A 54360-nucleotide genomic window follows, 5' to 3' on the forward strand; every position below is an offset into this window, starting at 1 on the left:
GATGCAACTAACAAAGCCAATAACCACAAGCCACTAGACAGGATACACACCTATGTGTGTGTGTGTGGGCGAATAAAAGCTTCATTTGAGGGGTTTTAATGAGTGTAACAGGCGCTAGCTGCTGTTATATGAGACACAAAAACACCTGCAGCGCTGTTGTACGCAAACCACAGCGTTAACTGTGCGTGTGTAAAATCGATTAACAAATCACTGATGTAAAGTAGAAGCAGTTTTGCTACATAATGCAACATAGCGAGCCACACACACACACACACACACACACACACACACACACACACACACACACACACACACACACACACACACACACACACACACACACACACACACACACACACACACACGCTACTATCATCAGCGACAGGGCAAAATGAATATCAAAGCCTCCAAATACACATCGAAGCCCACACATACTCCTCTACACCTCTTTCAAAATAAAACAATTTTAGCTCTACCGCTAATGTTTCACTATTAAGTTAGGTTTTTTAAACATCACCTCAGCTGCCTCCAGCAGCACCGTTACTCCGAACACAAGGCGAATCCACGACGTTTATTTTGAACCTGCAATCAACCCACTTCCTGTGTTGTTATGTCCCACTCTGGCTCACTTGCCGCAGCTCGCCGCCGCCGCCTCCCTCGCGCAGACAATGAATGGAGCCAGCCCCGTGGAGAGGAGACGGACGAGCCCCGGCACCGGGTTCAGGAGCCGCAACAGCGGTCCGACATGTCCGCGACGAGCCCAGCAGGGAGCGGGACGCGGGTCCCCTCAGCCCCGCTTAGCTACGTTAGCTGCATTTTGGGTTTTTTTTGGTTATCTTACCGTTCGTCCCAAGGAAAACACGCCTCGCAGGGAAACGGCCGTCCCGTCCCCTCGTGGGTAATGTCCCGGTAGAAACACCGCAGCTCGGCCCGCGGCGACGTGTCGGACAGCGGCTCACTGACACCGTGTGCGAGGGGACATCACCTGCAGGAGGAGGATGCTCAACTTCACTTCTGCTCTGCGGCCACCGCTCCGCCAGCTCCGTCAAACCTCCGCAGCTCCTGCCACCGCACACAGGAAACTCTCAAATGAAGCTGTCAAAATAAAAGCGCGGGAGGAACAAGCCTTGGGGGGGTCGACTGGATTGTAATGGAGATCGAATACGTGCGATCCTTTCATCGGGTCATCTTGTACAATAATATGCGGCTTAAACTGCTATTCGGCTGTCTTTGATCAGATCAGCGTCCTCTATTGATGGCTGCAGGTTACATTTCGGACCGGAAAACGCCGTGTTTAACTCTAGCAAGCTTGACAATGTCATCCTCAGCAAAACCTCATGCAACATATAAGTTAACAGTATTTATGATTATTTATCCTTACACTTCCAGCTGCTGGTATCTGGGGTCTCAGCCTGTCAGCTCTGCTCTGTCGCTGTACATTTATTTTGCTTCCATATAGGACAGCTGTTGCTGCAGGTGATGCCGTGACAGGTCCGGTCCCTGTGTCTGCTCCAGATGCTCTGCTCCAGATGCTCTGCAGGCAGCAGGGGATGGATCCTCCGGAAAGTTGTTGCAGTAATTTACCACCGCGCTATCTTCACCTCTGTCAATGTCATCACGTAAACACAAAACTGCATTTCCGGCCACAACTTTGTAAACATACTACTACTACTACTACTACTACTTATAATAATAATAATAATAATAATAATAATAATAATGAGTTTAGGTAGACATACATATAAAGAAGACAAATAAAACCAAAACACATCAAAGGCAATAACATTTAAAGCAAAAACAGCAGACTATATCATACAAAATTGAAAAACAACGAGAACAACTACATATAGAACATCATTTAAAATTAAAGGAAAATTGTAATATCATCAAAATAATAGGTAAAACAATCAATTCAAATCCATGCAGTAAAAGTAGGTTTTGAGAGATGATTTAAAAACAAACAGGGAATTTAAGGCCAACTATTCCAGCCACTGAAATTTGAAAATTCTTGTCTATTTCTCAATTATTTATTTTAAATTATCCTTTATGCAATGTTGACGAATCAAGAAAATGAATATATACGTAATGTTAATTCAAGAAATGTGGGCAAGCGTCTACATTTTTTAAGTTTCTTTGCAATTATTCTGAAGGTCAAATTGCTGACATTCCGCTTTGTATTGGTCTAATTCATGTTAACTTGACTATTGCCAGCATCCAGCCACAGCTGGAGCGCGAGGCGAACACGCTGCTGCCTCAGAACCACGCGCACTACCGCGAGACCCCGCCCCCTTAGAGTAACATTAGAATATGAATATATAACCTGAGAATTTGTACGTAATTTAATGCTCCAGTAGGGCAAGTTTGTCCAATAAATTAACCATACAGTTAATAATAATAATAATGATAATAAGATATTATCATTACATTAGGTTCTCTATTGGCTCTCTATTCTTTATATCTGAATTTAAACGATGTCAGTGTATTTAATATGTACTTGTTTTTTAGAGTCTATATACTATATTTATGAAACATCGGGAATAATAAGTAAAACACATTCTCAGAATTAAGAGAGTTGTGCTCATCCATTATTTATCAAATATTTGATTGTATAATTAATTTCTTGCCTGAAGCATTTTATTTTTAACAGTCAATCACGCCCTCATCCTACCACAGGAACACTGGATGTATCCTGACATTGTTTTGACCTCACACACTTGTACCTGTGATAACAAGTGTGACGTGAACCATCATACTGTTGTCTAATGAAGACCACTGGGGAGGCCCATTAAAAGCCTTCGCGTGTCAGGGCTCCCTTTAGCTTGTTTTTCCACCTGGGTTGCCAGGTGTTTGCAGCGAAGGAGGGGTGTTGTTGGTGGCTGTAATGAGGATGGAGAAGGTACCCACCCCCCACCCCTGGGCAGGGTCCAGAATACCAAAACACAACAGGCAGATGAGCGTGGTGAGCTCCCAATAACTGGCTTATGCAACTGATCAGAGACTCATTCCGGATTATGTAATGGCATTAAGCCAGGCTGCGGCTCATAGCTGGGCCAGGGACTACCACTGTCACTGTCAACACTGTGGGTCACATCACAACTTCAGCCTGGAATTATACTGTTTTTACACAGTGTGAGTGTGAGGAGACGGTGTGACGGTGCAGCAGGACTGTCAAGGTCACTGCGTCGGTGTCATTAGCCAATAAAAAGCAGTGTCTCCTCCATGCTAAAGCCGAATTTCTGCAGATAAAGTGGACCAACAGCAGATTACTGACATAACTGGTCCCTGTGCTAAACTAGCCTGCTTAGTGTTGTGTGTGTGTCTGTGTGTGTGTGTCTGTGTGTGTGTCAGGAAACCCATCAGCACAGAGGGAACACTGGCTCAGACTGCTTCCTATATGTATCCTGTTATAATAAAGTATAGATCAACTATAATATATCATTTATTGGATATTTACAATGTAAATTATTACAGAAATTATTCCAATAAAATAATTTACTAATAAGCAAACAAGATCAGATTGTCATTTTCAAACCCAAGTATTTGCCTCTGTCACAAACAGCTTGTTCGACGTGAAATCTTTTTTAGTGTCTTGTCTTTCATTTTTTGATGATTACATATTTATCATTTGTGTTTTTTTGTAAAATTGTAGAACGTGTCAATGTAATTAACATTTTTAATATGTCTATAAGGTAAGACATAAGAAACAATAAAATATGGTTTAATTAACCAAAGGACAACAAAGATGAAAAACTACAGATGCACTAAGTGAGATTGTTTTTTAAAGACATTGAGATCTTTGAAACATGTTTTTTAATAATTTAAAGGACTTAGTATAACGTTGGGTTTCATATCTTTACAGTTCAATAGGCAGTAAATGTTTTAAATATAAACACCTTTGGGTACCATTTACACTCAAAAGCTCAACTCTTGCACTTTGTCAGGATCTATAATTTTTCTGATTTCAGTACTGTTCTGTTGTAATCGCTGCATATAAGGATGTGACATCATCTTTTTCCCGATTGAGCCGCACCCTATACACTACCTCAGATATGTCTGGTCTTTCTCACTGTTTTACTGATGTCTTTTTCCAGATGGGACAAAAACAACAGAGCTGACCACAGCTGTGTAGGCAGGAGAAAAGGACAACTCAACTATTCCACCCATCAGAGTCAGAGTTACCAGGCGTTCGGGTGTTTGATTACAAATGTGAGCAAAGTTGAATGCAGCCTTTTTTGCGACTCCAGATGACGCTGCATCAAATCTGAATAACTGACCAGAGTTGATGTCACTTGAGTCGGCGTCAACCGAAGCTGAAGCATAGCCTGTATTAAAGATGGACGCACCACCTTTTACTGCCACTAGCTGAAATATCCCTCATACAAACGCCACCACCTTGTGCATTTGGAGCCAGAGTCTGTGCAGTAGTGATCAGGAGATTCACGCACACCAAGAGTCGGTCTCAGCTGTTAATCGTGCTGTTTCACCCTGTTTTTAGAGCATCAAATAACTAAATCTTTCAAGAAAGGTTAACACTTGAAAAGACGTCAGTCTGATAAGAACTAACTACAATGACAGAAACCACCTTTGAGAAAAATGTATTAGACGTGTACTTTGATTCGTTAAGTTTGGTCTCTGTCCCATCCGAGAACATGGAGGCGAGGTTTATGACTTATACCCTAGCCGGCCACCAGGTGGTGATCGAGATGCTTTAGCTTCACCTTTGGGGAGCTGTCATGTAATCCATCCTTATACACAGTATATGGGCTGAAGACTACAAGAGTTAGAGTTTACCAGACCTATGCAAGCACATTCTCCACTCTGGTGGAGGGTAGATGCTCAAGGCTTCAAGGCTGCCATCTCACTTCTGCATTTCCAACAAAAAGCATCTTATATTAATACAGTCAATTCATTCTCATTCATCTAACAATGTTAAAAGTGTGATGACAGCACTTAAATCTTTAGTGTTTCTTTGGCCAATGAGAAAAAAAACAAACATAGCAACCCACTATCAGCAATAATCGATAAGCGCAAAACAACTACATCCTAAACAGGGACCTGAACAAGAAGACATTAAAATTCAGACTGCTCATCAAGCTCAAGGTTAAAACTTTAAAAAAATGAACCCCTAATGATGTCAGGGTTATTTCTGCCTTAGGCTTTGAAACTTGTAATTATTTGAAGAAAGACTGCACAATGAACTTGAGATGAATAGTTAGACAGAAGTTAGCATTCACCAAGTGGCGAGGGTCTAGAGAAAAGATACTTTTCGCTGCATTATGGGAAATGTTGGATCTCGTATTTTTGGAGCTTGATCCACATGTTTCTGTTAATTTTAGTTTGTGTGAGTGTGAGTGTCAGCTGTATGGAAGAGGAATAATAATTATTTATTAGTAAATATTAAGTGATTTTTATTTGGTGCATTGGAACTATTGCACGTGCATTTCAGTCATCTGTCCATTATACAAATAACCACAAAGTATATCTGATGCACAGATGGATGAGTTATCCAGGGTTGTAATGATTGATAATGCAGTTAAAGTGGTTGTATTTGACATATAGAAGTCAAAGACGGTCTCCAATGAGTGAATAATGATTCTGTTACTGCTGTGTGGGTCAGAATGTGCACAGTAATGTTGCCAATATAGCGTCTGGGATTTGTTACCAGATGTCTAAGCACGACTTCAGAGACCGCTCATTTCCCCAACACAAGCCCTGAATGAATATTGTTAAGTATAATGAAGTGTTGTGTTCAGGCCCCTGCTCATGCTGATCTTGTGATAGGGGAAAGCACATTCCCTCTACATTACTTTCCAAGTAAGTGTGCGAGTGTGTGTGTTGCAGCAGGGAATCCTGCATAGACGAAAAAACAATAAATCACATTTTAGCGGGATCATGGGATTAATTGAGAGAGAGCAGTGAACCTCTGCTGACCAGACTTGATGAAATTAGCAGTTTCTGAAGAAAAAACAATCACAAGGAAAAAAAAAGAAAGAAAAAGAACTGGTTACTTTTCAGGTTTAGAAATGTTTACGCCTCATACATCAGACTCAACTGTATATAGTGACATGCGTGTTGTCGGACGGACAACAGTCCCACCTGTTGGACAGATCTAGAGTCTACACCGAATGATTTAAACAAAGTGAACTTTATTTCATTATAATGAGAAGTGAACATATGCTTTACACTGAAACTGAGTGTCATATAAACTTTGTAAAGGTAAATCAAAAATGGTCCCTCGGAACAACTTGTGTGCAAAATATAATAAACCATTCTCGGTATAAAACGGGGAACATGGACAAAGTTGTGAAAAAAAAAGGCATAGCTAGAAAAAGTAGATTGCAGAAATTTAAACGGCACTTTCCATAAAATCGGACTGAATTAAAAAAGTATGAACGTCACAAATCTTACAGAGATAATCACAGATTCCTTTGGTCTTTCCAATAAAGGCATGGAGTGCTCTCAATTCTAAAATCTGTAACAGTGAAGGAAAAATAGAAAATAACCAGAGTCAAGATAACCTGAGTCAAGAACAATTTCGAGTGAGTAATTACAGCGCAATTACAGACAACTGCAGACATCTCCAAACGAGCAACAAAAATCAACATTTAGGCAACTTGTAAAGTGGCTTAAAGCGACAAAATATATATTTCCTACCCTAAATGGCTTTAAAATAATTTTGATGGTACACAAACCTATTATTCATTATAGGGTTATGCACCAAAAGTACATGTGTTCATTTCAGATTTAAAAAAAACATTCTACCTTATTTTGGCTTCCAAATTTAAATGTGTAGTTGTCAGCATTTAAAAACTCAAGCTGAGAAATTTGAAGCTAAAGCTACGTTTCCTCACAGTGCAACAGCAAGAGGCTATGGAACCAGTGTTGACAGACTTCACCCTGTTTTAGCTGAAGTCTCTGTCAGAGAGCACCAGCGGGGCCACCAGGGTCCACAGGAAAATTGCCAAGCCAAGCCAGCTGGAGCCGATCTTCACCCACACTGCGGGCATGCTGGTCTGCATGGCCTGGTAGTCGCTCTCGGGCCTGGTGAGCCAGGGACAAGGTCAGAGGGAAGTCGGATTTGTCTAACAGGGGGTTATTTCAAAAAGAAGGAATAGCAGATACTTACTTGTACCAGTTGGTGAGTGTCATCATGATGTAGAGAGAAGCCAGGAAGAGGCTGAAGTGAAAGAAGGAGTAGCTGTAGGTGACTCCGTTCTCTTCGTTGTCCACAGCCCGTCGCACTCCGTCCTCTCCGTTAGAGGCCTCGAAGTCGGCGGTCAGACCCTGGTCTTCCTCGGTCTGCATCAGCTTGTTCACCTGGGCGTTGTTGGAGGAGCGGATGCTGTGGTGGTTGAGAGCACAAGGACTCGTCTTGACTTACTGGACATGAAATATCTGCCTCAGACATTTGTTTCATTGCAACACAAATGACAGTTAATTCATTCTGAAAATCTCCTCCCAGTTAAGTTTGAGGTTTAATTCATTTTGTTCCCAGGTTGATCGAATGTTGGAAAAACACATTAATGCTCCCAATCTCTTTCCTACCACATCCCAAAGGATCTCTAATGAATTCCGATCAGGAGAACGCAGAGGAAGGTTTGAGACGTCTTTTACTTTGTAACATGGAGAATTATCCTGCTGGAGCCAGGACATTAGAAGATGGTAAACCACATGCAGCCTCGGCTGTTGACACAAGGCAGGTTGTCTCCCTGGATTAGTCAGTCTTCAGCCTCACATTTCTATTTTCTGGACGTGTTGTTCTCACTCTGAGGTGCTTTTCAGCTCACCACAGTTATAAAGAGTGAGTTACTGTAGTTTCTCGGTCAACTCCAACCAGTTCGATCATTCTCCTCTCTCTTCAACAAGCTGTTCCTGCCCACTGAACTGCTGCTTACTGGATTTTTTCCTTTTAGATGCCAAAAAAACCCTCTTCTGACTAAACTCCAGGGACTATTATGTGTGAAAATCCCAGGAGATGAGCAGTTTCAGAAAGTCAAAGTCGCTGTGATCAAATTCTTTCTCCATTCTGATGTTTGATGTGAACATTCATTGAAACTCCTGTCCTGCATCTTCCCTTTTATGAATTACAGTGCAGCTACATGATGGGCGGATTGGATTATTTTATGACTATAGGTATTTTAACTAAAATGCTCAGTTAGTCTATTTATGACATTTACATTCAGACACACAAATTAAAGGAAAGAGAGTAACAGAGAAACAGTATGTCAATGCTGCCCTCCATGGGAGACGAGGGGTCAATAAATGATTTGTATTAAGATGAAATTAATCATAAGCTCTGGCCTTCACAGTCCTCAGATCTCACCACAGTTAAACACCTAAGGGAGATTTTTGACTGACTGTTAGAGAGCATCTACCACCATCACCAAAACACAAAATGAGAGGATATCTTTTAGAAGAATGATTGGTTACTACAGCAGAGTCCAGAGATGTAAGCTGTTCCTAACACCTATTAAATCATCCCTAAATTTCCAAGATAAGTTTTTCCTTTAATTTGTCTGTCTGTACATTTTCTAACTGCACTATATGCAGTGATATTTTTCATTTTAGCTAGCTTAAATCAATTAAGCACAAGGTTAAATGATTTGGCTTCCTGTATCCATTGGCAGTGTTTTACTTTTCCTTCTCTGAAGGCAATTTGGCTGCTTTTAGACTCGTCATGACACAAAGACACCAGTGGTGACGGTAAAATACCTGGCATAAAGAGTACAGAACAAGAAGATGACCAATCCCACAATGCTTTGTGCGTCCCACCACTGGACATTTGGAGCAGCCGGGGTAGGCATAGCGGGACCTGGTGGTGGGGTTGGACTGCCGGGCTGGACCAGACTCAACAGACTGGGGTTACACTGTCGGTCTGAGGTTGGAAACAGAAATCAGTGTAAATAGTTGACATCAGGTAACTTTTAAAGCCAGGTTTGTAGTTTGAGGTTTTGGATAAAATGATTCTGTGACTCTGACTCATTTAGACTTACTGGGGTTGTTGGTCATGGCTGACCAAGTGATGTACATGGTGTAGAGGGAGATGAGGGAGGCCTGGAGCAGCCCTGAGCTGGGCTGAAGCTCCTGCAGAGACATGAGGCATGAGGATGAGTCAGAAAAGAAATCCCTGTGCTTCTAAAACATACATAAACCCTTAGTGGTTTTGTGTGGCGACAAATGGTAATTTTTATTACTGGCTTGACTCCTAGATTGAGCAATAAAGAACATTTCTTTCCGATATACCCCTGTGAAATAAATAAGTAGTTATATTATTCAGATTTGTATAATCTTTCACTAGCTTCATTTTAGTTGGGTAATTGATCTCATGTAAAAGGTTAGTGCAACCTCAACACTGAGCACACAAGTGGAGACTGCCACACACCTCAGTTCACCTCTGGTCATGCTAACACATTTGTTTACACCTGTGAGTTACATTTAAGGCTAATCACATGAACGTGTTATAAAATATCCTGTGAGCACCACAGCTTCCTCAGGTTTGAGCTGTGTTGCTTGTCATGCAACTTGGCTCCACATGGTAAGAAACTGCCTCAACAAGTCAGACATGATAGTGAGTCCTCTTTCAGATGGCAGAATGTACAAGAGCATCGGTGAACTAGTAAACTAAACACAGTTGCAGGAGTGGGGTTCAGGAAGTGCCATACAACTAATAGCAGGGTGCAATGGTCATCCTCCACAAATGATGGTATGCACAAGTCACCATTTACTCAAGCTTGTATTGAAAGACTTCTGACTTGACACAAGGATCATCTGTGGAAACTGGTGTATAAGACAATGAGACACTGTATGAAGTCAAATGTTATGGTTTGAATCCAAGAAGAAAACTATTACTCATAAATCAGCACAAAACTACAAGAAGAAATTTTGCCAGAGAACATGAGAAGAGGCCTGATGAATGTGGCAGGACTTTGTCTGGTCACATGAAACCAAAAGTCAATTGGTTTGGATCAGTCCTGTATGGTTGGTGTGGACCTGACCAGGACCAGCACAGTGACTGTGAGTGTTGACAGTGAAACAGGGAGGCGGGAGTATGTTGATGATACAGGGCAGCATCACCAAAGTGTTTGTAAAGACAGAAAAAAGTGAAAACTGTTTCCTGTCCCCTGACTTGGCTCTAATAAAAAAGAACTTACATACATACATACAACAAAAAAACCTCCAGCAAAAGAGCATCTGTGAAGAACACCAGTACTCTCCAAAGATTAACGCAACGCTGGTATCATGCATGCCCAAGAGGATCGAATCTCTCATCAAAATAAAATCTGAAATCTCTATGCCTTTCATCACAGTTGTTTTCTTTTGTGTTTTTCAAGTGAATTAGCTTTATTCTTCTTGAGCTTTGTCTACAAACAAATTGTATTAAATTGACAAGATTTGTAACTACGTAACAATATTGTTTGGATCACAATATTCTGTATCAGTCCATAAATACCATAAGTCTACATTACCTGAACTTTGGGAAGAATGGAGACGATGGACACAATGATGCAGAAGATGAAGTTGAGGCTGATGAAGACCTTGTGCTCGGTGCAGTCGTCAGGTGTGGTGTAAAACACATAGAAGAGCACGACAGCAGTGAAAGCCAGGACGTAGTGGATGATGGTGAACGACAGCAGAGCTGCGAGATAAACAAACATCAAGGTCATTATACGAATGAAACCTGACAGCGAAACTGCAGCTGGAGTCGGGTGAGTGTTTCAGATTGTTTGCACTGGTTAGTTCTGTAAAACAAGACTTTCCCATCAAAACTCACACAACGTGTATGTCAAACAGTTTGATTTATTACATAACTGCTGTGTAATTTGTCAGTGTCACCGGCACAAAAAGGCTAATCTGAATTGTAATTCAATGTTCCACTTACACACACATCTATATGATTTATTTACAGAGGTATAATTAACTTGCAGAGCTGTATAACGTGAGAAATTGCAGGGAAATATTTGATGGAATAAAATGGGAGAATAAAGAAACACACATTTTCTACTTGCACTTAAAGGTTTATGTCAATAAATGGAGAGTATTTGGCCTTTCTACCTGCAAACCAGCACTTGGAGTTTCCAGTCTCTGCCCTCTCCAGCCAGGACTGGTTCCAGGAATGGGCAAAATCCACAAGCAGGATGAGCTGGATGACGATGAAGATGAAGGAGCCCACCATGCCGAAGTAATACCACACTGAGAGCACACAGGAAAGAAGACTGACTCAGGGAATTGTAGGTTTTTAAACATTCTAAACTTGTAAGTTCTGATATGATTCACAGACTTTCTGATCAAACAACAAGTAAAATAAAATGTTGTTCTAAGCAAACATTCACTGCCAACTGTATTATTGAAACTTATTTTGTTGAACTATTGAACTTTGATATGGAGCCTTCATTTTGAATTGAATTCAAAACATGCAAGTTTCTGATGCTAGGGGGTCTCTCAATCATAGCAATAACAAAACAGTTTAGTGGGATCATGGGAGTTGCTCTCATCACCACTGCTGTCAAAGCTGCCAGATTCTGAATAGTTCAGGAGTTTGTTTGTTTTGTTTTTTTAACCAAGAGCAGAATTGTCCTCAGAGGTCTACTCCTCCGCTCCAAAACAGACACATTGATTAAATCCTTTAAAAAAAAAAAAAACTGATGCTGTTTGGAAAGACACTGGAATGAGCTGAGCCTCCGCAAACATTTGCTCAGCTTGTTTCTCTGATGCCTCCAGACATTCAGGGGAAAAAAAAAAAAACTTTATCCAGTAAAAATATATAGTTTAAGTAAAATATCTAAATTATGTCTATAAGGTCTTGTAAAAATAAGAAAAATGAAGGTCCATTTGGACTCTTCTGGCAGACAAACACAATTGAAAGGGGACACAATGTCACAGACAGGTGACCAAATGAACCAGATCAATAATTTGATTAAAAGGGGTTTTACCAGCTTGAAAAATTGCTTGAAAAATTTGGGAAAATATAATTACACAACTCAACAAAATATACTAGACAAGTCTTGCTGTTTTTAGACAATTCATTGCAGATGAGTAAAAAGCTATATCTTAAAAAATCTGCAGACTCTATCTTGAACCGAGAAGGTGTGACAGCTGCTGGTGGATTCAAATAAAAAGAAAATTAGAACTAAAAAAAAAACAACAATGAATCAGGCTAAAACATGTGTCCTAGCTTCATACCTGTATTAAATTCGCCGTCTGGAATGAAGAAAGCGCCCACTGTTATGCCGACCAGCACCAACAACTTAAAGAACCAGAAACTGAGGAGAAACAAAATAAAAGGTTTTTACTCTTAAACCTTTTAGATACAGTCTATGGGGTAAACACAATCTTAAGAGAAAGCAGTGTCCATGTTTGGCCACCAGAGAGCAGCATTCTCTCATGAAACAGAGCTGAACCAGAGGTGCAACACTTACCCATTCTGGATGGAGGCTCGAGGGTCCTTGCTGCTGCGCACTCGGATCATGATGATGGAGAAGAGGAAGAAGAAGCAGGCCATGGCGAAGCACATGCGGTACACCGACTTGTAGCCCACGACGATGTCACAGTTCACCTTGTTCTCTATGCCAGGTATGGACGTCCCGCCAACGCAGAATCCTGGAATCTGACAGGGTGAAAACGAACAATGAAATAATGGGTTAGACAGGCCGTAATCCTGGCCTGTGAGAAGTGTAATGGAATCTAAAAAGATAGATTGTGACAGAAATTATAACAACCAATTATTCCAAGCATCCTGTCCTGCTGCTCTACAGCATCACGGTTGCTGGGTTACAGCTTTATGAAAGCGCTGTAGTTTTCCATCTTTCCTTGAATTGGTAATAACATGTGGGTTCAGAAATGCTCTTATGCGATGATTAACGGTACCTGATGTGACAGCCCCACATCCCCACGTGGATAATTACATTTGTCCTAACCCAGTCTTATCCTAATGTACCTTTTTAAGATGTTCTTCCATGCCTGGTAGAATCATTATAACAGAGACCAGAGTCCCGAGCAGCAGCAGGAAGGAGAAGGCCAACCGGCTTATGGTGGAGTTGAATGTTGAAGGGCAGCATGATGACAGGAGGCAGGAGGCCGATCCGCACAAACAGGACGCCTGGAGAAGAGGAAGGGGAAGAATTAGCAGGGCATGCATACAGATCCATATTTTATGAACATTGCGGACACGGCTCAGGGTTGTGGGATAATCAGGGTAATGCATGCATGGCTTGCAACAATGAATGTGGAGGAAGAAAAGAAGAAAAAACATTGTGTCTGCTGTCAGGGCAACCATCGTCCTGCTCCGGCACATGTCCAGAGAAGCAGAGATAAAAGATGATTCACAGAGGCAGTAATCAGGTATGCCATAATAACAAATCTCTGCCTCTCTCAGTTTTTTTTACCAAGCAATGCGAAACAGGATCACAGAGGATTCCTGTAAGATTCAGACATGTGAAGCACTGAGGCAGAGACTTACTGGAGCGGAGATCATCCATCCTTCACTAAACACAAGTACATGAGCACAAGCTTCTACAAGAAATGAATGCTGCAGCTGTGAGGTGAAGAATCCAGTTTCCATGGTTCACACTGTCCTATGTCATACTGCCCAGGGAACAAAAAAGCTCCAAAGCAGTCAAGGCAAAAACTGCTCATAACTCTAAGTTTACTGTAGAGTATTACTAGGAACTCAAAGTGATAACAGGGAATATTAAACATCAAAGCACCCATATAATGAGTCTGAAGATTTATTTTACAACACTGAAAAAAGGCTGGTGATTAAACCCCAATATTTTCTGGTTCAATGTATCTTTATTACCTCCAAGGGGTAATGAATTCTGCAGCCAGCAGTAACCACATAATAACAATAAATACATCAACAATATAATTACATCACAGTGAGACATTTAAAAGGTCGATGGCAGCAAGGACCTCGACTTTTTAAATCTCATAATTCTGCCACACCTCAGTAAACTGTGGGTGATTCAAATCATCTAGGATGGTTCAGACCTTCTTGAATCTGTACAGGTGATGAAGGTCATTTAGGGTCATACAAGCAATTTTGCTGAACCCATTTACATAATATCCTACAGCCACTCCTTATTTTTCAGTGCAAGTGACCCACATCAGCAGATGAAAGAAAACAGATTTGATCAAACAGGAATAAAGTGTGCAATTGACATTCAAATGATGACGTATACGATAAAAACACATGCACTGATGAGCTTTTCAACACATAGCATCAATAGAGGCTTGAAGATCAGCTTGTCATCAGTGACAGTGCTGAGTTATTGCACTGCTGCACCAGCTCAACAGCCTGATCATTAATCAGCAGAGGAGAGATAACAATTAGATTCTTCCTAAAATCAATTTTCATCTCTTTAGTCTTGGACACATTAATGTCGAAGAAGGACAATTTGCACCAGTCTGTGGGCCAGGATTATCACTGCTGAAGAGAGACAGAATGACTGAGTCGTCAGTGAACTCTGACACACTGCTGCAACATGTAGCCACAACCAGCACCATTGTTATCGTCGCAGTCCAAAATTTAAGTATTAAACACTGTCCAGTACTGAAAGCTGGCACCTTATACCTTCTGATTTATGTCTAAACTCTGCCAGCTTGTACAATAACTCCCTGTGTTTAGAAAACACTTCACAAGAGAGCAATCATAGTGGCTGTGGCACTAAAACTGAGATATTGTTAAGACATTCGTAGCAAAAACCTGAAGTCCAGCTTCAACCCTGAATCACAGCAGATGTTTGGAGGATAACCAGAAAATCTGTAGAAATCAAATCTGCTTTAGACCTGCCTGTTTGTGTTGGTTTACAGCTGGGATCTCTTATCAGTGACCTTACTGCACTCTGAGAAGCAGTCTGAGTCTTGGAGGTTAAATGCTTCCACTGTTTGGCACATGCTAATAGACTCGTGGGATTGTTTGGAAGTTTCCTTTATTGTCATTTTGCTGCTTTTGAGTGGAAGTTGACGAAGCCACAGTTGGATTTTCCTCATAAAAAGGTTATTTGACCTAAAATCTATTTGTCATTTACAGTGAGTAGAAACCATTTGGACGAAATGACAGCTGGACTGTCAAATTATTTTTTCTTAAAGATGATCATTGTAGGTAATGCGTATCACACTGATGTATATTCATTTTCATGTTCATTTTACCAGTAAATTTGGTTTTCATAATTGACAGCCTGAGACTGACTTGTGATTGGACTTCACGTGCGCAAGATGGCAGTGTCCTTAACTGGGATATTGTTTACAGTCTCTGGCCTCTATCAAAATGCAACTGAACAGTAACTGCATTCATCTTCACTGGTGATACACGTTATATTTATAGAAGAGAACACACCTGTAATATATTTACATTTGTTCACAGTTTAGATCAAAAAAATATAAAAAAGGCAAACAAAACTAATGACGTCATATGTAAGATTCTGGGTTAACCCGGAAGTAGCGCAGTTTAAAAAAGATCATACAGATGTAGCATTTAAGTTTGATACATTTATGTTTGCCTGTTGAAATATTAACTTTAATTTCATTCGATTTAAATGCTCTTAATGTAAATGTAAAATATCGGTTTTAGTTATTCTCACGTGACGTCGTGTCGTCGATACCCGAAACAACATCAACAAAACTCGTGTCTCTGCTAAAAAAACAAGTAAACTTCGCTACATTGACAGTAAGACTGGGAGCCGTGTACTCACACAACTGGCGAGGGAGCCCAGAGCTAAACAAGCACCCATGTTTGTTCCTCTCAAAGCGACGAACTGTCGGAGACGATTCGGGAAAACTTAAGGAAGAAACCCAACTTAAAATGGCGGCGTCAAGTCCTTTAAAAAGAACACACAGGAATCCGCCCGTCCTCTTCAAAATAAAAGGTTAGATTAATTTACGCTTGTAAACTACAATTACAGGGATGTCAGATTATTTAATTTGTTTGTTTATCTATGTGTTTTGGGGCGAATGTCCTTATGGAATACAAAAAGTGTTGTTGTAGGAATTGAATTCACACGTTCGGTTGTATTTGTATTCGATCAACTTCCGGCATCATTTGGCTAAATTTGGACAGAAAGTGTACTTTACAAAGGGCGTCGCTGCCACCAATCAGAGGCTACATCTTTTCTGCGTGGAGCCCAACTCGGACTGCGATTGGCTCAACGAGTAGTTACTCCAAATGTTTGACCAATTGCATCTTAATGCGAAAAAGAGAACCCGCCCCTTCATTATTGTCCTACCATTTACTACCACACATGCTATACTCCACTTTAACTTTAAATGTGTTTTATGTAATTCAGCTAAACTCAACGTTGTATTTCATTTCATTGTATGTATTGGATTTCAAATTTGTCAAAATTAATATAATGATTGTCTTGTTAGTCTTATTAACCATCTGATGTATGCTGATGATTAGTTCTCATTTTTTCTTACAGTGCTGGTTCACAGTAACTGCTGGTGTGCACTATGACATTAAATTTAACTTGATAAAAAGTGTTGTCCTGATTGTTAGAAGCAAGGGGGATCAGACACCTAAGCCTCAATGCTGTTTAGAACAAGCTAGTGAGGATGGAAACCACTGGTGTATTCTTTTAACAGCTCATTCAATTTCAGATAATTTTGTATTGTATCGTTTGTTTTAATGAAACATCTTACCCTGAGAAGTAACTTGTATCTATAGTTGACTGATAAAAAAAACAAAGCCAATGTGTCTAATGGAGTAGAATTGTAAAATTCTAAAGCAGTGACAGTTTTCCCTTCTTAAGACATACTTCATCGGAAAACCTTCCCTGATTTAATTTGAGATTTAATTTTCCCATTTCTGTTCATACCACATTTGATTTTATGCATTCAATTGTTTTTGCCTGTTCCAGTTTAACACTGATCATTTTATGAATATTCTGTTTTATATTTCTGCCATTATGCTATAGAAATAAAGTTTACTATTCAGTATTACACATAAATTACAAGTATATCAAATTTATACTTAAGTATAGTACTTGAGTAAATGTACTTTCCAACTGTTTTTTAAAACATTTTGTTCCAAAACGAGATTGTGTAACTTTTAAAATATTTTTTCTACCAAACTATGTTAAATACTGTTGTAGAATTAACTAAACTACAAACAGTAATACTGAATTATAGAAATAAAATGAACCCCTTGTGTGTATGGTAAAATCAATTAGAACAGTGGGATAACCCCTGAATATAAATACACTATATTATTGCTGGAAAACATTGAAAATAAGATATGGAAAAAATCATTGGGTTTCATTAAAATCTTAAGGATCTTACATTGAATTTATATATGTAATTAACTAGAGTAGTAACACCATTGCAGTCATTGTATGGCCAAACTTTGCGACCATATTGGAGCAAAAATGTACTGATTCAGTTTCACTAGAGGTGGCACGCGTACGGTGAGTAAACAGGAAAGACAGGGAAGGTCAGAAGAGTGAGTTTAAAGCAGCAGGGGGGCAAACGGCCATCTGTGAGGGTCTAACCTTCAGAATCATAGTGAAGGTGGTCACCTGTGAGTAATCAGCCCCAATGCAAAGTCCAGACAGCAGCACAGATACATCAGGATTGTGCTTCTGATGACTGCAGGGCCATAATGAGCATTAGACCATTAATGTTAATCAGTTAACAGCCTCATTATGTAATGCCAGTGTCCACATATTAGGGACTGATGCTGGTTAAAATCACAGACATTCTGCTCCTTATCTTTCACATTTTGTAAAAGTAGTAGTATTAAAAACAGGGTATGTTAAACCCCTGTTATTGTCCTGTGTCTCTTTAGCCTGTTGGCAGCAATTACGTCATATTGATGGATTTCACATGTTTATCAAGTTTCTCTGACTTGATTTAACAACAGTAAAAGGTTAGTGGGGCTGTAAAAGAGACCGTTGACCGTTTGCAGCCTTTGCTGTAAAACACAGTTGTCTCAGTTACCTTGTAAATCAGGTAGTATCTACAATAGACATGCATTGGTTTTATTATCTCTCCAGCTAGAATGAGGTGAGGACAATTTACACAGTGATTGGATTCGATCAAATGAAAAAAATCAACAATTTTATGTAATTGTATTTTTATGAGATAAACCCCTTACTGTTGAGACAATGGTACAAACCTCTGAGCAGCAGCGACAAGCGAAAAGAGCCGGATTAAGCGAGAATAACACAGGAAACTGTAGTAATGGGACTTCAAAATAAAAGAATAGAATACATACTTCACTAGTACAATAGCAATGACAGGCTACAAAAAAGCTTTCAGGTATTTTGAATCACTGAATTATTTAATTTACTCAATCCTTTTTGTCCATAGCGAGGACCCCCAACCTGCCGGTGTCCATGTCAGCAGGGGACTGGTCCATTCTGAGGACATGCCCAAGCCACTGTATCCATTGATGTGTGATCTCTGGCCCCACACTCTGGCTCTTTAGTCTTCTTGTAAAGTTCTCTTTAGGCAAGAGGCAATGTTCTTCTCCTTGTTACTACGCGTCAGCATTCTGAGCCATAAGGGAGAACAGAGAATCACGGAATAAGTGCATATTAAGCATATATCACATTTGAAGTACATAGTTTTTTGCAAATGGTATGTTCATGATGAAAGCTTCAAATCTGACAGAAAATCCATCAGTGGAATTATCTTAACTTTTGGGCCCACAGAGATGAATACATTACTTTGAACTTTGTCAAGGTTATTTATTTTTAAATCCATATATTATGTAGCTTTAGGTCTGGGTCAAATATTTTCATGATTATCAGGTTTAAATGCCTTTTTGTTGTAATTGCGATCTATGGTACAATTAGTAGAATCTTTTATATAGTCTATTGATATGTAGTTTATGATTATATATTAATGCAACTAGTGTATAATTGGTTTATGTTACTGCAATGTCCCACTCATCATAATTAGAATCATATTTCTTCCTCACCTGCACTGTCGTTATTTATTTTTGAAATCCATATATAATGTAGCTATATGTGTGACTAAATTATTTTGTATTATTTACATGTAGGCTGTGTTTGATTGTTTCCTTTTCTTTTTACTGTAATTGAAGTATAATTATAAAATTTGTTCTAAATTGTTGTAATTTATGAATATATATTAATGCAACTTGGGTGTAATATGTCTATGTTGGGTTTTCTCTCCATATCCTAACACCAATGGTTTTCTGCAATGTGCCACTTTTCCTTGTGGACAGAATTCAAGTCGTATTTCTCCCTCTCCTCTCCATTATTCTTTCTCCAGATCTGCTCTGCTTTTACTTTGAAGACCATGTCCCCTCTTCCGGTATCCTCCGGCCTAACACCGTGCGCACTGACGCTCCTCCCCGTCGCTTGGAGCGGGGCGCGCAGCGCAGCGCTCGGCTGTTGGTGTTTCTGTCGGCGCCGCTCCGTCCACTGTGCCGCGGGTCCGGCGCGTCAGCGGTGATGAAGCCGTGTAATGTAACGTGTCGCAGCGCACGGACTCCCTAACACGCTGCGCTTTCTCTTTTCCTCCTCCTCCTCCTCCGCTGAACATGGTGTCTGCTGGCTAGTTCCAACTCCGGACTGCTCGTGTGGTTTTTTTATCCCCCCTCGGCGAAGCGCACTGAGATCATTCGGTGAGTGGTTGCGCACATACACTCGGTCACCTGTTCTGCTCCACAGGTAGGACACCAGACTGCGTGCTGCTGCTGCTGCTGCTGCTTCCTCCAACATCCAACTCCCACAGGCGCTGGAGGAGCTGCTGCAGGTTACAGGAGAATATAGACAGACTCAGTGAGACATGCTGGGGCCATGATCACCGCACAGAGGATAAACACAGAAACTAATCCAAACAACAACAGGAGCTGAAACAACGAATGATGTGATCCACACTAGTCACGTCAGCAAGCTCCTTAATACTGAGCAATATTCTAAAGCGACGGTACAGTTCACTTTCCACCTGTCAGTTCCCAGTGCTGAGGCTGCATCAGCTGGATCGGTTTATCTAAAGGTGCATAAACTGTGACCTTCAGACTGGCACCGGGATGTGGTGAAATTGTTAAGATGTTGGCAATGAATCCGCCAGCATTAAACATTTAAATGTTCAAGGAAAACCAGCAACACCAGCAGAAAAGCAAAAGGTTTCCGTTACACTTGAACAGAATGCATTTATATTGAAAGTAAGTTCACATAATGTCAGTTTCTGAGGGCCAAAGCTAAGGGCCATTTTGTTCCTGTGTGCAGTGATTTGCTGTGTTGCTAAAAGTAGGGATGATTGACCACTTATAGGCCACAGTGAGAAGCTCAATATCTAAAACTTCCTTAAAAAAATCTCATAACCCTTAATGCTTAAACTATTTGTGAAATCATGAAAAGCAGTCTCACATTTAAGAAACTGGAGCAAAAGTATTTTTTTTTTTTCCCGTTTTAACAAACGAAGGAAATATATACTTCATTTTAGTTGTTGAAATATAAATTCCAAATGTCATTTCACACAATTTGTCACCAAAACCGTTTGTGAGTCACCACTGAAGATCTAAAATAGTCATCAGATCTGCTATCATTATGATTTGGTTGGTTTGGTTTGGTTTTTCTTTGGTTCAGTCAGAAAAACACCTTAGTTTGTGTCGAAGAAATGCACTTTAGTTTGTGTGTGTGTGTGTGTGTGTGTGTGTGTGTGTGTGTGTGTGTGTGTGTGTGTGTGTGTGTGTGTGTTTTAGCCCTTTCATTGTCCTTATCCTTGAGAGAGCATCTAATCACATTTAAGTGCTGTTCCATGTGTGTGCAGGTGAATGTGAGGCTGGAAATGTTCTCAAAGAGAAGCACAGATTTTAATATTTGCTTCAGCTCCCGCACTTGTATGTTTTCACTCTGTGTTAATTACTCGTGCAGTAGGTGGTATTTGAAAATCCGTCTCATTTCTTCGGCACAGCTGCTGTGGTGTTCCTGTTATCGCCTGTCAGTCAGACCGTGTGGGTAAAATACTGGGCCTTGAATTTTCTTTGAATTCTTCTTGTTGCTGATGAGTTTGTATCTGGCCGTCTGGGCTGTGCTCGCTCGCACTGCTCATGTTAACCTTCAAATGCTTATTTTGTCTAGATGAAAGCATCACTTGAAAAACAGTTGGAAACAGTAAATGTAAAAGCATTAAATAAATGAATAGTTTCAAGTATTAATTGTACGTTGCTTAGATGTACAATACCAAGATTTAATGTTATGAATATAAATATATTGTGTATTACCTTTAAGCTTCAGTAAAAGATAATTTTTTGTCTCTCTGCCGTTTTAAGTAGAGTAGACACAACACTGACCCAATGTGACGAACGTTGCCTGTTCATTCATTCAGCACACATGTTGTGACTTTAATGTTCATTTGAAGCCATGCTCCTGGCCACCTGAAGATTACTAGTCCTTCATTCAACTTTCCTTTGATCCTGTTTTTGGTCTCAGCCAACCACTGTCTGGCTCTTTGGCTGCTGAGTGCTCCAGTATAGCTGCTGTCACGCCGGAGAAAGAAATCTGTAACACATACCAACATCTAGCTCTTGTCGTCAGGGAATAAGTGTACAGTTGAGGTTCATTACTGGGTCGCATGACTACTGAGTCATGGGTATTGAACGGCTCCAGCCTCAATTGGCATTCTCAACTTTTCCAATGCGATGCTATGACACTATCTCAAGGTTAGGGCCGTGTGGTTCATAAACAGCCAGGATCTTTCTTTGTTTGCTACAATGCAAGATGAAACATCGTTAAGACAGTGAGGTGATGGAGCTTCTCCTGATTCGAGGGGAAGAGGAAATAAGTTGGCAGGTTACAGGCACTGTGTGGGAAACTCAAGATGCTGAGTGAAAGAGACAAGAGGTACTGAAGTAAAAGGTAAAAAATGTAAACTTGGTAACATTGAGCCAAGCCTCCATGTTGATATCAAGTGTTTATGAACCCAATTTTCAGGCACATTTATGATGTTGAATGTGACACCAGAAAGAAAAAAAAGAGGCAATAATGGAAATTTATTAATTTGCCTTTTTTAGCAGGTTCCTATATGAAACTGCATATATGTTCTAAATGTGGTGTATAAAGGAAATATGTTTACAAGCTTCTAACATTCACTTTTTGCCATTTGGTGCTAAAGGAAACTTATTAGACCTTGGTTACAGAAACAGCAGTGTGCTGCAGCGGGAAAAGTGGCTGCATGAGAGCGGGGAGAGGGAACCTTACGGCTCATTTATGCTCAATGTTTGATACATAGTTTCTGAAAGCTTACAAATCCATGTATTTAACAGAGATGTACCAATGGAAATTCCTGGGGACAGTGCAGCTGATGTGCAAGCAAGACAAATATAGGACTCGAGGAAGAAATTTCAACCATGACGGAAGTTTTTGAGGAAGGACTTGTTGGTTACTTCGCCCCCAGGTACATAGACAAATAGGCTGCTCGCTTTTTGCTTCTTTCTTACATTATCACAACGTCCTCCACCGTCGCCAAGTTTGTTGTTGTCAGAAACTCTCGAGACTGCAGTGCCCTCTACTGAATGCATTGCTTAACAACCATGCCGACGTAAAGGATGCTTGGAAGTATGTGGGCAGTGATGTTTACATCATGTGGACGTGTCTCTTTTCCTTTGTAAGGCAGCATAAATGAGCCTTAATGGTAAATAATTCAGGTGGAAAAGCAAATTCATAGATCCTAAGGGAACTGCTGATCATTTTCTGTTGTGGTATTACTTTTTAAAATGACAAATAATAACTTGATTTATTGGCGATGAAAAGTTTTTTGTTTATAAAGCTTTAAGTTAATCTACAATAAAACATAAATGTATTGTAAGAGATTTAGATGAACTGGGCCCCAAATAGCTCTGAGATTAGCAATAACCAAATAAAGCTAAAGATGGTGAAAACTATTTTATGGAGCAGTGTGGGAGCAGCAGCGTTATATTCTGGGCAATACAGTCAGATCATGTCACTCTTAAACTTCCTTAGTTAATATTTAGTCGTGGGAAGTGACGGTACCTTGCTCACACTGTCGTCGCAGCTCTGTTGTGTCACCACTGGGTGAATTATCTGGCTTCCTATCATCTGTTCTCCCTACACATCCTGCTCTTTCTTGGAAACAAGGCCTCATGTCACCGTGTGTTAACACAGATGAAAGCAGACAGATGACATGGCACCGCGTGCCCTCCACCCATCCATTCTGATTCTGGAGTCCCAGAGGTGCCAGACGTGTATGGCTGCTCAATCCTCTATTGCTAACGTCCTGAGCAACTAAAGTGAGCTTTATCTTTAGATTTTACAGGGAACAAAGGGTGCCTTTGTAATCAGCAAACAGGTAACTGCTTTACCAATAAAATCTGCTTAATCTCCAGTGGCCCCAACACTACTGAGCAGCTTATCTTCATCCCTTATCTAACTCATTGAAGAGCCATGATGGACAGATGAACAAGGTGTATTCAAGCTGAGTTCAATCAGTGTGATTGACTGATATTTATGAGCTGAATCCAAAGAGTTTTGTGTTGGTATTTAAATACAAAACACATAACATGCATATCACATCGCATATCTTACATCAATATCAATGAAATGTTATGGAATTACACAAAAATCCTGAACTGAACTAAACTAATGTCTCTGATGTCAGATTTGAAATATATGCACGAGAGACATAAGAACCAGTCATTTGCATGAATTTGACCTGAAACTGTACCATCTGTGTTTTTTTTAACCCAAAATATCCAATATTCTATTCATACAGATGTTAGCTGTAAGATGGCAATTTGTGCAAATCTGTCACTCGAGTTACGCAGATGAATCTTTCAGTTCATCCACCAGGTCTTTGCACTGACTTTCTTCTCACTGACTTTGATCCACCTTCGGTCTAAACACAGCTTTCGATAGTCAAACATGCAATTTGAAAACATCACAATCATTGTTTTGTGAAGCAAAATGGCACATCAAAGATTGTCAAGCACATAAAGCAAATAGGATGGCGCTTTATTCAAATCATTGATTGGTCTTGTTAAGCATATCCCTTCTGTTGAGGAATTTTTGACCATCCTCACACATTACTGTATATGCTACTATATATGATGTATATTGTATATTACACTATATCTGTACAGGAGAATAGTGCCTGTCTAACTCCACAGATACTCCCTTCTCTCTCTAAGCAGTACTGCTGCCTGAGTTCTCCTTTCACCAGCTTCCAGAAAACCTCCATACCACCTTCTACAGGTCATGGATCAAGAAGGCAAAAAGCCAGACAAAAGATCTGCACACTGTCCTAATAGCTTACACTAAATTAAATTTGACAGAGTGTGTCAACACACAACTAACCTGTCCAACCTACAGAGCCAAAATAGTGACGGACAAATTGCCAAAAACACGGATATCTGCTTGAAAGAGACTTAGGCTGTTTAAGCCAACTTAACAGAGGCAGCCAATTTAAAGTAGTGTATTTTTAACTGCTCTACCAACTTCTAATTAACCCTATTTCGTAATGATGCAGGCGATTGGATGTGTTTTTCCACTACTGATTGCTAACAACCCCTCCAAAATAAAACAAAATGGGTGACATTCATTCTGATCATCAGGCCTCTACTGCTCCTACTGCTCCTATTGTATTTCAGTGGGGTTCTTGTTATACCAGCTTGTGTTCACACAACATTCAGCATTTGAGAAGTTTGGCTTGTTTTGAAATTAGGTATTTGTGGAAACTCAGTACAGTTGCTGTAAGTTGTTGAGATGAAAAGTGGGCACATGTTTTGGTTCTTTTTTTCATCAGCTGTAAAATTGCTAATTAAGGAAAGAAAAGTATTCTGCATATTTTAAACGTGTCTCTGCAGCAATATAAGCGACAGCCAAGGGTTGACAGTCACATTTCTACCACCCGGCGACCAAATTCAATTGCCATTGATTGGGGGCTTTGCCCCTTTGAGGATGAAAACAGTAACTTGCCTGGATAAATGCTCGTCATCCATTATTCCTCTGTATTGACCGGTGACCTATAAAGAGTTTAGTCTGCTCTGGGGCGTCTGTAAAGCTCATTGCCCTTTACTGTCACCCATGGCTGGCTGCCATTTGGCTATGGCTACTTATGTCATGAAACGCGTCAGTCAATTGTTTGCCCATCTGGGTGTGGGAGACATATCAGATGCCAGACATGTTGTGCAGAGATGTAGAGGACAGAGGATGGTAATAGGAACAGAGTGGAACTGCTTCCCCTCAGACGCTGTGTGCGACTTTTCTGACCTCAACTTCTCCATGCCCATTTTCCCTGCAGCCCAGCCCGAAGGGGGGGGCAGCATAACTCAATAGACTTCCCCCAGCATGCCTCCACCTGGCTCTATGGGAAAGGACTGGTTCGTCAATGTCATCTCTACTGCTGCCAGCCTGTCCATGCTGATTAGATGGGAAGGGATACAGTATAGGTGAGATGGGAGGGTTCCTCTTCAGAGACAAAGGCTTTATTGTAATTCCCAAGGCGTCCATTCAGTCCACAGATCAGTGACCTTTTCAGTGTATTACCCCACACAATAGCATCAGCTGCCTCCTTTTACCCCTTAATTACTGCATGGAATTTCATCTGCCCTAGAAACAGGCACGGCATCTCAAAACCGTTCAGACATCGTCCATCTGAAGAGCTCATTCGGCTGATTGGCGAGTGGGGTGGCAGTGAGAGGGTGAGAGGTGCAAAAGCAGTTTGAATCCCTTTTTGATGGCACTGTCAAGCATGGTGTCTTCTCTGAAGCTGCACCGGACAAATTTACACATTGGCGTCCTCAAATTGTTTTGTTTTTTTATTACCTCCTCAAAGGAGTGAAGTTGTCACAGGTTTTTTGTCTGTTAGTTAGTAGAAGTTCACAAAAACTACTGGACAGATAACCATTAAACTTGGTGGACGGATGTGGTATTGGTCATGGAAGACCTGATAAAATCTTGGTGCAGATCTGTATTAGGGGTGGATCAATTTCTTTCCCCCCCCTTTTTTAACATGGCAAGAAAGGGCATTGGCCTTGGCAGAGTTATGCGCTCTCTGAGTGCTGTTCTTGTTGGACGTAAATTTGATCTGATTGATAGAAACACTTCTCTAAATGATTGGTAATGTAAGTACAGAGCTTGTTGCCAACACATTCAACATGACAACTTTACAAGATGATAATAGGTGCAATGTTTTAAGCTTGTTCTACTGCCATGTAATCCCCAACAACAATTAATGCATCTTTTAATGCACTTTGCATGATGGTCATACAACGATGGATGAAATGAATAAAGCAGAATATTCGCAGAAAAATCCACTGTGAAAAAGTGATATATTTCAAGAAGGTTTTATCTTGGATGTTAGGAATTAGTGATAAACCACTTTTTTCTCACATCTTTTGATTGACAAAACAAGAAAGTAATTGGCCGATGAATCCAAAGTGAAAGTAACTGATAGCTGCAGCCGTATTTAGAATCAATTCATAGATGGACAGAAGATCTGATGTTGGTGAGTTTAGTTTCCTTTGTTTGTTGCATTTTACCTCTGTCACAGTGTGGACATAAAGATTCAGTCTCCTTGTGGTTGGAAAAGAGACTTCACATGACACTAGAATGTTTTAGGGGAACATCGCAGGTGGCCCTCTTCTTTTTCCTACAATGGATCCAACTGAGGTGGCTATGGCATCTGATCAGGGTCATCACCCTGTTGAGATATTTTTGGGAGCTAAGTGAAAATAGAGGAAAAGGATGTCACTCCTCTGTTGAGTTTGGACTTTTTGGATGGATAGAAAAGCGGAAGTCCAGAGGGATCTTTCTAACTGGTGGAGATGAAATCCTCTTCTCTTGCCGCTTTAATCACAAATGTAAAACAAGAACTTGACACTTGATGTAGTGTGGCATTGTGTGTGTTGGCTTTGCAGAATTCTTTTTGTACTGTTAGTGTTTGTGTGTATTTCCGTCGATGCCCCATTTACCAGGCTTGTTGTCAGAGAGTGCCAGAGGCCCGTGGGTGGTAGCCAGCGTGCAGGAGCAGCACGTGCAGCCCCAGCCACCCTGGCTGCATCGCTGTTGACATGATGGTCTAGTTAGGAGAGTGCCCGGGGTGGAGAACGGCCTCGGTTACACTCCTCAAAACAACAAGCTTTGTGTTGAAATATTGATGTGACGGCAGCACACTGTCCTCCTGGTGTCACATATGTATTGGACACGTGTGACGCATCAGTAGATTTATTCTCTTGACCTTACTGCTGCTAGGGCTGCAGCAGATTTATGGCTTATGAAGGCCGATACTACAAATTATTAATTAAATACCTGCTCAAAGAACTAGTCATACAACAAATAAATGATTTATCAAAAAGGTTTCTGAAAAAAAGTTTTTTCTCCATTTGCAGCTTCTCCACTGTGAAGATTCGGGCTAAATTCTGTATCTTTTTGTTTTGGGCTGATGGTCAGTTAGGCGAAATTAACACTTTGAAGATGTCACCTTGGCCACTGGGGATATCTGATGGGCGTTTTTTTCCAAACAATAGCAGATAATTGTCAGATGAATTGGTTATTAAAATGATTATTACTTATAGTCCAAGGGACGACTGGTACACAGGACTCAGTGGTTGACTTCTGTCGCATTTCTCGGAGGCACCAGCCAATCAAATCATGTTTAAACAAACACTCAATCGCAGCCGCTAGCCAATCAAATCACATCAATGTGACCGTGGAAGCAGAGGCAGCTGGTGAACCTTTTGTCTGTTCATCTGGTTGTGGATTTTATTTTCCATGTACTGTACTTCTCTTGAGCATTGTATTGATAGCTAGCATTGCACGTTAGCATGATAGCCGGCTATACTGTGTGTCCCAAAACTGTGATTGCGTGGCATGGCACCAAGCGTCAGGCACTTATTTTTGCTATAATTTATAAGCAGGTATATGGATGTTGATTGGTGATGCACATCAGATAATAATTTCCTTATGAAGGCTAAGCCACAATGAATGAGTCCTTTTAAACTCTACCTCACATTTTTTGCATGATGAAACCAAAGTATCACCGTGTATGTCTTAGGTTGACAACTCATTATGTTAAGTGCAGTAAGCTCTCCAAACAAGTGTCATAAATCCTTCTAAAACCAAAGATGGACAGACCTTGAAAGTCAGGCCAAAATACCAGTGTTATTTAAAACACACAATCTGGGGTGCACATAAGCTGTGAAGATGCTCTGATGCTGATGACAGGGAAGTTCCTGCTGTCACCTTCCTCCCCTGAGGAATAGCATTTCATCTGAACAGAACAATAACATGAAAAGAAAGAGAAGCAGATAGCAATCGACATTCACCTCAATATATGTTGAAGGAAAAAAAATGTGTCCATTGCTTCTTATTTAAATAGGCTTCTGCAGAAATCATGGAAGACATGCAACCGTTCAAAAGCTGCGATCGAACCAAACGGGGGAACGTGGGAAACTGAGGCCACATCCATACTACACTGTACTACTAAAACGATCTCTGTAAAATCGAGTGTTTATTCACCATCGATACTAACAGGTCTGAAAACACATGTCACATGACCACTCGTACACAGGGCATGTGCGTGTTCACGGGAATCAGATTTCCTAAATATTAGCGTGTGTTCGACACATGACAGCAGTTGTAAAATATAAAATTTCACTTCACAACAGTTAAGTGCTAAGACAACACGTTCAGCAACGCTTGTAATTGATTATCCATGTTGCCTTCTACACTGCTAGCCGAGGCTAATGCCAGTTGTTTGTGGATGCAGCCTGAGACATAGAACCTGTTGTTACTTTCACCCAGTCTAAACAGACTCACAGTAGGGTTACAACATCAACAGCAACAGTGGTGTCACGTGTGCGCCCACCAAAAATAGGACGTTCTTGTTGGGTAAGAACAATGTAATTTTCTCATGTTTGACCGCTCTAATGGATGGAAGTGGAGTGCCACTTGTGTGGGGTCAGTATTTGTATTAATCAGTGCTGAATTAGAACTGGAGGCCTCTGTCAGCGCTGCCTGCCAGCCATTCTTTACAGCTCTCTGTCAAATGTGCTAATTGTTTTAAATAGCTGGGTGCTCTGTTGTTGTGATTGACCCTTTTGGAAAGCTGCTCAAACTGTCTCATATTTGGCAGTGGGGAGACCACTTTGTCAGCCTAATTTAGTATAAATGGCTTGTTGTTATTGAACATGCAGTTGATTACAGAAAGGGCAGTTTGCTTATGGATGCTATTTGAAGGACTGCTCTTTGGACCAATATAGTGTTGGAAACAGTTGAGCTGTATAAATTATAGCATCTGAGTGCTTAACTTCCTTTCTGGTGTCGTAGGAGGTTCCTGAGACCAATAACAATGATTATGTTCAGCAGATTGAGTCTCTAAAATGTTTCTGAAATGTGTTGGTTTACATTGTTAAACAATAAAACAAATAGAAGCTAAGAACTGAACTTTCTTTAAACCTTCTAAACCTGTCATACTTTCCAATATAGCATGTCCCACGTTTAGTTTGCAGCGATGTGGCAAATTTAACACTCAACATTTTCATATTACTATTGTCAAAAGTAGGGCTCTTGTTTGTAGCAATGGTTTAAGTGTATCCACTGTAGCTAGCTAATTAATGCTAATTCCGTAAGCCTAATTCTGTGCTTAGCGTGTTCACAACCACAACAAATGCTCAGCAGGATTCAGGCGATGGTGGTGCAGCAGGATGTAAAGTATTAATTACGCTGTGGTGAGTACATGATTTAGTTTACAGCACGTCCTGAGGTTCTCCGGAGTTCAGAGCATGTCTGAAAGCAGCTATAGAAGACGCAACGGAGATGTCAACGTGGAAAGACAAGATTCGAGATCTTTTTGACCATGAGGGCCAACAGCATTTTCTAACATGACATAACCTCCCCGAACAGATGTTTTCTATGTTAGCATTATGGTAATAATGTTAACATGTGACACGTTCCTTGGCTTTGGAATTAACACAGTTAGCGAGGCATGCTAACATTTGCAGCTGATATTAGAGCAAAGTCCCTGTTACACTTCAGCTGTTGTGCTTTTGTTTTTGGAAAGGTTGAATATGGACACCCTACAAACTTCTGCCATAGTGATCTGCCTGAAAGTTTTCCCTGTAGTTTACAGTTGCTGCATAACGATTGGACAGTTGCTGCTTGGATGAAGGGTTTTTGCAAAAAATCAACTGAATGATCCCCCCAGAATTCAGTTATTATTTGGATGGAAAACCTTTGCATCAGAATTCCAACCACCACAGGTCACATCAGTCAGATTCTTTGTGAAAAGGTTGATATTAACAGACGGAATTTTGATAAAATCCTTTCATTTTCAAGACATTTCAGCTTGTACTGTACACGCACAGAGCTGTCTCACTAGACAAGATTTCCCTCAAGCCCCCCACCACACCCACCCAGCAAATTATCTACAAAGTGGAAGCCTTGCGCTGGTTTGTTTTTGTCTGCGTGAACTGGCTCCTGAAACATGAAAGCAAGGCAGCCATAGTGAGAAAAAGATCTGCGCGGATCAGCGGAGAAGGCAGGAAGATCTGCCCGGGATGTTTGTGAGATCTGAGGGGACGCTGTGATCACGCCGTCTCATTAGATCAGTCTCACCTCTCAGCTTTTCTCTCTCGCTCTCTACTGCTGCTGCTCAGGAGGAAAAAAACGGCCCTTTCAAAAATATCAAGCGCTGATGTCAGAGCTGTGCTTCACCTTCCATGTTTTTGTGCATTGCCCTCCTGTGCACCTGTTAATGTGAATATGATGGGTGAAGCCTGTTTAATTTCTCTCTAACTCTTTCGCAGATGTTTATTTTTGTACATATACCGTGATAGTATTGCCCCTGCATACATATCATCTCATGCATTTTCTATTCTTCTATTTAATAAATTTTCACATCCCACATGCTCTACCGTTTCTATTGTGTTCCTGTAAAATAGCATCGCAGCGAAGGCTCCAGCAACTTCATGTTAAGCTGAAATCAAGATGTCAGCATTACATCATTTTGTCCATGAGCAGAAAAAAACCAAAGCAGCTTAAAGATAGTCTGTGTCTTCTCCGGCTCCCCTCCTCCACTATACAGCTGCCTTCATAACAATGGTGCGGTTTCCATGGCAGCTAGAGCACGTTAAGCTTTAGGATAACAGTGAAAAAAGTGGGGAGAAGGACAGGGAATAATCACAGGGTATGAGCGACTAAAAATAGCAAGGGACTTAATCCCAGGCATTATTTATTCATCCAAAACTTCTCGTGTCTGCGCCGACTGTGTAAACATAATTTCTTCTGCAGTGACTTGTCAGGCGGGCAGACAGTTTTCTGACCTAAACCCCCATAGTCTTCCTCTGTCTGACTAATACTATAGGAGCGGGGAGGGATACAGTGGCAGCACTAAGACTACACACACTGGATGGACGCATAGGGTTTGGATTTGCTGTGGCGAGGCTGTCTGGTGAGGAATATATTATCATTCCTTGTTATTAGTGAAAGCATGAGTGTAATTAACGAGACAGATGAACAGAGTGAAATGATCACTATAAAGAGAAATTGTAATTAAAACGATGTCACAAATCACCAGATAATGTGATGATGCTTGATTGAATCACTGCTGGTTCATGTGTTACATGCACTGATTCGTATCGTATATATATATATTGAAGCTGTGGTCTGTGCAGTGACTGTGGCTGCCTCCCTGTGTGTTGAGACTGATGAGAAGCAGAATAGAGGTCAGCCTCAGGCACCGGCAGGACCAGGCTGCTTGGCTCAGAGAACTGATCGCTGTCATTGTCTCCTGTTTGGAGAGAAGTCATCTTCAGTGGATTTGTCTTTTTAAATAACAGTGCCAGTTTTTGGTATGATATTTTACTTAAGAATATAGGAAAACACAGTGAATGATTTGCACCATACTGAACTGCATAGCATCATATTTCTTTGCATCATAGTGCGTTAAATATCTGTGATGGCCAAAACACAAAAGCTGCTTCTATTGCAAGGATCACACAAAACAATGAGAAGAAGTCCAAAGTTCCAAAGTGTACTTGCCCAACAAGGAAGGCCTGCTTTCTGTTAAACCATGGGTACGTGAAACCGGCTGTGTTGTGAATGTTATTGTTCACATTCTTGCTTCGGTACTATGCAGGATTCCAGTAGAGGCCACACCTTAAGAACTCAGACTAACGATTGTAGATCACTCTGCTCCGTGATCTTTGAGTTAGACCAATCTTTCTATCACTTCTGGGTTTGCGTGCAGTAATCATAAACAGAGATGGCGACACTCGAGAAAATTTCAGTTTGGCTAATGTTAAGATTAAGACAGAAAAAGGGATGATCACGCTTTCATAGTTGTTACGTCAGATCCCTAAATCACAAACGTTGGGAAAACTGCACATTTACTTTTCTTCTTCTACCAATGCAGCTCTGCCATTTCTTTTGCTCATGATGTGCCCAATGACCCTGTCAGGGACTCGCTACTGCCCCTACCTTTATGTTGGTATTGCATCTTGTGTATGCCTCGCATTAATTTCTGAGGTAAAGACACAGGGTATGCGAGACAGCCATGGTGCTTATGCGTAGTTAAAGGCAAGTATTTCTCACCTTTGTCAATGAACAAAAACTAACATGGCACAAACCAGGTATCGTTGGAAGAGTTGGAAGAAGTGGCTCAGGAGGTAAAGCAGGTCATACACTAACCAGAAGGTCGGTTGGTTCCATCTCCCCTGACGGCTGTGCTGGTAGTGTATGAATGTATGTGTGAATGGGTTACATCACACAACTGTACTGTAAAGTGCTTTGAGTTGTCACCAAGACTAGCAAAGCACTGTATAAATACAGACCATAAGGAACCAGTTGGCTAGGTCGTACAGAAGAACAGACAATCTGGCAAACAGGAAGTGAATCACAGGGGGTATAAATACAAGAATGTCAGATCTTGATGATTTGGGATAATTGAAAACAGGTGAACAGAAAAACTGGCAGAAAACTGAACATTAACAGGAAATTAACGCATTAATCGCAGAGGCCTCAGTGATGCAGTTGATCATCCTGACAAGCAGGAGGGAGTTCATGTGGTCACATTTACTTAAGAGACACAGTCGTATGCTTTAGGAAAAGAAAAGTTAGAAAATAAACCTTGAGGGAAGAATATTTTATGCAGATGTGTTCCCAAGGTTAAGAATGAACTTCCATTGTCAGATTTTTTCATTTAACTGTTGTATGCTTTTTTCCATGGTTACCGGTTCCTTAAAGCAGGACAACCAAGGCTCTTTGGTTTCCCTGCCCAAAAGCAACTCCAGAGCTTGTTCAATTTTGAAATTTGGAGTCTGAAAATTGGAAGAATAAATAATACATGCATGGAATGGATATTTTCAGTATTTCACAGACATTGTTAGTGATGAACGAATATTGCACAGGCTGATAGAGATGAGATTAAAGACGTATGTTGAGCAGAATGTCAGATTTATGATCTCATACAGTTTCAGTCAGAGCCCGGGATTGTGACTTCCACTGCTGTTTTCAAGGAACTGCGGTCTTTGTCTTTGTAAAAAAAGTAATTTTTGAGACACGAGAATCAGACATCAGAGTTTTCCTGACCCATTTTGAGAGCGGTTTTCCCGACGCTTTGTCCTGGTTTAATGAAAAACACATTACTGTTTCCAAGTGTTTGCAATCACTCGAGGAGATGAGAATGAATAAAACATGCCACATTTCTTCTGACATAACTACTGACTGTAATGGACATGACATTTTCAAACATCGTTGTTTCGACATTATTGTTCAGCAGGTGCATCCTTAAAAGCTTCTTTTATGCTACTTAACGGTTCAACACTTGTCAAAAACAGAGTTTTGATAGGACTAAGCGATAAGTCAAAACAATTATATCGAGATAGAAATTTCACATCAGTATATATCAATAATTATATCGATATCTAATTACTTTTATTGATAATTGATTAATTGTGGTGTATAAAAGGTTTTATAAAGTCTTAAATTTAACAGGTTGAAATGAACAGAAACCCTTCTGGGGTATATCAGTTATGTGTTATACCTCCTCACTATGCTTGAACAATGCATTTAGCATTATATCGATATATATATTGGACTTTTGTTATTATGCTATTGATGAAAATTTTGCCGCAGTAATTACTGATATTGCTTTATTGCCCAGCCCTATGAGTTTTGATTCTGTTCCCATGTTCTGATGTAGGTTTTCCAAGCCTGAAACCAGTGAGCTGACCAGTATGTTCTGTTAAGATACCAGCATGTGTTTTTTGTTCAACTCAGTCTCATAATTGAGCAAAAACTAAATATTATAGCAGCTCCAAACACATCAAATTACCTCATGTATTTAAAAAAAAAAAGGGTATTTTATAGTGTCAAATTCAATGAGAGCTATTAAAGACTGCAGTATCCTCACCTTCACCGGGCATTTTAGCATCTTTGGGGTCATTGCTGTGGTATTGTTGACAATAGAGAAGGCTCTGATAAGCCATGTGTAATACCTGCCCAGACACAGCAGTTGTAGCTGGTGGATGCAGTGGTGCATTTAGCTGTTAAAGAGCCAGATATCATTGTCAACAGTGGGTGGACACAGAAGGAGAGGTTAACGAGAGTGGCTGCTGGACTTCCATTCATCAGCTGGACACAAACATGTACCCAGATGATTTACTATGTTTGCTTCATGTCATGCTGCAGGTGAAAATAGGAAACTGCTTGCTAACTGCGTAGCCGAGGACTGATAATGTGTCAGTGTTGTACTGGTTCAAACAAAAGTATAAATAAATTGATTTGTTACACTGAATCTTTTTAGGCAATGAACCAATACAATACAATACAACGGAGTTTGATATGGTCTTCGTGATGTAAATGTCTTCATCCACTAGGGCTGTCAGTTCCTCCAAAAATCAAGTTCAAACGTATTTGACATTACACACTTTTTGTCCGAATATATTCAAAACCCCACCCCGCGCAACACATGACGTTCAGCGTTTCCCACAGAATTAATTACATTTATAGGGGTGACGGGGTGCACACGCATGAAGGTCACTCTCACACACAACAGATACCGCTACACAGACTAAAGTGTGAATGAGAGAAAGTGAGAGAAAGAATTACATTGATGCCACAACTGCAGCTGAAACTATGAGGTCTGACTGTCTGCGTGAACGCTTAAAACGTTATGGACCACAGTGCAAGCAACATTACTGGCTTATTTTACTGGTAGCTCAAGAGAACATGCAACAGGTCAAGTTGATAGTGAGTGCCCTCTGCAGAATCAGGAGACAAACTACTTCAGACTGTCTGACTTCCTTCTAGACTGTACATTTTGAAATAGAACAGGTCAATACAGTTTGACTTGGAATGAATGTTCGCATTTAGAAATTACAGCCCTATCATCAAACCATGTCCATAAGGGTACGCACGGACGGCTATGTGGATGTCCGAAAATGTGTTACTGTGCTAACTGTACGCGTCGACTGCGCATTCTCCAGGTACAACCACTCTACCTCCTGAAATGTGGGATCAGATGCGCATGTGAGGAACACCAAACCAACACAGAGCCTCGTTTTAGTATGAATGGCCTGGTGGGCATGTGCGACTGGAATATAGAAAGTATGTGTAACCTTTAACAGTGAAAGGTCTCCAGTCATGTTCTACAAGGTCTGCAGCTTTTGACTGAACCATGGGACTATTTATTTGCCAGGTTCTTGAGAAAATGCTGGTTTTGACATTTTCTACACAACAGAAGAAGCATTATGTCTGCTTTTTGGTTGCCAAGTTATCGAGCCCTCAGCATCGCTTTTTGTTTTTCCCTCGCCGTCTTTCTGTTGCTCTGTCCGTGGTGCTGAAAACCTCCATTCACTGTCAGTGACGAGCTGTCTAGCTCAGGGTCGCTGTATTTCCATTTAGAATAGCTGGCAATCTCTTGAAAAGCCAGCGAAGCTTCTCGTGAATAGAGCCGCTCTCGTTGGTGTTGAGAGCACTGTGCCGTTTGATTGGAGACAATATCCTGTGCTGTTGTGGTCAGAATTACCCTTCAACACTGAATGTGAGGGGCTGCTTGAGTTCAGTGATTCAACATGTCTGCTCCGTTAAACACTCGGAAGACGGGTGAAAGGGCTTTTTTTTCATTTGCACACGTCCAACTGGCAAAATATCAGAGGATAATTTTAGCTGCATGATTATTTACACAATAGCCCTGCAAGACAGAGGATGTTTCAAGTTCATGCAGTATAATTTGCTGCAAAATTATAGAGGTCGCTCTGCTTAGAAATAGCCCAGGTAGCAATTTGCAGCATTAATGAGCTCTTATTTAATTGCAGACCTATCACATGTTTGAAAGAAAACAGGAAGATGGCCTTTTTGTATTTATTTGTAGTCAGCATCTCTGCAACATCTCTGTAAACAACCCTTGACCTCTTGGCAGTCCTTCCATCAAAAGACTTTCTATAACCCGACCTTGTTGCGTAACACACCTGCAGCTTGTTCCTGTGTGTGACTGACCCGGCACGGACATCTTTGGAACTAGGTCAATTTTCTTGACAAGATAATCCCATCTAAACTGTTGTTGGGTAAGCAGCTAAAATAAAACTGTTCAGATGACGGGTCACTGCCGGTTCAATGGTTCTTGCAACAGCTTAATGAAAGTTACCAACCAGATGTTCTAATTAGGACAAGACTATTGGTGGTTTTCTAGGGCCGTTATTGACACTGATGTCTCTGGATTGAAACCACTGAAAGCTGGTCTTTTACACTGATGTTAAGTCGTTAATATTTACTTTGAAAATCTCTAATCTGCTGCCACTGCAGGTTATCCATGCGGACTAAAACCCTGAAGCTGTTGAGGAAAATCCTCTCACAACAAACTGGAAGCCGTCACATCAGCAGTGAGTGATTTTTGGCCAGTATGTGGTATTAAATAAAAAGGTCAATATAGAGCTGACACTATAGCAAGTGAATATATCAACCAGTCCAGTTTTAATTATCCAGATTAACAGTAAAATCCCATCTTTTCTTTGATAATTAGCTGTTCAGCTTGACAAGCCTGTCACACAGCTGAAGCAGGAAGAAGAGACCAGAGTGTTTTCTGTTTCTGCTGCTTCAAAGCTGTTTGAACTGTGGCCTCTAATCCATGACAAAGAGCAGCTCTGACATGTGAGGCCTGTGGAAAACTATGGTCTGGATTCTTTGGATGCAGACAGTACAAACGCCATTTCCCATTTCCTCTGAATATCCTCAGCAAATATCCTGAGGAGGTCCTGGACTTCATCGTCGGCTCATCTCTTGTAAGGTCTCTTAATGTCGATACAAGAGAACAATATTTATAAAGCTGTTCACACAGCTACAGGTGCTAAAAATCATGGCTGAAGTAAAATGCTGTCCAGCCTTGGTCCCTATAGTGGAAAGGGAGTTCCTGCAAATGTTCCCAGTTCTGGGTGAAGGTTCCTGGGGTGGAAACAAACTTCAGAATGCTGTATCTGTCCCCGAGGACATTGAGGCCATGTCCTTAGTATTTCTACTGGAACTTACGGTGTAAGGCAGCAGGGACTTTACATTATCCTATTAAGAACACAATCATCATGTCTTGATACTGTCTTACTGTCTGTTTGAAACAAGAGGACCTGAAATCAATGTACGAGGGTGGGGGACACTAGTTGCTACGTCTAGCTGATGCTAAGCTAAGAAAATGTTGTTCTCTTTGCTAACAAAACCCTCTAACCTGGTGCATCATTAAAATATTTATGTTTACATTAAGAATTTAATCCAAAGCAGTTACATCAATGGACTTTTTATGTAACATTACCAACAAGTGTTTATATAATTTAGTGCAGAGAGTGTTGTGCAGATGCTCTGCGTCCTGTCAACAACCCTGAATGGGTAAAGGAAACCCATTTATGAAACACACACACACATATATATATATATATATATATATATATATCACATATATGTTATAAAAAACAACTTGAGAATTTAAATCAAATCACCAGGCAGCCAGTGTAAACAAAACACATCTTATTGTACATGTGGAGAATTGGATCATAACTTCATCACAAATATCTTTGGGGTTTGTTTATTTGGATCAGACGTTTTTGTGAATCCAGGTGATGTGCCAATAAATGGTTTCGGAGATTTGTGGCATTTCCACAGTATTTCAAAATAAATCAATCTCAGGATTTCATAAATCAATATTTGGCTCATTCAAATGAAGATGAATTGGAATCATATTTTTATCTATAATTAATATCTTAATGTTAACAAATGTCAAATACAGACAACTATACATCCATCCGTTATATATATCCACTATACCGCCGGGTCGCAGGGTGGGAGATGGTGAGGGGTTATCTGAATCAGGTACCTTCTTGCTGTGATGCGACAGCAACACAACAATTTATATAAACTTATAATTTATATAAATTAAATATCAATTAATCTAACTAATTAAAATAAACAATTAGCTATAAAACGTACCCATATACCTAAGTGTATATACAAAGACTGGCTATGGTCCTGGTTATATTATTGTGAGGGCGTTCAATAGGGCACCAGAGTAAAAAAATGTACATCAATAAATCATTAGTGCATTAATTATTTGTATCTCACTCTATGTTTATCCTGTTCAGTCTGTGTGTGTGTGTGTGTGTGTGTGTGTCATTTTTGTAATTGCAAGCAGCACAATTAAATTGATAATGATATATTTGGTTCAAAATGCGGCCCCTTTTCAAATTAAACGAGGCAGATACTGTTATTTCACTGAACTGACATTGTCCTACTCTAACCAATCACTCCTGCCTCTGTGTGCCGAGTCACTGGTTTCACTGTCAACATGCAATTGTGTCAAAGTGCTGAAGGACATTATGCTTGTGGTATTATTGTGAGAAATGGACCGCAGTGAATGACTGTGGCTCATATGAGCTCCATGTCTGAGCTACAATAGCGCTTGAGGCTAACAGATGGCCAACCTGTGGCCATTTTACTGGAGATCTACATTGCGTGCATTGTCAGGTTTGTGTATGCACGTGTGTGTGCATGTGTGTGTGTGTGTTGGGTTTTTGAGCTGCATTAACTCAGATGTCATTCCTTTGTTGTGAGAGGGCGATGGGAGATGGGATTTTGCTCCACAGAATGGCCTGGTTATTTAAAGCAAAGCAACACAACAAAAGAGGGAGACTGGGAAGAGCATGTGAGATAGTGAAAGAATGGATTCAAGTCATATGTTTACCTGCCAGTGGTGCTTTTTCTGTATTGTTGCCATGGCAACACCGGCTCACTCTTTGTGTGTGTGTCTGTAACTCAGCCGGTCACCAGCGTTGCCATGAGCCCAGACAGACACATCCTCCGCTTCAGTGATAAATCTCTTATTTGACGTTCAAATTCTGTTTTCTGAGATTCGTCCAGATAAAGACATCAGTGCTGCTGTCAGCCTCTGTATCACTGATACTGAGATCAATCATTCAATCCAAACTAATCACATTAAAATGAGCGTGGTAAACATCAGTGTGGAGGAAAGAAATGGGCTAACCAGATCATTTAAAATGTACTTGAAGCATGGTGTATGGTTACTTTCTACACAGGGGTTTCTCCACAGTACATGCAAACACCACCAAAGTAAATAAGACACTAAATCCTGTGTTATTCATATCAGTCATTTCTGCATCAAGCTAACATTCACATGTTTATAGTGATTAAAATAAGAGACTGAACCGTAATTTGTCTCATTGTACGATATATCAATAATAATGCACATTCTCAATATTAAACAAATTTCTTGTACCAATTTTGCTGTCAGCTAATTGTCCAACAAGCAACAAAGCAATAATACTGTAAGTGGACTGATAATGATAATTCAGTTAATACCCTGGATAACTGTAATGTACATTGAAATACATCCAATTATCTATGGCACTCAGTTGAGTACATACGTCCACCAAGGCCCAACAGTCCCTTATATATATATTTATATATATGTCAGAGACCTGCTTTACCAAATATTGTTGCAAGCTCCTTTGCCCTTATTTGATGAATTCCAAAAGTTGGAGAGCACTATTTTCAACGGCATAAAATATTAACACTGTACACTCTTTTGTCTTTCTATCATACAGGTGTCCTGAGATGACGGAAGTAGAGCCGGTGTTGGACTTTGCCTCCTCGGGACGCTCGGGGAGGAGAAACGCGCTGCCTGACATCCTGGGCTCTCCAGCAGGCGTAAACCCTGGAGACCTGCCTCTTAAACTAGCTGAGATGTCCCTCGAAGGTAAAGTTGACTATTTGTACTTTTTGTACATTTTAGTATTAAGCACAAGACAAAGTAAAACTGGGATTAGGTTGTAAATTTATTTTGTTGTTTAGTTTTCCTGATTTTTTCAGTCGTCTCCTCAAAGTTGTTTGCATCTGAGGACCTGAGTATGTAAAAGGCTGCCTGTCAAGAATTTAGCTCTGACTTTTAACACGCCATATCTCATTAGTGGGATGCCATTTTTTTTCACAGTTTCAGTTTTTCAGACATAACAAACACGAAGAATAGCACCTGATCTCCGCAGCAGATTGAAGACATTAGCGCCTGCCTGCTGTGGCACAGCGCTGCTTCAGGTCGTCCTGTATGTGTCTCTGTCTGAGTCTGACTCCTCACTCCTCTGACCTGCGCTCACTTTCCACTTAGTTATTAGGACACACGTAGAGGACTGATGTTCACTTTATGTATGTTTGATTCTCTAGAGTCTAGAGTTTATGAGACACATGTTTAAACCTGCTACACAACGTGTAACGTTATGTGACGTGCACAGTCCGGACATCAGGGTTAAGACGCAACGCAGTGTTTTATGTTTTATCTTCATTGTTGCAGCAAAATGGTCCAAAATCTCAAAACTGACAAGTACATAAAAGTGTCCTGCATTAAACAGTATCTGCATTATTTTAATTGTAGGCTCCTCATCTAATAACGATTCATTTTACTTGTTTGTTGTATGTTGATAGATCTTTATCAATACATGACACAGACCGCCCTCCCTCAAATGTGAATGGAGGGAATTGTAGGTACTGAAACTATGTCCTTGTCACCAGTTATTGTGTGTGTGGGTTATTCTAAATACAGTATTTACTAGAGACTTTAGTAGCATAGAAAACATGCACATTGTGGCATAGTTACCTTTGTTGTTGCCTGTCCTTGTGATAAACCTAGTGAATACTAAAGAAGACCATTGTCTCTGTGTGAACTGATGAGTATTTAACAATTGTATGATTGTGAGGGTATTAAAATAAATTGGTAAGTAAGTCAGAGCTGTGAAAATTTCTCATAGATATCAGTCCCCGAAATGAATGATTCCCTGGAAAAATGGTTAAAATGTTAAAAAAACATTTTCCATCTCACAATATTGAATAAAATGAATAAATTACTAGATCTGCCCCCTGATCCGGATCTGCACCAAAATGTAATGGTCGGTTTCCTGACCCATAATGCATCCTTCTACCAAGTTTCACACTATACTTTGTTTGCATCTGGTCATCAAACTACTAACTTCTGTGATGGTTCAACCAGTTGTAGATTTGTCATTCGGGAGTCATCCTCACGAGTTTGAAAGTAATTCCTATTTTTTAACATCTTGCTATTATAGTCAAAACTCACAAGCCAGTCACAATAGATTCATTGCTCAATAACTAGCAATATTTGCCATGTTTATTAACACAATAGAAGCTGTAAAATGACTCTCAACCAAAAAATGTCAACAGCTGGTGATGTAATAACCATGAAGTCATTGGTATTGATCAACCAAAGCTTTAGAAAGTTCATTTGCCCTTGAAAATAACAGCAACATACTGTATTTGTTATCGTCTCTTGTGGGCTTTTGTGTGCAGATGGTCCGGGAGGGGCCCAGTCGCCCACGGCGGAGGAGCCCCCAGCGCCGCCGGAGGGCTCAGAGGGGAAAGAGGGATCGTAGAGACTAGTTTATTTACCTCCCTGGAGACCTGCAGAGATCACCTGAGGGACGGGATGAGGAGCGAGATGGAGGGGAGTGACCTGCGGGCGAAGGCTTGACGATCTGTGTAGAGTCAGTCTGTCTGCAGAGCAGCTGAGCCACGGAGGGAGAGCGACGGACCGACTCCCCAATGACTGAGGCCAGGAGCCAGGGACTCATTGGGACCATCTGAACACAGTCAGACGTTACCTAGTTATGAACCACTGAGTTTGTTTGTGTGTGTGTGTGTGTGTGTAAGTCATACACCCACTGTTGACACTAAACTGAGAATCACAAGGACCGTGACAGATTGTTCACTACTATTTTTGTATGATTCAATTAAAACTAAAGAAAAAGGAATTCCTAAGTCAAACTAGAAGATGTACGATTTCCTGCTGATTTGTGTTTTGTCGTGATGTGTGTCATATTATGCTGACAGGAAGGGGTTTGACAGCAGCCTGCTCTGCCTCAGACCTTTTCAAGATGCAAATAGTAGATTTGAGAAAACTGGGAACTCCCGCTCTCTTATGCTTTTACACTAAGTGTGTATTATCCACAAAACATTTTCGAATCAGAGGTCGTTGTAGAGTTTATCTGCATTGTAAATGTACAGTTTCTAACCCCTCCTACCCAGACTGTTTTGAACCGAGCAACAACGACCTGGGATTTGATTCTTTTTGTAGGTGTCCATGTGGTGCAAGGTGATAATATGAAATAGCATATCTTGAGACATTCCTGTAGAGAATAGTTTCCCACTGCCAACAAGGTACACACTGTTTCATTATTGTACCGAAAAAAGTCTGCGATGTCCTTTTAAGCTGCTTTTTAAAGTCTCTTCATTTTCCAAACCTCTGAAAATGTGTCTAGCGGCAGTTAATAGCCAAGAACGTTGTGTTCTTTCTCTGTGAAGTACCAATATTAACTCTTCTGGGCTACTGATATTTCCTCAGTTTTAATAGGGGGTATCACTGCGTAAAATGTAAAAGAAGAAAAAAAAAAACTTTTGTAACATTCTGCAAACCTGCACTTGCAGATCCTACAATCTCGTCAGGAGAAGCGCTCAGTTTTTGCGTAAACTTCTGCAGGGCTTTTATTTTTTGTCTGCGTGAGGCTCCACACGTGCTTCACATGGTGTCAACAGCATATGCCCGCTGCCTGGGCACGGGAGCGAGCATCAAGCAACACCACCGCAATGTGTTTCGAGCGCTGAAAACGGCAGCACACTTGCCTTCTGCCTCACCGGACTGTGTTCACACTCATCAACACATGAGCTGAGCTGTGAACAAGGACGCAAGACGGAGAGAGCGCGGAAAAACACAGCGAGGGGCCACAGTTTGTCAGCCATCGACCCTCTGCTGCTGCTACTGCTGTATATATACCGTGTCGTAGTAGAATCCCTGTGTCATACATGCTACCTGTATGATAACCAGACTTTATTCACATACTGTACCCGCAACGAAACGATGTTCTGTAACTGTTTGTATTTGAGGATTTCCTGCCGATGGCTGTGTCTTTATGTGGATGTGTTTCACAAATGCAACAAATGCAACAGCCTGGTGTGCTGCTGCTGTCTGGCCCGTTTTAGATGCTGTTCACTACTAAAGCTGACGAGAATGTGTTCGTGGTCTGTCTCAATACCATCAACAATTTTTGATGATGAATCAGAGGTGTAACTTCGCAGTGTCCTGATCTCCACCTGGTGCGTTTATTTTACTTAGCTGGACTGAATCCCTTTGTGTTGATTCTATCTGCTGGTGAAAATTGCCATATTAAACCCAAATGATTTACATATACAACTGTTTGATGAATGTTTTATTTCTGGTCTCCTGGTGCTTTGCCTATGGCGTCTTGTTGGAAATACGATCAATATTTAAATGATAACTTTATAATATAGTATCAGTGTTAAGCTGTAATAGACTGTATATATAAAGATGGACGACATTTCGCCACTTCCTCCCACGATCCAGAAATGAAGCTGTTCTGGATAAGAATGCCGCCATCTTGCACATTTGAAGCCACAGCCTGTGCAGTAGTGATCAGGAAATGGAGCCACAGTATCGAGGTCCTGTCGATACACAAGCTTGACCAATCACAAGTCAATCTTAGCTGTCAATCATGATATTTCACCCCGTTTTAACACTTGAAGATACAACAGTGTGATAAGAACTACCTGAAATGACAGAAACCATCTTGGAGAGGGAGGCTGTCAAGACGCCCTTTTGTAGAGCATTCATGTTGTCCATCTTTGTTTACAGTCTGGTACAGACTGAAACAGCTCAAGTGTTGGATGGATTGCCATCAAATAATGACAGATTTTAGTGATTAATCCTCCTGACTGTAATAATCCACTTACTTTTCATGTCGGCAACCTTTAAACTATCCATTACTTTGGTTTAGGAAATAACACCTGCACAACTTTATGTTGATGCTAATTAGAAAAAACAGGTTAAGGTGAGAGGAAATATCAGCATGCTATCATTGACTATGTGAGCATGTTACATATTGATATTAAGATTCCACTTAATGTGCTGCCTCAGAGCTGCTAGTGTTGCTAACAATAGTTTCAGTCAACATGGACCAGTAGTTAGCGAATCCCCAAATTCATTCTAGCTGCTGTTCCCATTGTAAACTCATTTAGCTGTTGAGAGCATCGGCACAGCATGCTAACTAGTTAAAGGTCCAGTGTGCAAGATTGAGGTGAAAGGGATCTATTGGCAGTAATTGAATATAATGTAATCCTAGTGATGTTTTCACTAGTGTGCAATGATCTAAATTGTATGAATTGTTGTTTTCTTTACCCTAGAAGGAGCCCTTTATATTTAAATACTTCATATTTACATCTGAAGGGGGTCTTCTCTATGGAGGCCAACATGTTTTTTACAGAAGTACAAACTGGACAAACTAAACAGCTTTTGAGTTTTTATGACAACTGAAGGCTTCCACAGGTTCTCTTTCATGTTTCGAAGGGGAGGGTGAGGTGAGGGGTATTCAGCTGCAACATGCAACTTTACCACTAGATGTCACTAAATTCTACACACTGAACCTTTAAAGTGGCAGGTAGATAAAAGACTCATCAGCAAAAGCCAAATTTAGGGGATATCCACTGATATTACATGTCAAAGTCTGTTTATAGGTTTCAAGAAGTATGTCTGTGAATAACAGTTGTATACAGACTTTTGTGGCTGCTTAGAGAACAACATGGAATTAAATACATTTCCTCGAGTGATCTCACTTGAGTCAGCATCATTCAGTTGGTCGAAGCTATCTTATTATGATATCACACCGTAGACCGTATAGGCTGTATAAAGATGGACGACACATCTCCCATTCCTCCCGAAATCAATCACTTGTGCACGTGGAGTCTGCGCACTAGCCATCGGTGGGATGTAGCACGATCCCGCCATACATGCACTTGACCAATCGCGAGTCCGTCTCAGCTATCAATCATGATTCTTCACCTTGTTTTTATATCATCAAAAAACTAATAACAACCAACTCACTGGAATAAGTTTACATTTGAATATAAATCAGTGTGATAAGAACTACCTAAATTGACAGAAACCATATTTCAGCAAAGATATTTAACATGCACTTATTTTCCCAATATCCCATCCATTAACATGGAAAAGGTAGAAGTTATAACCTATACAATAGCCAGCCACAAGGGGGCAATCAAAATGCCTATTTTGCTTCACTTTGGGGAGCTGTTGTCCAACTTTATATAAAGTCCATGTATCACACACAAATCCCTTGAGCAAAAGGTCAGCAGTAGAGTTGCATTGTGGGTAATGAAGGCACTGTTTACAGAGGAAGGAAAAATACCTGGAATAAAAAAGACAATATTACTAGTTGTACTGCATCAGTTGTGATTCTATTTATTTTAATTGTCCATCTTAAACCGAATCTAATCTTTGTCACAATTCCATGTCTGAATTTCACTTTCCATTGATGGTCTGAAGCGTTTGAACAATGTAAATAAAGCTATTTTCTATTCATCACACTAATGTTTCAAAACCTAATTAACAAAAGGCCACAACAAGGTTTATGATCACTTGAGGATCAAATGACTTCAACCTCAGGCAAAACCATCACATTTTAAACCGTGATGTCTCAATTAAGAAGAGTGGCCATGCATGTTGATGATCTCAGCCTCATCACATTTCACACTTACTAGTATGTTGTTCATTATATCCAACAGTTTTATATTGTGTATAATGAGCATTGCGGCCTCTAGTGGATCCTTGCTGCACTACAGAATTTAATTGTTCTTCTTTTATGTCCACTATAACATAACAAATGTACATATTTTACCATAACCTGTTGATCAGACATACCATTTGCTCATTATGCAGAGCTAGGTAAATGAAATATAAAAATCCAATAGCAAAAATAAGTGATACACTCTTTCCAGGTTATACCAAACACTACATAGCTCTGTAACTGTGATCACAATCACTATCTTTGACATAGGGCACCTGAGACAGTGCCAGTTATTTTCTGTGTCTGAAGTGTCAAGTAAGGAGCACTTGAAGGCAGCACAAGGCAAGACCACATGCACTCTCCTCCACAATAGCCATGTTAGTGCAGGCCTGTTACATAATGCAGCAGTTCACCTGGGCGTGCAGCAGATGGAGACATCCACCAAATTATTATTCGCCCCACATCATGCTTTCTCACCTACAAGAGAATGTCTTTGTTGTGTCTGCTACAAAGAAAATGGCTGAGATGCAACCAGTTTACGATAAAAATAACAATAATAATTATAGGAACACCTTAAATTACATAAACATGCAGACATAAATCATGATTTGATATGATTTTGCTTTTATATTCCTGTGCATGTCATTATATTTCAAAGCCAGTGAGGGGTTTGACTGGGACACACCCAGTGTTGTCTCGAGGCAGTGAGAGGTGATTCCACAAAAAACAAGCGATTGGGTGGGGGCGTGTGTGTCATCATGTGTGTGTTCGTCTAGCTGAGTCCCAGCATCCGCCCCTCAAAATCATATATACACGCACCCAAGGTCTCTTTGTCTCTCCACAGACACAACAGCATTTAAGCACTTGTGTGTGTAATGCACCATGTCTGTGAGCTGATGCTGTGCTTCATTGATGACATAACAGAACCATTATTTATTAAAGACGGAGCACTGGCTCTGCTGCATGCATCGCTCATGTCTCTATCTCGGACATTTATTCAAGCAGAAGAGAAATGTGTTATCCATTTGAGACTCATTGTTTTTTTGCTAAAATATCCCTGTTAGTCTCCACCTCCATTCTCATGCATCCTCCTCTCCTCTGAGGTAGCTCCCTCGCCCAGACTGCTGCTACGTAACTTGTTGCTAGGGTAACCTAGCCTTGAGAGAAGCCTCAGCCTTATTGCACTGTATGCATTTAGGCATTTTAAGAGATTTTGTTAATGGCTATGAGGAGGTCATGAGGCATGTGCAGGATGTTGGCTGGGTACGCCCAGGTTTGAGGCCCTGGTAGCCTCAGGTGAGGGCAAATATAACCTTGCCTTTGATTGTTTAAAAAAAAGTAAAAGGTGGAAGCAATATCTAAAAATAGCTTTGAATGTAGTGAATGTCATAAATACCAAGTCATCTTTTCCATTGTTAACATATATGCTCTCAGATTGACAATAACAAGACAGAGTGTTTTCTAATCCTGCAGAGGAGAGGAAAGCTCTCTGTCTTCTTACATAATTGAATAGCGATGGTATAAGCGGTTTGCTATTGGCTTTCCTCAAGGAAACAGTCCTGTAATTGCCTCACACAAATGCACTGTGGTTCAAATTAGAGCCGAACGCTGTGTTATCAATCGAGGCTAAGTGAATGAACAGCACCAGCCGCCTCTGGGTGCTCCACGGCTCCATTCCTCTCAATCTCTATCTCCCTCCGTCTCTCTGGGCATCTTGTTGCCCTGATGACCAGGCCACAGAGAGAGGGATCCAGCTGCTGTGGAGGAGACAGCGAGTTTAAGAGAGAGCGAGAGAGCGAGAGAGAGAGAGAGAGACGTACAGAGAGAAAGACCGTGAGAGGAAGAAAGGGTGGGGGTGTGGATCATGAGACTGGCACTGAGACCATGCAGACATGGGTCACAGAGGATGCCAGGCAGCAGGCAGACAGCCCAGCGAACACAGAAGCCTTCACGTGGAAGTCAACGTGCCAGCTCTGATACACAGGAGCCTCGGAAGGAGAGATGGGGGAGAAAGGAAGAGAGAGAATATCAACAACAGAGCAGTGGGGGGAAAGAATTTGAAAGCTGGGTCTAGACAAGGTTGCCTCATTTATCATCATTCACCACCAAACTATCTATACCTGCTCATCTCAAAGGAATAGGCTGTTTTTCTAACATTTATTTTAGTTTCTTTCTACTTTTTTAGTCTCAAATTCCAATTTAGTTTTTTGTTGTTATTTTTAAATGTAGAGTAAGACCCATTATTTTATCACCAAGATCCATGAATAATTCCCTGGGAAATAGGTGACCAAAAAAATCCGGATCCGGATCTTCTTTAAAATTGGATGTATTCTTCCGACCCCTCCTTCCACCTAGTGAAGCTTATTCATGTGCTTTTCTATGTTCTATGCAGCACAAATCGTGCACCAGGAGACACTTGGCTGTTTGTTTCACCCCTGAATATAAAACTCAAACAACATTTATCCTCTGTTTTGCACTCACCTCCTAACAGGAGTTGGATCGTCCAATCAGCTTGTTGCTGAGATTTAAGATGCACTGTGAAGGTCTGCAGAGATATTTCTGTGACTCCTCTCAAATGCATCATTCTCCTACATTTGGGATCAGCTCACTGTTGTTTTTTGTCCCCAAAACTGCTGGATAGGTGCCATGAAAATTCATTGTCCCCACAGGGCGAAACCTAAAGCTAAATTGTTGAACAGATGGTGATTACAGCTACTTAAGATCAGCACATTATCACTGACATTCACGTTTAACTGTAGCATGCCAATGTTCGCACTTAGCTCTAAGCATTGTTGCATTGTTACAGCCTCACGGAGCAGCTATAGGATGATTAGAGGCTTTTAGTCTTGTTTCTGTATATTTTCCCTTTAAATGTATTTCATACCCCGTTCGGTCCAGTTGACCCTGAACAAGGTAAAGTGACATTAAAGTACATTTTCATCAGCATTATGAATGAATGTTCTGTATCTGATAAAGTCACAGAGAACTGATACATAAATTAAAGAGCCTTAGGTCATATCGGACTATATGTTTTACTTCATATGCACATGTCCTCTGGAAAAATACTACAACCAACAGTGAAACTCGACTTGAAACAAGTACATTTACACCATGTTTTTAGCCTAAATGTCCGCTGGGATCCACACATGAACGCAGCTCCAGAGGAAGATATCAGAGGACATTTAGGCTACGAACATTTTGTTAATGATGTTGTTACGAGACAAATTTGAATGTTGGGACTTACTGACATGTTTTTTTACGTTTGAAGAATCGGTCACCATTTAATTCAGTTTTATTGGATTTGGCTGCAAAACGCTGTTTAGCCGAAACTCCAAAAGTGTTTTGTGGACTCAAACACTTCACTCACCCCTCCAACCGCATAGTGGTGAGTAGATGAGGAGTGAATTTAAATTTTTGGGTGAACTATCCCTTTAAAAACACACCAGTTCATTTTGATTGTATTAATCCGCAGCAGTGAATAGTCCCCCCCAAAAAACTGAGGGTTGGGTCTGTGTGCAGCCGGTGATTTTGCTTCCCTGGTTGACTCCAGAAGGTTCGGCTTTGCTCTTCACAGACAGGTGACAAAACCACGACACAATGTTTAAGATTTATACACTTTCAATCTGAGCGTGGAGAACACTGCTCAATCATCTTTTTCCTGACATTAAATCCTCTGAGGTTTCGGAAGCAGAAAAAGGAGCTGCTGGGTCTTCTTGTATACAACCTGCACATGTCCCCATTTGAGTTGCCTTCACAAAAAATGACAGGTCCTTGAGATTTTCTTTTTTGTATAAATGAAACTCGAAAGACGTTTTACAAATGTATGTGATCAGTTGGGACACATTGTTGCTTTTGCTCCTATTGTAAAATGTCATGATGATAATCAAAAATATAGATTAATAATGCAAAACGTCCTGAATGCAAATGAAGTGTAAGGTGTTAAACTATCAACTGACAGCAGTTTGTGCCCGACAGTTTAACAGAGTGAGGGTCTGGGATTAGACTTTACTCCCTGTGTAATCTGTGAACAGGCCATTGAGCAGTGGCCAAGCATCAATCAAGTTAAATAAGTGTGACCGAAACATCATCCTGATCCTCCATCCTCAATGTATGAAAGAGACCAAGACCGTCAAGAAACGAGGGGGGGTTGGGGCTGAGAGAATTAATGTGTTTAAAAGGAGATCTTTTTTTAAATTTCTCCATCAGACGTTTTCTCTGATCCAAGCTTGGCAGTGACTTCATTCTTTGTCCAGAGATGATCACAAGGCAGCAAACGCACACACGCGCACACACACGCTCACACACGCTCACACACAGACATATGACATCATCCGAGCAGTGACGGGGCGGAGACTGGCGGCGTAGGCCTGGCATCGCACACACAGAGACACAGTGGGAGAGCACAACTCCTCTCCCTCTATAAGCTCTCTGTCAGACAGCTCAGCTTGGCATCACTCTCCCCCAATAAGATGAAATGAGCATTAGCCTGACCCCGTTCTCACGGAGACCAAGTGTCTCTCTGCATAAACATTATGTGCTGCGATCTCTGCGGCCTGCCATGTCGGGCCTAGTCCATCTCCTGCCTATTCTCCAGCATATTCTGGATAGAAATATATACAGACGGATGAGAAGGGGAGACTTTTGTCTTCTGACTTTCTGCTGAAGTCTGTTCTTAATTGGTTATATTCAGCAACAGGGTCTGAGTGAAGACTGCCCCCGTGTCTGTCCCATCTCATCAATATTCTCTCTGCACAGAGAATAGGTCAGTAGATTCAGTGCAGACTGCTTTTTATAGATTATTAGTGGCCAGAACATACATGTATTGAACTACTGGCACTTACTGTATTGAGCTACTAGCTGTGATTTTGTTTTCTACCTTGAAGACAAACTAATTACCTTGAACATTGACTGTAGAGCTGTCTTCAGTGGTTGAAAACAAGGCTAGTGTTAACTCTTGCTTACATGTACTGATGGTTGCATGCAACTAGCCCATCTTGTCACTATAGTGTCAGTTGTAAAGACGTAGCGCTGCTCAGACGACATGGTACAATCCCTTTTCTTAAACATAACAATGACTGAAGTTCTCGAGTGATAACCATTAACACAAACATTTCCTGTCAAGAAACCAGGTTTGGTACATTTCCGAACAAAACTTTTCAGCGCCTCTTCCTGAAACTGTGTCAGATGGGAGTTTGCAGATGCAGAGAGGAGAGGCTGACAGCTTCTTCTGCATTCAGCTACCTCATCGGTCATTAATTTAATAAAATGCAGTCAAGTGCCATTGTAACGACCCTGAAAATATGACTTGTCTAGTGCTATAGCTAGTGCTTGTACCTGATCTGAATGACCACACTGAAAGGTAAAGTGAAAAGTTGGCCGTTGCAGAGGACAGGAGTTGGTGTTAACACCAGGCTACTACCACATTACTACAACTATTATGGATATGCCTGATGTCCACACTACTCCGGAATTTTAGAGCTGCTAAAACTGTAAGAAGTTTGAAAATGTATGAAAAATAACACCAGTTCAGTAAAACAGAAATCTCACAGGTGACAAACATTGACTATAAAATCTTCATTGCAGATAAACCAGGTGGGATGAACACAAAGTTTTCAAACTTCACTCTGCACCATAGACTGTTTATAATAAGCTCTGAACACACATCCAGCACACAAACAATATAAAAAAAGTGACAATATATTGTAGAACTATTAAGACTGAAATAATAGTTCCCCTTTTATGTCACCTCCATTCATAAAGTAAATGGGGCATATTTTATTTCACCCCTTGGCTAAAGAGATCATAGTCGTTTCTAAGAGCTCAGAGCTAACGGCCACTAAAACGGTCTGCGGTAATACTCTGAAATGAACTAAGCTGAGCCTGATGAACATGCAGACATCTGGTTTGTATAAATGGATGTTGGTATGATAGTATCAGGATAACACTAATCACCCAGATTGGGATTATGATTATCACTCTTCAGCCCACAAACAGACTTCCATAGACCTCTAATAGCCAACATGTCTAATTTTGGACCAATCAGCAACAAGTAAATACACATTGTAGCCAGTTTAACAGAAATCAATAACGAGAATCATTCAAGTCATGACTCTAATTTCATCATGTGGACAAAAAATCTGATTTGTAGGTCTCAAATGCATCTGCACTGACATCCAGTGTTTGCCTGCAGCTCTCAGCAGCCATCTGTGGATCATCTCTGCTGGTCCTCTTTGTCAATCCCTCTGTGGCTTCCCTCACCACCTCCACCTCCCTCTCTCTCTTTCTCATCCCTTTGTTTGCCTCCCCTCCTCTCTCTGTCCCGGGGCTTACATCATGGCCCCAGAGGAGCCCTGTGATGGTAACAAGCCCTGATTCAGCAGCAAGTCGTTCAATCGATGCCCCCTCCCTGCAAGACTTTTCTGGCAGTGGTTGCTCCCTACCTATATTCCACCCCTCTTCTCATCTTTTCTTTTATCCTCCTATAACCCTCATCCCTTTAGCATTGCACCCGCCCTCCATCACCCCACCACTCCAGCCTTAAGCAGGCTCTGGGGCTCAGTCTGCTTTTACTGTACTGAACACTGAAGTTCTCCCAAGTGGGCAGGGCTCTTATTTCACCGTGGGCTGTACTTGGGACGGCTACAGAACATTACTGGGAAACATCAGGGTATCACCAAAATGAAAAATGTATTTAAAGTATGAATATTGAGGAGATCATCAATGTTTTACCTTCTACATTTACCCCTCTCCTCTTATTCCCATTTTAAGGGCGTAGCATTTGGGTCTCACTTGCAGCAAAGAAATGTCGACCAAACCGAACAAAGAGAAGTTAAGAGATTTGAGGGCTTGAGATGAATTTTAAAAAATGCTGCTTAAAAGCAACAACACAATGGGGAAGGTCCCTACACTGGCCAGAGACGGCATCATCCTTGTTGTAACAGTTTCTGTATTTCTGACATCAGATAGGATGGAAAACAGAAAACAAAGAGTAAAATCTGAGGAAACCTTTCAGTCCAAGACTGCCATCCTCTAAAATCATTCAAAACAACCTTTTCATGTTTTATTCAGTTATACAAATTATTAATTTACAATTCTAAACAAAATAATGTATTTACTTATTTATTACAAATCATCTCTATGTCCAATTTACACAAGTATACAAAAGATTTTCCTGTAAGGAGTGCGTTTGTCTTTTTTCTGTTCTGTTTCTATTCTCCACAAATTAAATCACAGATTTGAAGAAAATGTTTTCTTAATCTTAAACACCAAGCCTGAGCCTGGGGGGCATTAGCCTACCTTAGCGTAAAGACTGCAAAGTGATATATGCTGTAAAGGCATAAATCGAATAGTCAAGCACATGTACAAATTCTTGTTTTTCGAAATATATGCAATGTATCTTTGTGAAATTAAATTAATAGGACAGGTATTCACTTACGTTTCTGTTGGTGTCCAGATTAAACAACCAAGACATAACCTTTAATGAGAAAGCTTCTGCTGACTTCCAGGATATTGCTTAGCTACACTAATCACCTTCCCACTCTGCAATTACTGCAAAAACATTACAGTAATATAAAATTGAACTAACTTAAAGACTAGGCTTACCATGTTTAATACATTTGATACATTATATTGTATGATATTGTGCTTTCTTGATGTACATCATTTTTATTTGAGATATACTACTGAAGAGACTGAACCCCCGCAAGGCAGCTGGACCAGACGCTGTCTCCCCCTCCACACTCAGGTACTGTGCGGACCAGCTGTCTCCAGTGTTCACGGACATCTTCAACACCTCACTGGCTGAATGCGTGGTACCTGCCTGCCTCAAAACATCCACCATCATCCCCGTTCCCAAAAGCAGAGGATCACAGACCTTAATTACTACAGACCAGTCGCCCTGACCTCTGTAGTAATGAAGACCTTGAGCGCCTCGTGCTGACCCACCTCAAGGCCATAACCAACCACCTCCTCGACCCACTGCAGTTTGCCTACAGAGCCAACAGGTCTGTAGACGACGCAGTCAACATGGGACTCCACTTCATCCTCCAGCACCTTGACTCCCCGGCACCTCGGGATCCTGTTTGTGGACTTCAGCTCCGCATTCAACACTATCCCCCAGCTCTTCTCCGAGACAAGTTGACACAGCTGAGCGTGCCTGAGCCCACCTGCAGGTGGATCACTGACTTCCTGACAGACAGGAAGCAGCGCGTGAGGCTGGGCAAGCTTGTCTCTGAGCCCGGACCATCAGCACTGGAGCCCCACAAGGTTGTGTGCTCTCTCTA

The 54360-nt window shown here is 40.8% G+C and overlaps 2 protein-coding genes across 3 annotated transcripts; one reads left to right on the forward strand and one right to left on the reverse strand.

Moving 5' to 3' along the window:
* Window positions 1-6126: 6126 nt before the first annotated feature.
* Window positions 6127-15825, reverse strand: serinc2 (serine incorporator 2). The gene is made up of 10 exons (XM_035183335.2): window positions 15690-15825; window positions 12935-13096; window positions 12417-12604; window positions 12181-12260; window positions 11053-11190; window positions 10467-10636; window positions 8994-9084; window positions 8713-8875; window positions 7127-7342; window positions 6127-7041 (listed from the first exon to the last, which is right to left on the reverse strand). The coding sequence occupies exons 1-10, from the start codon at window positions 15726-15728 to the stop codon at window positions 6903-6905; spliced, it is 1386 nt and encodes a 461-aa protein (XP_035039226.1). The 5' UTR covers window positions 15729-15825; the 3' UTR covers window positions 6127-6902.
* A 3456-nt stretch (window positions 15826-19281) lies between these two features.
* On the forward strand, window positions 19282-43671 carry pkib (protein kinase (cAMP-dependent, catalytic) inhibitor beta). Of its 2 annotated transcripts, none has more exons than XM_035183549.1 (3): window positions 19282-19588; window positions 40028-40179; window positions 40899-41769. In XM_035183549.1, the coding sequence occupies exons 2-3, from the start codon at window positions 40038-40040 to the stop codon at window positions 40940-40942; spliced, it is 186 nt and encodes a 61-aa protein (XP_035039440.1). In that variant the 5' UTR covers window positions 19282-19588; window positions 40028-40037; the 3' UTR covers window positions 40943-41769. The 2 variants fall into 2 exon arrangements, with proteins under 2 accessions (XP_035039440.1, XP_035039439.1); XM_035183548.2 differs by lacking the exon at window positions 40899-41769 and adding an exon at window positions 41778-43671 and having other exon boundaries at window positions 19299-19588.
* The last annotated feature ends 10689 nt before the right edge of the window (window positions 43672-54360 follow it).

This window comes from Hippoglossus stenolepis, chromosome 17 (genome assembly GCF_022539355.2).
Source record: "Hippoglossus stenolepis isolate QCI-W04-F060 chromosome 17, HSTE1.2, whole genome shotgun sequence".
NCBI lineage: Eukaryota > Metazoa > Chordata > Actinopteri > Pleuronectiformes > Pleuronectidae > Hippoglossus > Hippoglossus stenolepis.

Excerpts from the sequence above, each read along its gene's own strand:
- serinc2 (XM_035183335.2), bottom strand. The coding sequence starts at position 15,728 with ATGGGTGCTTGTTTAGCTCTGGGCTCCCTCGCCAGTTGT. Across the intron at positions 13,097-15,689 it reads TGGGCTCCCTCGCCAGTTGT|GCGTCCTGTTTGTGCGGATC; the intron begins GTGAGTACACGG and ends CCTCTTCTCCAG. Across the intron at positions 12,261-12,416 it reads CGAGCCTCCATCCAGAATGG|TTTCTGGTTCTTTAAGTTGT; the intron begins GTAAGTGTTGCA and ends GTTTCTCCTCAG.
- pkib (XM_035183548.2), top strand. The coding sequence starts at position 40,038 with ATGACGGAAGTAGAGCCGGTGTTGGACTTTGCCTCCTCGGGACGCTCG. Across the intron at positions 40,180-41,777 it reads AGCTGAGATGTCCCTCGAAG|ATGGTCCGGGAGGGGCCCAG; the intron begins GTAAAGTTGACT and ends TTTTGTGTGCAG.